Source organism: Physella acuta, unplaced genomic scaffold (genome assembly GCF_028476545.2).
Source record: "Physella acuta isolate Inbredline_101_S28 unplaced genomic scaffold, ASM2847654v3 ptg000840l, whole genome shotgun sequence".
NCBI lineage: Eukaryota > Metazoa > Mollusca > Gastropoda > Physidae > Physella > Physella acuta.
The window spans coordinates 1-72,089 of record NW_026732357.1 but is presented as its reverse complement, the minus strand read 5'-3'; the positions used below and the strand labels follow the sequence as shown (position 1 = coordinate 72,089).

At 33.7% G+C, this 72,089-nt stretch overlaps 4 protein-coding genes across 4 annotated transcripts; 1 reads left to right on the top strand and 3 right to left on the bottom strand.

The window, feature by feature from the left end:
• Positions 1 to 7,762: 7,762 nt before the first annotated feature.
• Positions 7,763 to 19,372, bottom strand: LOC131951948 (fasciclin-1-like). Its single transcript, XM_059314418.1, has 13 exons — positions 19,250 to 19,372; positions 18,192 to 18,372; positions 17,884 to 17,990; positions 17,334 to 17,509; positions 16,508 to 16,724; positions 11,894 to 12,014; positions 11,444 to 11,603; positions 10,493 to 10,649; positions 9,781 to 9,913; positions 8,893 to 9,040; positions 8,165 to 8,368; positions 7,935 to 7,973; positions 7,763 to 7,769 (listed from the first exon to the last, which is right to left on the bottom strand). Exons 1-13 carry the CDS (start codon positions 19,370 to 19,372, stop codon positions 7,763 to 7,765), a joined length of 1,773 nt encoding a protein of 590 aa, XP_059170401.1.
• Positions 19,373 to 34,973: 15,601 nt separating this feature from the next.
• On the bottom strand, positions 34,974 to 46,038 carry LOC131951947 (uncharacterized). Its single transcript, XM_059314417.1, has 13 exons — positions 45,913 to 46,038; positions 45,741 to 45,751; positions 43,902 to 44,100; positions 43,278 to 43,398; positions 42,534 to 42,693; positions 41,714 to 41,870; positions 41,385 to 41,517; positions 41,015 to 41,162; positions 39,287 to 39,610; positions 38,172 to 38,274; positions 37,418 to 37,562; positions 37,197 to 37,343; positions 34,974 to 35,218 (listed from the first exon to the last, which is right to left on the bottom strand). Exons 1-13 carry the CDS (start codon positions 46,036 to 46,038, stop codon positions 35,205 to 35,207), a joined length of 1,788 nt encoding a protein of 595 aa, XP_059170400.1. The 3' UTR covers positions 34,974 to 35,204.
• Positions 46,039 to 47,984: 1,946 nt separating this feature from the next.
• LOC131951945 (uncharacterized) lies at positions 47,985 to 53,322 on the top strand. The gene is made up of 2 exons (XM_059314414.1): positions 47,985 to 48,096; positions 51,722 to 53,322. The coding sequence occupies exons 1-2, from the start codon at positions 47,985 to 47,987 to the stop codon at positions 53,320 to 53,322; spliced, it is 1,713 nt and encodes a 570-aa protein (XP_059170397.1).
• Positions 53,323 to 61,635: 8,313 nt separating this feature from the next.
• Positions 61,636 to 63,874, bottom strand: LOC131951946 (uncharacterized). Its single transcript, XM_059314416.1, has 2 exons — positions 63,680 to 63,874; positions 61,636 to 62,816 (listed from the first exon to the last, which is right to left on the bottom strand). Exon 2 carries the CDS (start codon positions 62,678 to 62,680, stop codon positions 61,790 to 61,792), a length of 891 nt encoding a protein of 296 aa, XP_059170399.1. The 5' UTR covers positions 62,681 to 62,816; positions 63,680 to 63,874; the 3' UTR covers positions 61,636 to 61,789.
• Positions 63,875 to 72,089: the final 8,215 nt, after the last annotated feature.

Sequence of the window (72,089 nt, the reverse complement as noted above, 5' to 3'; positions counted from 1 at the left end):
TATATATATATATAAACACAATACGAACATAGGATACTCATTTCTGGCCTGATCGGGTTTTTAAAAAAAAAAATTCAATTAAATCTAATCACAACATGTCATGTGTATCAGTGGCGGAACTAGAAAACCCCCCCCCCCCCCCCCCCGCAGAATTTTTTTTGGGCCCCTATATATATATATATATATATATATATATATATATATATATATATATATATATATATATATATATATATATATATATATATATATATATATATATATATATATATATATATATATATATATATATATATATATATATATATATATATATATATATATATATATATATATATATATATATATATATATATATATATATATTTAAAAAAAAATTCCATCTGGTACACGAATACATCAGAGGTTTTCCAACACACGAGCTGGCCCCTTTCTAAATCTAGTCCAACACACCAAACTGAGGCTTTCATCAAAACGTTACTAGCCGTGTGCCCTGTTTTCCAGAAGTTGAATTAAATGTTAACAATGTCGGCAGTTCATTTCTTGGATCTTAGGGCGCGGGTTTGTCCACACTACCAACTAGACACGCCTAGGCATGCTGTAAATCCCTCGGCGACGGCCCAGGTGTCAGGGGAGTCACGGGGCTCTTGGAGCTACCGGTTACTTTACTGCACGGGTGATGGGTGTGACACATTGTTTCTTCCGGCAGAGCTCCTCCCCACCCCCGAAAACAGTCTACCCTGGAAGAAACATTCGTGCGACACCTAATTAGATTTAGTCATCGAGTGTTGTAGCGAGACTTAGTCCTAGTGTTGTGGGAACTTATAAACGACTTCTGTGGGGGCCAACTTGCTCATATGTGATGCGCTCAGGATGACACTGACGCCGATTGTATTCAAGTAGTAACCTCATCCGCTTATGCAGGATCACGGGGCGCTAAATCACATATTTCCGTTAGGAGTCCCCACTCAAATATGTACAAATGCTAGGCCTATGACAGAAACCTTTGCGGGGCTGTACTCAACAGCTTCCCAAGTTTTCATGGCGATTGGGTGAATGATGCAGTAATGCATAATAATAATTAGAGAGAAAAATGTTTTTCACATGTACAACTGTATGTGGCCAGGTCACGCGTTGGATAACCTTCTGATTTAGGGGAGGGGGGGGGGGGGGGGATTAACAAAAAGCCAGACCCTCACACACCCCCACCTCAATGACTATTAATAATTTTCAATTAATTCTAAACGTTCTAATTAATTTCTAAATAATTATATAAAAAATAATCTTACCTGTTTTGTGAATTAGATGTGCCTAATACTATGAAAGTAAATTGTAAATTAATATGTGTTGACTAGATCTAGTGCTGTCTAGTGTCTGACAAAATGTGCTGAAGTGGTGAATCGTACGGTTAGGAAGTAGTTCATAAACGATACATTTATCTCCTCGATACTTGTGAGGTTGAGAAAGAGGGATGGGATAGGGGTCGGCTCGGGAAAAAACTTGAAAGGGACAACAAAACGCCTTGATCTATGTACGTCAGCATCGCCCATTGTAAAACTTACTCAGGGAAGATAATTTGAACTATAGGCCTTAAAAGTTTACTATATTTCTTGTAAAATCAAAAACAAGTAAACGTATATAAACTGAAGTTTCTAGTATTATATTATTTTTTTTTAATTATTTGTACGATACAAGATAGTACAGGGCACAAATTCAATCACTATCACAAACACATATTAACATTGAAAAATGTACAATGGATTTCGGGTCCCCTACCAATGCCGCAAATAAGAACCGCGCATCATTAAAGCCCACTTCATATGTAGCGGCTTATCGTGCTATGGACTTTGTTGTTTTTTTTAAAAGAATTTTGCCGGCGACAGCGTGTGTTTGATTGTAGGGAAATAGAACTCGGCCTTGACGATGGTTAAAAAATACAACTATAAATAACTGTTTTAAATATGTAAAGAATTTGTCGACAATTTTTTAAGCCCCTTTTTGGTCCCCATCCCCTGCCCCATCCGCCACAGTACACTTTGGAGGATCGGTCAAACAGTTACGTGTCCTCTATTTAGCTATCAAAGGGAGGGGGGGGGGGGGCAACGAGTCAAAGAAGTCACTCAAAATTTGAAGAGTTGCCTATATTTTACACTGTAGTTCGTGTAATGGATTTTATCTTTTGCGGAAGAGCGTAGTATAGTGACTGTAAAATTAAGATAATCGTACCGCAGCTACAGTGTTTTTCTTTTACAAACCAAATATTAAGGCAAAAATTAAATTCAAAATTTAAAAAAAAAAATTAATTTTGGTCAGCCGTGGGCCCCTAAACGGCTTGCCCCCCCCCCCCCCCGCGCATTGCGGGGTCTGGCGGGACTGTAGTTCCGCCCCTGTTCATCAGGTAAATGAACAACTACTGACTAGTGTCTTTAACAAAATGTGCAGAAGTGGTCAGTTTACAGTTCATAGACGGTTCGTTAATCTATGCATTACATCTTATTGTAAGAGTAAGGGTGTGGTGAGGGGTAGAAGTGAGGGGTAGGGGGGAGGGGGGAGAGTTGGGAGGGGAAGGGGACAAGAAAGCGCCGATAAACATCTACATCATTAGTGCCGACTTTTTCCGATCGTCTAGAAGACCAGGATAGTCGCCTCGCCGCAACATTTCCCCAGCCCGATTTCAAAGCGTACCGGCACAGTCAAATTTCAGATGCTTCGTCTTTGAAGTTGTCTATATGTCTGCATGGCGGTCTCTCGAGCTATAGCCTGTGCATTTTTCTCAAAGACGTTTGCCGACTATCGTGTTTGTTTGTAACTGTAGAAGAAAGATAACTCGACCTCCACCTAATTTTTTTTTTAATTTTTTTAAAATAATTTAGCCAGGATTTTTGGGCCCCCAATTGGTCTGGGCCCCCCCGCATTGCGGGGTCTGGCGGCACTGTAGTTCCGCCCCTGGTACAACTTGCGCTCTGACACCTCCAAACATGATGTAGGTTGCTGTGGGAAAGAGAAAATAATTTTTTTAAAACAAGTTTTCTGCTGGTACAAATTTTAGACAGGAGACAACAGATTCAAGATTTTTCTTTAGGGTCAGAAGTTACTCTTTCTTCTTCATTCTTTATTGTAAAGTTGGGGAGTATTTCCTCCAACCCAAAGTGTTAATCTGTCATGCGGATTCAAAACTCAGCCTGCCTTTCTTTTGGATTTGATTCCAAAGCCTTTTTCCATCTAAGAGCAAATTACACAGCAGAAATTGTTTGATTTTGGAGTTTTCTCTCCTAGATGCATTGCTATTCCCAGCTATCGAGACTCATTGGTCCGAGGGTTTTGATATCGTAATTTTTCAGCTTAGCAACCATGTGCTTTATCAAACCGACCACACCAACAGTCTCAGAAGTTGCTTAGGATTATGGTCAGGAATAGGGTATTGACACTCTTAGCTCTTAAACCACCTGTCAATGTTTTGCAATAACCAAAATATTTTAAATACTAACAATCTTAAACTAGATACATATGGATTTTTGAGTAATTTAAAAACTGGAATTAGTAGTTTTTGTAATTAGCACAAGCTTTGTTTATTTAAAAATTGTGCAAGTGTACTTTTCTTAAGAATGAATAAATTTTTAATTTAAACTTGAAAAATTTGATTTATCTAGGAATAGTCATAAATATAATTTATGTTGGGAAATAATTCCAAGCAGGATCTTAGCAGGAAAACTTGGAAGAATGTAAGTAGAAAAATTAAATATTAAGTTTACTTACTAAGAACAATAAATTACAATACAAAACAAATTATATTTTATTTGAGGTAGGAATCTGTTATATTCTGAAGGATCACAATATTATCATTAGTCATAATCATGTGTTAAATCTTCTACTCACTTCTCTGCCCGCCGGGGATATTGGACCTGGAGTCTGTCTGTATGATGATCTCTTCACCATTGTCAGCATAATAACTCCTTGATGCACCATAAGCTAGCTGGTCAATGTATATCTTCTCTCTGAATGTGATTAATCTTCTTAGGAGCTAAAAAAAACAAAAAAAAAACAAAAAGTCCGTTACACTTCTTAAAAGCTAAAAATAAACCAAAGAATTCAGTCCTTTACATATGCTAATATGACAGCTTATTTATACAACGAAACAGAAGTAACAATATCAATGCTTTTGATCTACAACTTATAATTGAATTGCTCTGAACATCAATTCCAGCTCATGATGAATTCATTTTTTTTAAATAATTTATTTGAATTTAAAGTAGTGGTTTACTAATCATAACACTTTCATAATTATTGAATTAGAAACTGTATCATTTCCCATGATAGGTAACTAAGGCTAGTAGATGGGTTGGTATAATTTTAAAAAAATAATAATAACATAAAAATGTTAAATCAAAACTTTGTCAAAAAACAAAAACCTATGCTAAGTCATATTTATTTCACTATGGCTTTTAAAAATCAAATACTTTTCATAAATTCTAGTTTAAAAACAAGCATTTATTTCAAGTAGTTGCTAAGAAGATAGCAGTTCTCATGAATGTCTATTGAACAATTTTACAAAATTAAAGAAGAAAGAACCTTACCCATCTCCACCTCCTCTGATCATTCATAATTTGTCTTCCATAAGCAGTCAATGCAAAGTTGTCAATAGCAGTTCCATTTGGTCAGTAGCGTACGCAGGGGGGGAGCAGGGGGAGCGGCCGCTCCCCCTCTGGCCATTTTCATCAAAGTGGCGCCTTTTTGGAAACTTTTAAACTCAAGGTTTTAAACAATGATTTTTGTTAACAATTATTTTTGGTCGACACATCTATGTAAATCACAAGATTTCTTTTCATGCAGCAATTAAGCAGAATTGTACCATTACGATGCATTGCAATTTTAAAAAAAACCTCTACTCTACGGGTAGTACCACTTGGCAAGAGGGGTGTTAAGTTTAAGGCAACTGTATAATGTATTTGCTTACGAATAATTGATCTAGAAAATATTATACATAAATCTTCACACATAATTAATTTATATATACAGTTTTAATCGTGTAATTAATTTTAAAAAAATTACAATACAGACACAAACACAACTGATGTGGCACCTCTATTTAAATTTACTTATGGGCAAACTGCGTAGTGGTGGGGACATTTTGACAAGGTCAACAACGTCATCACGATGAAGTAGTAGTATTCTTACAGTTTGGACGATAGTGATTACGATTACAAATTATATGAAAGAGTTACAACCCCCCCCCCCCCCCATGGACCCCTTTGTAAAAAAAAGTGTGTCATAATACCACTGCTACTTATTTAAATCTATTTCTGAATCAGTATATATGTGTAATTGAATATGTATGTTTAGAACAGTCATTTAAAAACTGACGCTATGTTCACTCTGTTCACCACACACACACACACAAACACACACACACACACACACACACACACACACACACACACACACACACACACCTCACCACCACAATTGTGTAGAGCGACATTAATGTCACACCTAGGTATACACTGGGTTGGATAATTGACCTAAAGTGACCGGACAGTGGTGAATGAAGTTGAACCCCCCCCCCCCCCAACCCACCCCGAACTGATCTGTTAAGTACATTTGGGAAGACGCGTAACGATGTACCAAATTACCATGCCGCCAGAATCATAGCTTTTGAATCAGGTAAAACTCTGTAAATTGTAAATATTGTTTTTGCAATTACCAGTAAAAATGTGTGTGATCAATACAGTGATCTAACCCATACCTGATCACTATGTTAAATAAACCGGGAGTGATCTCCCCTAAACTTTCTCGAATATTTTTATATAAAATTACAGGGGATGGGAACTCGGGCTATAGACATGATTTTTAATCCATTTTAAATACTTAAAGTTTTAAAAATAGAATAAAATCTCGTAGACAAATTAATTGCACACCAAGTGAACGCGAAATAAAAAAGCGCATAATAGTGCGCAATATTATTAGTACTTTTAAAATTTACATTAGTTTTTTGAGAAATCGGAAGTAGCGTAAATTACTACTTCCTGTCAACGGAAATTACTCAAAATTTAACAGAAGGTAGAGAATTAGATCTTTTACTTACATGTGAAATTTCATTTATCTATCTGAAATAGTACTCAAGTTATAGGCTTTTGAAAAATTCAAAGTAGAAAAAGTACCACTTCCGGTTGTCGGAAATCGCTCAAAAGTTGATACGGATCTACGATTTTGATAAAATACTTATATATGAAATTTCATCAACCTAGCTGTAACGGTACTCAAGTTATCGTGTTTACACACGGACAGACAGACAGACAGACAGACACACACACACACAGACATACGGACAAGATTGCAAAATTATGTTTTTCCGTATCAGTGAGATGTAAAACGTCGAGATTTGTAAAAATCTCGATTTTTTTTTTTGCACGATTACAATACTTTCTCTATACTACGTATATACGAGAAAGTAAAAATGATCTTTAAAGAACACAAAAAGCAGTAGATAATTAAAAGATGTATGATCTAAACTAAAAGACCGACATTTCAGTTAAATGTAAGCTATTACTCCGGATGTTTCTTTATGATATTTAAAGCGTGTTTTTATACCAACTCTGATTTAAAAAAAACTTTCATTATGCTGTGATACTTTAGCATTTATGATGACCATATATTTAATTCTGATTGTAGACAAAAAAAGTTTGAAAAAGGAACTACTGTTAAACAACTTTATTACATTCTAAAGTAATTATAGATTTGTTTTGACATTTATTATCAAATATGTAGATATATACATATTTATATTAAGAGCGTGATTATTTCCCCTATTTCGCTTGTCTTAATTAATGTACCAGGAATTATTATGTAAAATTTTTTTAGCGCAATTTCCATTCTGGAGAATTGCGTTTATTAACTCGTCATTTCTGGGAATGGATGGATGAATGAATGAATGTATGGATGTATGAATGTGTGTCCGGGCTTTAAGTCGTATCTCCTCCTCAACAAAGCAATATCGATGACTAGTTACAAAAGCAATTATGTTAAGCAAGTTACGAGGATGAACATAGGCCATAAAAATTCCGGGTTTCTTTCATGGATTTCCCGAAAAAGCCAAAAAACCTCGAAAAAATGCAGTTTTTGGCCCATATCTCGGCAACCAGACCACTTAGCGACTTGAAACATGTACCAATCGATTCCTGCCATCATTTAGAACAATATTGCCGAAGAAAGTTTTCAAAAATATCCTTTCGTTCGGTCACAAATTTTTTTTTGTATTAATTAAAATTTGGACCGAATTAGTAGGCATGTTTTTCCAACCACACCACACGCGTCATCACGTTCAATAGCTGCGCCATCACGTTCAATGGCTGCGACATCACGTTCGGTAGCTAGGCGCGCAATGGTTTTTAGTCATGTTACTCTATTGTAAATAAAACATGTAAAATACTGAAAAAAAATTAATAAAAAACGTTTTAATAACTAACCAATGGTTTTACTAACCCTGCTCTTGATTTACGCTACGACAGAGCTATTTTTAGATAACATAAGGAAATTGCGCTAAAATTGTCACTAGACTTTTTTTAATTACTTGTTTTACAAGAATTACAAAACAGATTGTGTTGCGTTTATTGTTTTTGGATGTAGTGTATATATATATATATATATATATATATATATATATATATATATATATATATATATATATATATATATTTATATATATTGTTTACATTGATACATTTTTTGTTTTGTCGGCCTACATTGCGTGTTTTTTCTTATTTCTTCAAGTACTAATAACAATTCATTTTACATCATAGCGAAGTAATGACATACAGCTAGTAATTATAAAAATATATATATTTTTATATATATATAATACACGTATATAAAATGTGTTAAAAATTTGGCGCCTATTTTTGCTCATTTCGCTCCCCCTACAACGAAAACCTGGATACGCCTCTGCATGATTTGGTACAAAAAATGTAAACTCACATCTAAGTAAATTTGAAACTTATGTGTAAATGGTGTATTTATATCAAAGAAGTTACATTTAGTAATTGTTTCATTACAGAAAACTGACAAAAAAAATTGAAAAAAAAAATTGGATAAAGTGCTATTCAGTGCTTTACCAAGTGTATCAGTGCTTAATGAGAATAATGAACATGCATATGAAAAAAGTCTATACCTGTGCAGACCATCGCCACACAAGTCTCCGTAGAAATTTTGATTCTGATGGGCTTGTCCAGTGTTAGTTTGCCAGGTGCCAGCAGCAGGAGGGACTTGACCAGCAGCAGCACTGGCACTAAACACACAGTCCTGGTTTCTGGTCAGAGTTGGATCTCTCATGTAGGCGTCCAGACCTACGTACTTTAGCTGGATGTAGGTTGACCTTTTGGATAAAACAGGAAATACTAGTTTTCGGTATGTAAGGTTCTTATTTAACTTTAAAAAATTAGAATAGAATAGGCATACATTACTGAGAATTACAACAAATATTATTCAACCACTATCAAGTAATTTTTATGCACATGCATTTTAACCAGTGAAATTATTTTAATTTTAATTACCATGAACTTTCATGTACTTATTATTTTAAGTTATAGTTTGATTTGCTACAAACAAATACTAATTTAAGTAAAGCAAAAAATTGAAAAAAGGTCCAGAAATTATCACAGCTTCCTTGAGCATCAAGTAATTGTTATTTTATAAAAAAAAAAAAAAATTAGGTCAATTTTTCTGCTGACAACACTAAAAGTAACCTCAATTTAAAATGAACAATTTTAAACAAGAGTTGTGAGAGTGAAGAGGGAGTGAGACTGAACTTAACACATGTGCATTGTTGTAATCCTTAAATGATATTTCTATTTGCAAGTAAGAATATTTTTCTCCATTTAAATAAAACAATGTACTCACACGAGCCAGTCCTCACAGAAAACAGTGTACGGAATATCCCGAGTGGGGATCCCAAAAACTGCATCAATCTGATGGACCACACCATTAGTGACACCTATGTTTGGTTTGATAACTCTGGCCTTCACATATCCTCCTTCTACCCATGTGTCTATTATTGTGAGATAAAATATTAATGAACTTTAAAAAATTGTGTTTAAATGTATGTAGTTATTAAAATATTGTTTATGGCAAGCCCTTCATTTTTACAAGATTTTATTCAACTTGCTTTCAATGTCGTTCCGTCGTCATTATGTCGACAGTCTGTGTACCTATCTGTAGTCATAGATCGAAACGGTTTGGCGAAATTTCGGGCACTTCTAACTAGATGATTCGTTTCAAAGTTGCCATGTGAGTCAAACTTGATGGCAAAGCAATCTGATATTTGGCTTAATTGGATAATTAAATATTTTTTTATGAATTTATTACAATGTTCTGAAATTAATTGGCAGCCTTGTATTATTTCTGCACTATAATACGCGCATCATCAAGTTCATTTGTTACGCAATAGTTTTTAGCAATGCAACACTATTATAAATACAAATTTTAAAGTACTGAAAAAACTGCATACAAAATGTTTTGATAACCAGCTTTTATGTAATAATTCACTAAGAAGGAAAAATAAATGATTTCATTTAGATATATAACAATACACTACAATTTAAATAACGCATATAGTATTTAAATAAAAGGGAATTATTGTATATTTAAAGAAAATCATTTAATTTCACATTTTAGTGCATTATTACACAACAGCTTGCTATTAAAACGTTTTTATGCATTTTTAAAAATTAAAACCACATTGAATCTTTTTAAAACTTTGTAAATTAAATAAAGAGCATTATACTTTACCACTCCCTTCGCTGTAAAGTTTAATAAGCCTCCCATTATATCTCGAAACAGCTGTTTTATAAGCTTCGTATCCCCCATTATAATCCATTAAGTTTATAGACTGGCCTTGTTGTAGAAGGCTCATCTCTAGAACCTATTTGATAAACAGGCAACACATTATTTATACAAAGTTTAAAATCAATATACATCACTGAGTTATTGACCTTTTATTTTCTTGCTGATATCAACTTTGAATTTTTTAATCATTTATTAAGTACCAGATTTCTTGATACATACAACCATCATATAACAGATCTTAAAATCTCAAAAAAATACAATGACAAATACAAGTTTGTTATTTTTGTTTTTAGAGCAAACAACACAGATAAGGTGTTCCATAAGAACAAGTAAATGAACACACTGGTGTACCCTCTAAAACAATAGCACATGATTCAAACTCATGGTAATGTTAAAGATAACAAGGGTTCGAGAGTATGTTGTGAAACATTTTGGCATGATTAAAAGATCTGAACTTTCTGATGCGTTATTCAAGTATGTGACGTTTTAATTTAGTATCGTTATTTGTGGGGAAGAACGATTTTTCACTCTTTGCCTTGTCAGGTTAGGGAGAGGAAGTTTTGGATTTGGCATCGTATACAGTGGTCTTCTTTTATGCATAAATATTAAAGTCTTGTCTACAATGTGAAAACAATTTACATCTTAAACCACCCACCATGTTGACCAATGACTGGTTGTTGATGTAGTTTTGGTAGACGTTAGCGATGGCGTACATGGCTTGGTTGGTTGGTACAAAAACAACAACACCACTGGTGGCTGTGATGTAGTTCTGTAGATCTTTCCTTGCTGCAAAGATCAGCTGCTCAAAGTTTCTGTTTGATATATTTGAAATGTTACTCTATTCTTTTATTGCGAGTAAAAAACATACAACATGCAACTTTTTTTACACATATTATCACAGCACCTATAAGGTGTGTAATTCTATATATATATATATATATATATATATATATATATATATATATATATATATATATATATATATATATATATATGTGTGTGTGTGCGTGTGTGTGTGTGTATTGTCTTCTATTTTTTATTTAATAAAATGAGCTTGTCAAAATCATGTTTAAAAAATGTGTTTGTTTTTTCAATTAAATTTTTAAATCATTAACATGTTCTTTTCCCAATGGTCTGATCTATTATTTTCAACTGGAAAACTATTAATAAAATTAGCTTGTCAAAATAATGTTTAAAAAATGTGTTTGTTTTTTTCAATTAAATTTTTAAATCATTAACATGTTCTTTTCCCAATTGTCTCATCTATTATTTTCAACTGGAAAACTATTATTAATTCCCAAAAACTTTCAAATAAAATAAGATTTGTTTGTTTTTACTATTGTCTAAAAACTAGTTTATCTATTTAAATTATGAATCACATTCAACAGTTTACTCTAAGAGAAGCCTGAATGTTATGACATTTAATTATTTAAAATGGGATATAGCTAGCAAATAGCGAAAGCTAAAAATTGAACACACATATTTACATTGTTTGTTTAATTGTGATTGAACATTCTTATTATTAAATAGATATTTGTGTTTTTAATCACGGAAATAGTAGTCTTATTTAGCTTTTATATATTTTTAATAATAAAATAAACCTTACTGAGTGTTAGGATCATTCTGAATCTCCTCAATAGCAGTCTTGTAAACAAATCCCAGCATGGCATCAATCTGATGGACAACACCATTGAGAACAGTTCTGTTGCCTGGGTTAAGTTTGGCTGTTACAGTTCGGCCGCCTTTTAGTGCACCCGTCACGTACACTAATTAATAAAATAGTTATAATTGTAATACAATCCAACAAATAATAACCGTAATCTTAGGTTTAGGCAAGTTATAAACACAAAATGATATAATTATAAAATGTGTTATGATTCTTGTATTTTAACTTTAGTATTTAAAAACAAATAGTTTACTTGTGTTTCTATTTAAATGTAATTATTACATGAACTTTTCTTGCATTTAAAACATTACAGATACACATATTTTACAACATGTAGCTGACTGGGACGTCAAATTATTTAACAGAACTGAGAAACATTATAAAATGTACCGTCTTCCCTGACTTTCCTGAAGACAACAGCCCCCGAATTAAACTGTGTGTTGAATCGCTCATTGTGGTTAACCAGTGATGTGTACAGGACTTGGTTGGGGATGATGTGAAGGGTGATGATCTGTTATACGATAAAGTAAATTAACTTTAAAGAATCAAGAAAATCTGTGAAACCGTGTAATAAAAAGTCTTAGTACCACGTGTCTATTTCCAATAAAATCATAAGTAGCAAACTTCAAAGTTAAGGAAAAAACATTGTGCAAATAATATGTGCTTTTGAGGATTTTGTTACAATTTTCACTTTATGAATGTTTTGAATTTCGTTTTGAAATATGTGGTTGTTAAAGGGAACGCCCCTTTAACAACCATGGACCATATGTTAACCATATGTTAACATATGACAGATGTTTAACATATGTATATATATATATATATATATATATATATACTAGCTGCATTTCGTGCTCCGCCACGGTAAATCTTTTTTAAATGTACCAACTTGGGAACAGAACAAAACTAAACACAACACAAACGAACGCAAAAAAAAAAAACACAAACGAAAAAACAAACACAACACTCATAACATAAAAACAATTTAAATGCAATCGTAAAGGCATATTGCTCACAGTCTAGCCCGTAGCGCCAAATCACGCCCTTTCCGGTGATTTGCACCCCCCTCAAACTTTCGATTTGCACCCCTGTCCCCCCCCCCCCCCGCCCTAAAACTTTCGATTTCCACCAACACCCCCCCCCCCCGTCGCATATTTTTTTCCAACCAACTTTGGCGCCCCCTAAGGTCGGCTCGGCACACGGGGACATATGCCCCCCCCCCACTCGCTACGCCTCTCCTATAAAACCCCTATCTTGTCCGCAAACCGAAAGATAGAATAATAATTAGTCAACAGTATAAATAATAGGCAGTATTTAAAATATCCGTGTTTTACCTACAATAGTTCACTTTATCCATTCACGCATTTTTTTTTTCCAGTACTTTAAATTTTAAAAAATTACAATAAAGTTTCATAACTAAAACCATTGCGCACCTAATGAACGTGATGACGCGTCGATAATAGTGCTGAATAGTTGATTAAAAATTATAAGTCTTAGTAATAAACAGTAGGGCCTACATTTAGTGAATAAAAAAAATAAAATATTGTCTTTTATCAATCCATGCTAATTATTATTTTCAAACAATAATTTCCTCTTACACATCCGAATAATTTGCATTCACATTTTGCTAATTATATTATCGCAACACTAATTCCTTCTATGACGAACGTATATTTGCATTCACATTTTTTATTAGCGTGAGTTTAATGTATTTTTAAATTACCTCCTTTGTCAAAATTAGAAAAGAGAGTTAAATTAATTTGATTTTTCTACCGTACTGTTATTATGTTATTGAAATGTATGCACTTTTTCTGGGAATATAAACGAAAATGATATTTGACATTAATACTTTCAATATGTTTTAGCAGTGTGCGTGTATTTAATGTTTTCTTTACGTTATGCAAAAAAGTAAAAACAGTGGCAATTATAAAATAGCTCTATGTCGTTATATAAACAAACTCTACTCTGCTACTTATAATAAGACACTGCGGTGCACTGAAAAGCACAGCATGTTGCGATGTTTACTTTTATGGTTTCAAAATCTATAGCGATGACGGACTGACACACGCTCAGCCCACTTATATTATATATATATATATATATATATATATATATATATATATATATATATATATATATATATATATATATATATATATATGAGTGTGTTTGTATATATATATATATACTAGCTGTATCCCGTGCTCCGCCACGGTAAATCATTTTTAAATATACCAACTTTGGAACAGAACAAAACTAAACACAACACAAACGAACAAACGCAAAAAAAAAAAACAACGAAAAAACGAACACAACACTCATAACATAAACACAATTTAAATGCAATCATAAAGGCATATTGTTCACAGTCTAGCCCGTAGCGCCAAATCGCGCCCTTTCCGAGTCCCGGCGGACGCGTCTGACACAGTGAATGACTACAAAACAGAGGCGTTGCGACCCTTTCCGGCGCCCGGGGACAAACTTTCGATTTGACCCTCCCTCAAACTTACGCTTTGCACCCCCTCCCCTCAAAATTTCAATTTCCACCCATCCCCTCAGACTTTCGATTTGCACCACTTTTGATTTGAAATTCCCCCCGCTCAAACTTTTGATTTGCACCCCCTCAAACTTTCAATTTGCACCCTACCCCCCTCCCCCTCCCTAAAACTTTCGATTTCCACCCCCCCCCCCTAGCTACGCCTCTCTTATAAAACCCCAGCTTGTCTGCAAACCGAAAGATAGAATAATAATAAATAATATACAATAAAAAATATTCAATATCTATAATATCCGTGTTTACCTACCATATATCACTTTATCAATTCACGCATTTTTTTTCCCAGTATTTTAATTTTAAAAAATTACAATTGAGTTTCATAACTAAAACCATTGCGCACCCAATGTCTATAATGGTGCGGAATAGTTGATTAAAAATTATAATTAGTAAACAGTACATTCAGTGAATAAAAAGAAATAAAAGATAGCCTTTTATCAATCAATGTGCTAATAATAATATTCCAACAATAATGTACTCTTACACGTCAGCATAATTTGCACTCACATTTTGCTAATTATATTATTCCAACAATTATTCCGTCTTGCAGATTTTGCATTCACATTTTAGCGTGAGTTCAATTTATCTTTGAATTACCTCCATTGGCAAAATTACTAAGCAGTTTAATTAGATTTTTCTACCCTACTGTTATTATGTTAATAAAATGTATCCACTTTTTCTGGGAATATTAAAGAAAACTATATTTGACATTGATCCTTTTAATATGTTTTAGCAATGTGCGTGTATTTAATATTCTCTTTACGTTATGCAAAATTGTACAAACAGTGGAAATTATAAAATAGCTTTATGCCGCTATATAAACAAACCCTACTCTAATACTTATAATAAGACACTGCAGTGCACTGAAAAGCACAGCATGGTGCGTAGTTTACTTTTATAGTCCCAAAATCTATAGCGATGACGGAAGGAAGGAAGGAAGGAAGGACAGACACAGCCCGCTTATATTATATACTAGCTGCATCCCGTGCTCCGCCACGGTAAATCTTTTTTAAATGTACCAACTTTGGAAAAGAACAAAACAAACAAAAACATAACACAAACACAAACAAAACACAACCACAACCACAACACAACCACAACACAACAAAACAAACAAAAACATAACACAAACACAAACAAAACACAATCACAACACAACACAACCACAACACAACCACAAACACAACCACAACACAACCACAACATAACCACAACACAACCACAACACAACACAACCACAACACAACCACAACATAACACAACCACAACACAACCACAATACAACCACAACACAACACAACCACAACACAACCACAACACAACCACAACAATAGAATCACCAACGAACAACACGCTTTTATTAGGCATCCGCGCCCAGAGAGAGCCTTTCCAGCATTCTCTATACTATAATTCTAAATTTTCACCATCTGTTAACACCGAAAAACAAAAACAAAAAAATAGTGATTTTGAGAGATCATAGTCTAATTAGAAAATAGTGTAAATAATCTTAACATTTTTTCTATTTTACTTAACATATAATAATCAATGTGGAAGTAATAAAAAAAATTAACTTAATTTATTGAGAGTGAGTTGAATATTTAAAAAAAACATTTTCCCATACGTCCGCGCTCAGAGAGAGCCTTTCCATTATTCTCAAAAAGTCTAATTTCACCATCTGTTTTCGTAACACCGAAAAACAAAAGCAAAAAGATAGTGATTTTAGAGAAATCATAGACTAATTAGAAAAAAATAATAAATAATATAAATAATCTTAACATTTTTCTCTTTTAATTATGAACATTAACATATACTAATCAATGCGGTAGTAATACAAAAAAGATTAACTTAAATTATTGTTGAGTTAAATATATTTTCAAATTACCTCCCTTGAAAAAAATTACCACAAAAAAAGTTGAATTAATTAGTTTTTTCGACCTACTTTTATGGAAATGTATCCATTTATTCTAGGAATATAAACTAAAATGATATTTGACATTGATCTTTTTAATATGTTTTAGCAATGTGCAAATATTTAATATTTTCATAACGTTATGCAAAAAAGTAAACACAGTGTCATTTATAAAATAGCTCTATGCCGCTATATAAACAAACCCTACTCTATTACTTATAATAAGACACTGCGGTGCACTGGAAAGCACAGCATGGTGCGAATGTTTACTTTTATGGTTCCAAAAGCTATAGCGATGACAGAAGGAAGGAAGGACTGACACACGCTCAGCCCGCTTATATTATAGATATATATATATATATATATATATATATATATATATATATATATATGTGTGTGTGTGTGTGTGTGTGTGTGTGTGTGTGTGTGTGTGTGTGTGTGTGTGTGTGTGTGTAGGCTCATATAAACAGTTGCAAAGAAGATAAATGTACCATATAAAATATGTGAATACAACTTTAGCAAGACAAACAATTACAAATACCTCCAGCATTAGCCTGGTGTTGCCCTGTAGCTCACTGAGTTTCTGTGATGGGATCAGGTTCAAAGCCTCGTCAGACGGGATGAAAAACGTCACCTGTTTGCCTGCAAGGATTTTTTGGACCTGTTGGTTGTAGTTGTAATCTCCATCTTTCTCAGAACCTCCATAATCTTGATGAAGAACTGGTATCTGTGATGCACATATAGATCTTTGTAGAAATCTTGAATAGGTAATTTGGCATTATTTAAATACATCTTATAAATACATTTAATAGAAAATGTCGGTACTTATTTCCGTTTTTACTTTCTCGTACATACGAAGTATAGAGAAAGTATTGTAATCGAGCACAAAAATAACATGAAATTTTGACAGTTTTCACCGTTTTACTCCTCAGTCCTTCATCACATCCGGAGTATAGAGGACTTATTTTAATCAAACAAAAATTTTAAATACAAATATAAAAACATTTTGGCGTTTTATGAGTTATCGAGTCGTAAAAACTGGACTTTGCAATTCTGTCCGTATGTCTGTGCGTGTGTGTGTGGCCTCCCCTTAGAAATGTGTGAACTGTAGTGTGTAAGCAGTGTGTGGTATCGTCAACTTAGGGTAGCATGTAGTCAGTGTTTTTCGTTTCAATGTTCACAGTTTCTCTGTTGTAGTTGGAAGATTATATTTGACTGTTATAAATGAACTGTGGATTCTGTTTTTAATTTGTGTTGTGCAATGGAAAGCGGAGAATAACAATATAATAGCTATAATTTTGAAAAAAAAAATAACGCTGAATTTTAATCAAACTTAAATGTGCGTTAATACATGAGCATTTACTCACGTTAACTTAGACGGGTTGTACCCAGACACATAAGCAAGGGCATTGTCCTCTAGTGGCATGTCTAAAACCTGGTCTATGATGTGAATCAGGTGCTGGCCAGCTTGTATGTTGGGTCGGATTAACATTCCTCCGTTACAGAAATATTTTGTTGGGCCTGGGGTACCACTGGCTACATTCTGGTGAGGAAATGCCAATTGTTAGATAAGGAAATACATAGCTATAAAGGCATTAGACCAAACTCAATAATGTAGTTAAAAAATTGTAAAACCTTTGAAAATATAAATAACAAAAAAAAAAACAATGTCCCTTTATTGACTTTACCCATGAAATAAACCACTATTATTTTACAGGCAAAGCTCATAACTAGCTTTGTTTCTTAAAAACTTTTATGTTAAACATTTATTGAATAACAACTGGATAAATTATATGAGAATTATTGCGCACAGTAAAACAAGATGACAAGCTAAAACAAAAGGGGTAATGGATTAACTAGAAAGATGAAATGTTTCTATGTGGAAATCTAAAAATATGGCAGAAAACTCATACTTACACCACTCCTGAGGTCTCTTTTGTTGAGAAATACTTTACGGTTCCTTACAGAATATGTCGTGATAGGATTAGCATCACTAAAGGCAGATGTTTCAACTGCTTCAGTTACTAAATTTCAGGAGTAGAAAAGACAAAACAAACAAATCAACTAAAATGGAAGCTTTAAGGAGGTTTAAATATTTGGAAGTAAGGTATTTTTTTTTACAAGCTTTTATTCAACTTGCTTCCTCAGTCTGTCTGAGAGAGAGAGAGTGAGAGAGAGAAATAGATAGCTATATATTGGACATTTGTGGAATAATTTTTACTTACGTGTAAAAGAGTTGACATATTCCTTGGCACCTAAATTATTGCCATTTGTCTTGTCATACAAAGTGCCAAGCCTGTAAGGTGGCATCAGGGCGTAGGCTGTGTCATTAAACACAAACAATGTCAGGGCTTGGGGGCTTCGGAATGTCTCTTCTAGCTGAGCCTCCATGATAATGGCTTTGAACTGTAAACAGAGAGAAGTGTTATGTTTTTACTTGAATAAACACAAAACTTTACCAAATTAACCTTATGGATTAGGAATTTCTTTTCTGGCTGAGCCTCTGTGATTATGGACTTGAACTGTAAATAGTTTAAAAAGTGCTATGTTTTTACAAGATTTTATTTCATTCCTCTGGCGTATTACTATTTAGAAAATCATGTTTGGTTCTCCCGACTCTAGAGCTGGAGAGCGAGATTTTGATTAAAAAATGCACTAAGTTTACCATTAACAATGTGCACAGTGTATAGTTTCTTCCTTTAAAAAAAAAGGTTATTCTTTCTCTAAATGGGGCAATTGGCTTAAAACGGTTCCAAATTTATATTATCATTCAAAATTATGAAGGGATATTGTGGTCAGCACTATGTCCAACCGCTCTTTCTCTTGCATACGTGCTGTTGGCTCACAGACGTCCTAAGGCTGGACCTCAGGATCAAGAAACGAATTTAGTTGTGTTTTATTTATATATTATATTTCAAATTATGTTTATATTTAAATAAACAATCCTTGTGTGAACATCTCTACTTTGATCAAGCAGTAAAAGGTATTTATTAATAGTTTTTACACAAACATATTTTGTGATATAAAAAGACCCTTTTCAAGCCTGTCTATTTGGCAAGTGAAGAAGAGTTCACCTGTTTCTCTGGCCTAGGTATATGAAGATATATTGTGGACAGCACTTTGTCCAGCGAACTATACTTACCCCAATACGAGTTAGGTACCCATCAGATCTAGGTGGACTCTGGGACTGATTTGAACTCGAAACTTTCTGGTTCGCAGTCTAGCGCTCTACCGCTAGACCACGCCGTCACTATAATGTGATACGAACATTACAACATCCTACCTGGCTACAACCTAGCCCGTCCAAAGCATCAAAAGCCGTGTTGCCTATGTAGGCCTGCGCTTGTGTCTGAACTAACGTAGCTGCCATTAAAACAAGACACAGTAGGTTCGTGCTGTGCGCCATGTTTTCACAAGATTCATTTAGTTTAAATCATACACCACAGGCTGGACTGATGCATGTCAATATCCTCATGTAATGTCCGCTTTATTAATGACGAATTTTAAAGTGAAAAATATTTTAAAAATTCATTCAAAAACATTTTTATACTTACAGAAAATAATATTACGGAAAAATAACTACATCTACATATTCAACATATTTTAAATATAAAAAAATAATTTATATTTGCTTTATAAGATTAACGTTTATAAATTGTTCACTTAGGCATTCCATTTCACATAGTTCAATAAAAGACGTCGTATTTAAAGGCCATACAGATAGAGAGTAGTTTAAACAGTCTTATCAAAGTTTACGTAAACTTTCAATTACCAAATGTATGAGATAAAAAGATAGGTACTGGTTCGGTAAACACTTGTGTAATCGATATCTTGCGGGAATGTTTTCTAAATTTAATTTGATATGTATTATTTTGAAAACGTATTTTATAACTACATCATTGTTTATATTTTACTCCAAACATGTATTTTAAAATTATAACATCGAATCGACAAGAAAATAAACCAAAAAAATCATATTTTAGGTCAAATTTATTCAAAGTACCAGTATATCGATTTATTGTGTGACATTATTTCCTTTTTAGCTTCTGATTTTGGTAAATTCATACACATCCAGTTTGTACGAAATAGTTTAATAATTGCTTAAAGTACGGTAAAGCTCATGGTTGCTAAACCGAAAAGTCTCGAGTTCGAACCCTCGGGCAGATGAGGCTCGTTAGCTGGGGACAGCCACTCTTCTAGGAGAGACAACTCCAAAATTAAACAACTGCTGCCTTGTAGTTTGTTCTTGGTTGGACAAAGGCTATGGAAGCAAATCCAAACAGAAAAGCAGGCTGAAATCGGAGTCAATGGCCTCAATGGCGCATAACCAGTTGACACGTAACGCTTAATTGTGTTGGAGGCGTGGTCGAGTCGGCAAAAAGCTCATGGTTGATATATTCGAACAAAGTCTCGAGTTCAAACCCACTGGCAGATAAATCTCGATCCCCTTCATCACTAATAATTAAGAACGAAGAAGAAGAAGCTTAAAGTACAAATTGCAATCGAATCTCATGGTCTGTGGGGCAAGTGAAGTAGAGTTCACCTGTTTTTGTGATTTACATACGAAGGGATAATGTGGTCAGCACTAGTAGGGTTCAAATAATTGCAATCTAAAGAAAATAAACATCGCAAATTTAATAAAACTTTAAAAAATATACATAGTATACTTACTTACATTGCGGTGTATTTGAAGACAAATTTGATTATGGCAATATAACCTAGAGAACTTTAATGTATACCTAACGAGTGACATGTTTATTCACCTATTTTAAGTGGAAGTATTCCGCGGGTGTTTCTTATCTGCAAGTTATTTTTAAAGCACAATAATTTAAATTCATATATTATTAATACTAGCGATTAAGTGTACTAAATGTAATAATATTTGTACTACTACATTTTCATGTAAAAAATTTAACCTAAAACTAAAAGTTTCCTATTCGAACCTAAAATTGGTTAAATGACACAACCACAAAGAAAACACAAAAAAAGCAAGCGCAAAGTGCTCACAGTCTAGACTGAGGCACCAAACCGCACCATGCTGGGGCGTCAGCGGAACCTCCTGATTCAAATTAGTAAACGACTATAGTACCCCAACTTATTCTTATATGCACACGTAAACTAACGTAGGCGCCATAGAAAACTCGGGAAGGCCCGGGATGCAAAATAGCATACTGTCGGGGCGCCGGTGGACCCCGGATTCAATTTAGTCTATCGCACTGTTTAAAACGAAACTATGCGATCACAGGATAGCCCAGGGCGCCAAATCGAACCCTGCTAGGGCGCCGGTAGACGCGCCTGATTTAATTTAGTGAACTACTATAATACCCCAAACCTGGTTGGGGACGATGTGGATGGTGATGATCTGTTAAAGTAAAATAATTTGTTTTCCTATAAAGCATACGACCTTAAAATGTAGGCTATACTAGATTCATCGTGTACTATTTTAATTTTTAAATACTACCTTTTTGGACTACAGAACATATAGACAAAGTTAATCTTGTTTTAATCGTGCAAAATAACTTTAAAATGCATACATTAAAATGTTTTTCCGACTCAGGGAGCTGTAAAACGTAGAGATTTGCAAATATCTCGATTTTTTTTTTGCACGATTACAAGACTTTCTCTACTTCGTATATACGAGAAAGTAAAAACAAACACTAACAGTGGTTTAAAATCACAGTTCCTAGCGGCCCACCGAGATTTTTTTCTCCAGTAGACTGTCGGGCAAGTCTATTCCTGCTAATATATGTCATGAACTTAAGACTCTGTTTATTGTGGTTACCTTGTCTAGAAAGTATCGCACTCTAACTTATTACCATATTCTTGCGTCATACAGTTTCACGTCTCACGGCATGTGGAATATATGATTTTGTTCCTGATAAGAGACTATTCAAATACAAGAAAGCGCTGAGTAGCATCTTATCAGCCAACTTCATCGTACAAAGACATCAATAATTTGCAATTCTCAGGTAAAGCTGGGTTAAAATTCTTGAGTTGAATTTCCTAAACTGAGCTTATCAGTGGCGGCGTTTTTACAAAACAATTTTATTTTTTTTTATTTATTTTTTTTGGCTAAAATAGCTAATGCGTATTCAAAAGAAAAAAAAAAAGCTCCATCAATTTTATTATAGCATAATCAAGGGAGTTCCCACATGTTATTATCTTTGTCTTTTTTCTTTTTTTACACCAAGGGGATTCGTTTCTGTCTATCGCACGAAACGTGATGAACATCGTCTTTTTTTTTAACCTCACCATAGTGAATGCCTTTTTTTAATGCAGACGTTTTAACAGTACATTTTGCAATGTATGGTTTTACTACGTTATTGACTATAAAGGCACTATTGAAGAAACAATATCTTTTAAGGGCTATATTTATGTTTTGAAGCTTTAAATTTTCCATCACATGACATTGCTTTGCACCGCAAATATTTTTTTAATCAATAACAGTTTAGAAGCAAGCTCCGAAATGTCCTCTATGTTTACTTTTATCTTTCCTTTTACGGATAAGCGAGGGGGTATTATATTCGTTCACTAAAATGCATTAGGCGCGTCCGCAGGCGACATGACAGGGTTTGATTTGGCGCCCTGGGCTATCCTGTGAGCGCTATGGTGCATAATTTCGTTTTAAACAGTGCGATAGACTATGCATAAGAAAGGTTAGTATAGTCTTTAACTGAATTGAACCCGGGTGTCTTCCGGAGCCCCGACAGGCTGCTATTTGGCACTCTGGGCATTCTCGTGTTAGCTATGGCGCCTACGTTTGTTTAAGTGAGCGCATAAGACTAAGAATAAATTGGGGTACTAAAGTCGTTTACTAAGTTGAATCAGGAGGTTCCGCCGGCGCCCCAGCATTGTGAAATTCGGCGCCTCGGGCTGGATTATGAGCAGTATGCTTTTATGTTTGCATTTAATTTTGTGTTTATGTTTGCGTTATTTTGCATTATTTTGAGTTATTGTTTGCGTTTAGGTTTGCGGTTGTGTTTCTATTTGTATCTGTGTTTGCTTTTTTATTTGCACTTGTGTTTTCTTTGTGGTTGGGTTAGTGTTTGCGTTTGTGGTTGGGTTTGTGTTTGTGTTATGATTGCTTTTTTGTGTCTGGGTTTGATTGGTTATGGTTAGGGTAAATTAGAAAAGTTATATAGTCCTAAACCCGGGCAATGCCGGGTATATGCAGCTTTATAATCGCACAAGTCATGGTCATTTACAGATAGGATTTTTAATTAGGCCAGTGGAAGGACCTTGAGCCTGGCTGGGATGGTAATATATATATATATATATATATATATATATATATATATATATATATATATATATATATATATATATATATATATATATGGGAACATGGCATAAACCCCCGTCAATTACCCCTCTCACGGACATTCCCCCCAGTCATTACCCACCGGAGTAATTACCCCCCCCCCCCCCATCTCCTTGTCAATTACCTTCCGGCCAGATCGACATCGATGTCTAGAGATTTATTTGATTTTGGGAAATTTTAGGCTGAGATAATTCTCAGGTTTTTCGTCTTTGTCTTTAGGTTAGGATTAAGTTAATATAAGGTATAGAGTTGGAGTAAGAATCAGTATTCTATCATGGAGGATGGGGGGGGGGGTAAATTCCACAGGGGGTAATTGCTCCGCGGGTTAAATACAGGGGGGATGTCCGCGGGGTAATTGACGGGGGTAATGTGCAGTACCCTATATCTATGTAGAAAGAGAAATACAAGTATGTATATTTTACTTGCTGGTATAAACTAGTTTTATACTTGTTTACATTCATGGTGTATGGACAACTTTGCAAGTGTATAGTTTAAATGATTAAGATCCTGAAACAATTAACAAAGCTAAATTGGTTTGACAACTGTTTCATTTAAATTTTAAAATGGCGACAGTTTTTGTTTGTTTTTTAACACCAAGTTTATGCAAAGCTAGAATATAAAATCCTTTGTCTACCATTGGTGTTAAAAAACAACAAAATATTTTTCAACATATTATTATAATATTATTACAGAAGCGAAATATGTTTTAACATATTATTATAATATTATTACAGTAGCGACCCTATGCACAGCTCTTCTATATTAAAATATAACTGGCATGGATCATGTTACCGACAAAAACTTTCAGACATAATATTGTGTTACTGCCACTCTGCAAGAACAATGAGTAACAATTGAAAGTGCATTACCTTGGGGCTCAGAAAATGTATTCTACAAAAAAGGTTAACGCACTGCTGAGTTTTTGCTCTAGCTGGTTAAATTATGCAATAAAAACCTTAGGACCAACGAACGAACTTTAAAGAAAGACGGCAAGTGCTTTTAACCCGGTTATGCCCAAGGTGAACAACTCGTTTTATGGAAATGACGCACTAGTCACGCATGAATTAGCAGAAACTAAGAACAAAATCTTAGCAGATGCACGATTTCAAAATGTGGTTGTTAGACCCGGACATATGTGTGATTTAAGAGGGTTTAAAACCCATATAATTTTGAACTGCAGGCCAACACATATGGTCCCTAGTCTGTATACAAATAAAATGTCTTCATTTTCAATTGGTAGGCTACCGGCCCCTTGTGTCTAAATTTAAGGGTGTTAGCTATAGACTTTTTTTAGATATAGACCGCAGGACTTACATTTTTTTTAACAAAAAGACTGACTGACGTAAAAGCAAGTCATTTTAAATAAAACCTTGCTACTTTTAAAAATTCTAAAATGGATTATCTTCTTAATGAATTTTTAAAAAAATTTATAACTAAACACATCTTAATTTTTTTTCCGAAGTATGTTGTGTCGATTAACGTTTTAAAATTTAATGCCAAAATGTTTGTAACCATATTTTTAATTAAACTTTGCTAAAGTGTGGACGCTAGGCATATATTTAAAATAGGTAAACTAAAAATGAAATTTTCGTATAATTAAGTGTTAGCACTTTTTCAGCGAAAAAAACGTAATCTCGGACTCGCTTACTCCTAACCAATAATATTTAAACTCAGTCACTTGCATCGCAAAATAAACTATAAACTGTTTTTGCTTAATGTAAAAAATAATTAAACCGTCGGTTAAAGTATTTGCGATACACAATTTTTATCTTTGGAATTATAGGTTACTTACTCGCTTAGTTTTAACTTTATTTCATGTAATTTAAACACACACATTTAAATAAGCTATGAACTTTAATGGACTTACCGGATATTAAAAAATACTTTTTTATAATAAAAGCTAAAAAAAAAACAACTTAAAAATAAAATAAACATATTAGACTCGTGTTTGTTTTAAAAACTCTAAATGTGTGTGTGTTATTTTGTATGTAAAAAAATTCTTTTGTTTCGATTCTCAAACAAATAAAATATGTATGCACCATATTTGTTAGCAGAAAATGTATCTGTGAGACAATCTAATTGATAATTAAAACAAATTCCTCTTGCAATATCAGGTAATGGGCAAGGGCTTAGAGGGAACAATACGTATCGATTTTTTAGCTTTTTAAATAAAGTAAGCATAACAAAGTAAAAACAGTATTTTAAAGTCTTTTTTTGCCTCTTTCCAGCTATAATTAAGTGGCGAATTCTATTGTAAAAAATGTAAAGTTGTTTCTTTGATATGCAAAGTATTTAAAGCTTTGTTCTCTGGGAAGGATTGTGTATCGTAAAACATAGCTTTGAATTAGGACAGAGGAGAGCTAACAACCGCCGGTCATGTTTACTAAAGACGTTTTTTTGTGTATATTCTTATTTTTAACAGGTTAGCACGTAAAGAATATTAATTTACCTAATACTTACTTATTTTCAGGTGTAAATCGAGAGTATAGTGTACTGAATAGACATCAACATATTTCGTCTTTTTACACGATTTTAACCAGATCATACGATTTTTAATTACAGAAACGAATTCACAAAATTTGGAGTTTTATTCGCGATTTACTTGTACGGTGTTATACATTACTTGTTTATTATTGGCTATATTAGACAAACGCTTTTATACACGTTTGATTAAAACAAATGTAGTTTTTCGATTTATAAAACTGTCGATTTTAAATACCAATATTTTGTTCCATTTTTCCAGCCTCAAATTTGGTCAAATGTGGCCGAGACGGACACTTTCAAGTACATAAAACTCCCGGATTTGCTATTTACCATCTGGGCATTACTGTCAAAGCACCAAGCCTAGTGTCATGTGCCTCAACATGCATGTCGTACCCGTACATGTGTTTCAGCTTCAGTTACAACAAGACCAGCACAAATTGCAAACTAGGTACACAAGTTGTATGCGTAAATACATAATATTTTCGTATGCCGTACTCTTCCACTTAGTCTAAGACTTATACTTAGACTTTTGTGTTTACTTTTGTGAGTGCGTTGTGTTTCCGTTTATGTTTGGTTTTGTCCTGTTCCCAAGCTGGTACATTTAAAAATATTCACCGTGGCGAAGAACACGTATGCAGTTGGTATATAAAGGTATATGTATATAAGTGTATATATAAATATATATATATATATATATATATATATATATATATATATATATATATATATATATGTATACACTTATATATATATATATATACACTTATATATATATACATATATATATATATATATATATATATATATATATATATATATATATATATATATATATATATATATATATATATATATATATATATATATATATATATATATATATATATATATACCTTTATATACCAACTGCATACCCAGGACCCTAAGGATAATTTTATATATATATATATATATATATGTATATATATATATATGTGTAATTATCCTTAGGGTCCTGGGTGATACCCTATGCGGGCGCAAATCAGCAGTTTTATACTTTCGGATACTTCTGCAACGTGACAGCCAGTTTTCAAATAAAGTTTGACGGATATGTTTCTGCATGTGTTTGGGTTTCCGCTGATACCAAGGACTATATGACAGCTCGGTCGATCTGTCATGGTAAGTCATGTTTTTTTTTCAGACGAGGTGAAGTGTGTGCATACAGATTTAAAACAAAAACATGCTAATATTTCTGAGTGTGCTCGAAAAACGATTTGGTGTGCCGCAAGAAAAGGATGAGACAAATAAAGTAATACATTAGAGGGGTATCGGATATATTTTTCAGATTTTGATTCAATATTAGTGTTATTTTAGTACATAATGTAGGTTAAAATTAAAAAAAAAACCTTAAAAATTGTAAGCTATGTCTTATTCACGTGATCTATTACGGTCGTAGTGAGGTCGGGTGTCACCCGGTACGGAAGTTAATGGTGTCACCCACCTCCATAAAAATTTATATATATATATATATATATATATATATATATATATATATATATATATATATATATATATATATATATATATACTAGACATACTGCCTAGCTTCGCTTAGGTTTTCAAAAACCTTATGAAAATTTGAATGATTAATTAATTGGTGATTGGCTGTTATGTGGAGTGCTTAGGGCCCAGGCTTAAACAGTGTGATAATTTTATTGGTGGAGTATTCGCTAACTTATTACTCGCAATGTTATTAGAACTGCAAAGTCTTCCTTTGATTCGCTTGGAGTGCTGTTCATCTATCGTGATGTTTGGGTCTAGAGTTGTGTGGTTTGGGTGTAGAGTTGTGTGGTTTAGGAGTAGAGTTGTGTGGTTTGGGTGTAGAGTTGTGTGGTTTGGGTGTAGAGTTGTGTGGTTTAGGTGTAAATTTGTGTGGTTTGGGTGTAGAGTTGTGTGGTTTGGGTGTAGAGTTGTGTGGTTTGGGTGTAGAGTTGTGTGGTTTGGGTGTAGAGTTGTGTGGTTTGGGTTTAGAGTTGTGTGGTTTGGGTGTAGAGTTGTGTAATTTGGGTGTAGACTTGTGTGGTTTGGGTGTAGAGTTGTGTGGTTTGGGTGTAGAGTTGTGTGGTTTGGGTGTAGAGTTGTGTGGTTTGGGTGTGGAGTTGTGTTGTTTGGGTGTAGAGTTGTGTGGTTTAGGAGTAGAGTTGTGTGGTTTGGGGTGTTGCGGAAGTAGATTGGGATTTGGTCTACTAAGTTTGTTATGCGTTGTGTGAAAGTAGTTGTTTAGGCTACTGTGTATTGGGGATTATGTAGTAAAAGTGATCTGGTGTGGATATTGTGATTAGTGGTGTGAAGTTTCGGTTTTGCTATGTGAGGTGTTGGTTGTGCTATGTGATGTGTGGGTGTTGCTATGTTTAAAAAGTCAAAATCGAGATTGTCAAAAATCTATATGTTTTACACCTCTCTGAGTAAAAAAAAACAACATAGTTTTGCAATTGTGTCAGTATGTCTGTGTGTGTGTTTGTCTAAGTGTGTGTGTATCTGTGAACATGATAACTTGAGTACCGTTTCAGATAGGTTGACTACATTTCATATATAAGTCTTTTATCAAGTATCTAGCTGTGTATTAAATTTTCAGCGATTTCCGGTAACCGGAAGTGGAACTTATTATACTTTTGGTTTTCTAAAAGTCTATAGCTTTAGGTACATTTTCAGATAGATCAACAACATTGCACATATAAGTAAATTACCTTAATTTCTGCCTTCTGTCAAATTTTAAATAATTTTCTTTGACTAAAAATAGTACTTTACGCTTTTTTCGATTTCTTAAAAACGCATGTGATTTTACAAAAAACTAATATTCTTCATTATAATACACACATTGTTTACTGTTTAATTGGAGCGCGATTCTTTTTCCTACGATATTATATTCTATTTTTTACAGTATAAACAATTTTTTTTATTAAAAATAATGTCTATATCCCGATTTTCAATTCAGTAGTGTTATATTCGAATTTTCGACAACGTGTAGGAGAGATTACTCCCGCTTTACTTTCTATCCTTCAATGAAACTCGAATAAATTTAAGATTGAAATAAAAAGTGCACTTTGTCGTGTATTATTTTTCTAAGGCATGGGCGCTATTCTGTACTCCATGGAACCGGCTGTCACGCAAAGAAAGATGACTTTTCTGATCGATTTGGCCAAAGCGTTTTCTGTGTCAAAGATGTGGATCGGCCTGAACGATATGGCAAACGAAGGCGTATTTGTATGGGACAGCGATGGCTCTGTGCTGACCAACAGCAGCAGATACATTATCTTCGCTCAAGGTACGTCGTTTTGTTTTTCATCGGTATTTAACGGTGAAAATATAAAATACACATATATACACATACACTTGTTACAAAATAAAATGTTTTAAAAAGAATGATTTTATCAGGTGCTTGTAACATACACATACACACACACACACACACACACACACACACACACACACACATATATATATATATATATATATATATATATATATATATATATATATATATATATATATATATATATATATATATTACAAATACATGAATTAAATGTGTCCTGAGTCATAGTCACTGCTGTAATATTAACATAGGCTCTCTTTAACAAAGACCATTAAGAGGAGAACCACTTTCTTTTATGGTCCGTAAGGTTGGTAGTGTATATGTTATGGACAAAGCCCGAAGCCAAATGCGCGCATCGGCCGATATCGCCTCTTATTTATCAGTTAAAGCCCGAAAATTTACTTGATTTTTGGCTTTTGGATGGCCAGTCCACGGAGCGTCACCTAACCTTCCCACTAGTTTATGGAATATTTACGAACCCCTACCAACCTTCTCCACTGTTCATATACCTAGCTTTTTGTTCTAAACGGCTGCTAATATACTCTACATGTCATCCTTAAATAAATTTAATGATATTAAAAAAGCCTTGTAAATACAGTTTTAAAAGTTGCTTATAATCTGATCAGAGGCGTAGCGAGAGGGGGGGGGGCATATGTCCCCGGGCGCCGACCTTAGGAAGGGGCGCCAAATTGAAAGTTTGAGGGCGGAGGGGGGTGCAAATGAAAAGTTCGAGGGAGGGGGGTGGGTGCAAATCGAAAGTTTGAGGGGGGGGGGGGTCTAAATCGAAAGTTTGTCCCCGGGCGCCGGGAAAGGTCGCTACGTCTCTGAATCTGATATAATCTAAAATGTATTGCTGTCGTTATTGAAGGTAAACCGGACAATGTGGGCGATGAAGACTGTGCGGCCTATGAAGACGCTTACTTCCCCGTCAACGACAGACCCTGTGGCTACAGTTACCGGTACATCTGTGAGATGAACCCCAACTGAAGCACACTTTATTAAAGAGGAATGTTTTTATTATTTTTGATAAATTATTTTGGACATTTTATTTTAACAATCACGTTGTTTAATAGTCTCCTAATTTCTTTAACTTGACAATAGTCATTAACAATACTGTTAACTAATCCTAATATACATTTCAAAAAATGGGAGATTCTAATCTAAATAAAACAATAATTTATTATTATTATCAAATCTATGTTAAGTAAGTGTTGTTTTAAGATATCTATCTTTGGGAATGAATAAACATATCGGTCTGCGGACAATGGTTACAGTAGTTTTCTTTGTTATTGAAAGGGCTTGTAAATTCTTCATTTTTACTTTCTCGTGTACGAAGTATAGAGGAAGTATTGCAATCTTGCAAAAAATCGAAATATAAATTTTCACAAATCTCGACGTTTTACACCTCCCTGAGTTGGAAAAATATAGTTTTGCAATTTCGTCCTTATGTCTGTGTATGTGTCTGTGTGTTTGTGCGTGTGTGTATGAGTGCGTGTGTCTCTGAACACGATAACTTGAATACTGTTACAGCTAGATCAAATAAATTCTACATATAAGTAAATGGCCTAATATTCTGCCTTCTTTCAAATTGTTAGTAATTTTCGTTGACCAAAAGTAGCTGTTTACGTTATTCCTTTTTCTCAAAAAAAAAATCACATATGAATTTATAAAGCACTAATAATATTCCGCATTATTGTACACAAATTGTTTGCCATTCACTCATTTTGTGCGCAAGTCTCTTTTCTACGAGATTCTATTCTATTTTTAAAAGTTTAAGTAATTAAAAATGGATTTAAAAACATGTCTATTTCCCACGTTGCCATTCCCCGTAGTTTGATATAAGAATATTCGAGAACGTTTAGAGGGGATTACTCCCAGTGTATTTTTGCGCTTATTGTAGGGGTGGGGGTAAGCGAGTTCGAAATACGACGTTAATATGCCTTGAATTAACTTATTTGAAATGTGTTCTCCGTGTCCCGAAGGGAAAAAACTTAAATACATTATTGAATAGATATTAGTAGGTAAAAGGTAAATTTTAATATAAAGCAATAATTATTGTAAACAATAAAAGAAAATTGTGGTATAATGCGTATTTACTAAAAAGTAAACTCAAGATATTTAATAAATTTTTTTTCTCATTTTTCCTCAAATCAAATTTTATTTTTGTAGAAAATTGAATTTTTTTTTAAATTTATAACCTTTTCCATTAGAAATTTAGAATTCAAGACCATGCATGAAAGGCAGATTAGACTAAACATGAGTAAAATGGAATGTTGGGAAATATACACGCTAAACTTAGACAATCACAGAAATACATTTGGGTGGAGGCTAGTAAAGAAGCAAGAAAAAACACTAACAAAATTTTTGTATGGGCTGGGTTGGTTTCATGTTGTTGACAATTTCTTTTCATGGTCAAGATTGAGGTTATCAACTTGTTCATGGCTGTGTTCATGTGAAAAGATATTTAATAAAAGTAATAGAAATTGGTTTTACCTGCCCGCAGAAGGGTGAAACTAGAAAGATTGGTAATGCTAATGAGTTCCAACTTGCCATCGCATGGTACGTTTTGGATGATTTTGATTATTGATAGATTATTGCTTTATGTTTTTATTTAGAAAACTTTACAAAATAAAATTTTTAAAGTAGAATTATTTTGTCAGGTGCTTAAAAATGTTCAAGAGACTCGTATCATAAAAAACTTAGTACATACAGCATAAAGTTTGTATTGATCATCTTATAAACAAAAATGAATAACCACTTCTCTTTTATGATAAACTACCTTTTTTACAGCACAATGATTTTATTATATAGCCAAATTTTAACGTGTTCCAGCGATTTTCTATCGATCACGTCATCTTCATAGATGGTGGTAGACATTACCCACCTTTACCATAATTATTGATTGTATAACTTTGCTGTTTTTAAATTAATGCTCTTGTTAGTTTTTCAATGTAACTATATGAAACTTTTTTTTTCAGGTTTTATAACGAACATTTTATTTATATATTGTAATTTAAAAATACTAAATGTTTATAAACATTGTCGTTCCAAAGTCGACTTTTTCTTAATAGCTAAATGTATATTTTTAATCTCTAAAAAGTATAATTCTATTATATTGCTATGTATTTTGCAATGCATCTTAGAAATCAAACGGCATAATAAATTATTATCAACTAAATAGAGAAGATAAGCAAATAGTAACGTAAACATAGACCGATATGAATAATATTTAACGCAACAACATTTTTAAGATCAACAATGTTTACACCCTAAATTTAAAAAAATATGATGTAATCTATATATACTACTAAAAGTCAAGTTTGTTTACATGTTTGAATATTTATTTGTTTTTTTTTTTTTTTTTTTTTTGTTTGGCTGATCGAGTATTGTGAATACTTCTATTCATCGTGGACAGCTGTAAAATAGTATGTAGGTAGAGAACAATTTTTGTTTTAAGACAGACTGTAAATCACACATTTATTTAAAGACGTTCATTAATTTGTTGTTTTATTCAAAGGTAGATTAACCACATTTTTTTAAAAAGATTTGAAAAGCCACTAGACTCGACGGAAACAGTGACGTCACATGATGTGTTTATTTTTTTTACATCAATAATGGCGGCCTATCGAAGAAGATTGTGTTCCCATTCCAATGTTTAACGCGTTCTAAAGCTAATTTTCTGTAATCTTTAACTTTAACAATACGTCCGTTTGCTGTATTTATTACGTTCCAACACTTATATCAATTTTCAACTGTCTTTTTCATTTAGTTTTACGATAAATTTCTCTAGATCTACAATCTGTCCAAGAAATTTATTTATAGATCTAGATCTAGAATCTAGGTCAAATCAAAGATTTATTTGTTACTAGACTACCCGTCATCCGTTGGATAACTATGGGTTTCGGGGGTCATCCATCAAAAAACATCACGTCTGTCACTCAGAGGCATAGCGACCCTTAACGGCGCCAGGGGACAAACTTTTCAATTTGAACCCCCCCCCCCCCCCGCAAGATTTCGATTTGCACCCCCCCTCCCAAACTTTTGATGTGCACCCCCCCCCCCTCACGATTCGATTTGAACCCCCCCCCCCCACAAGTTTGTCCCCGGGCGCCGTTAAGGGTCGCTATGCCTCTGAGTGACAGACGTGATGTTTTTTGATGGATGACCCCCGAAACCCACAGTTATCCAACGGATGACGGGTAGTCTAGTAATATTTTATAATTAAAAAAAAAACTTTTATTGTATCCGCTACATTTATCGTTATTTTATTTTAAAGTTTGAGATTATTTGTGACTAAAAAAGTATGTATGTGTAGTTATATGTTTGATGTATCTTTGCCTGTTGTATTTTTATTATGTGATGTATTAACCAATTACCAGCTTTTATTGAACTTGGTTCTTCTGCATTAATCAGGAATGGGAACGGAAAGATTTAATTGCTAGCTTTTATAATATTATGCACAAAATTAGATAATAAATGATTTTTCTTTAAACAAAATCGTGGGTCGCTACAATATGTCTTCAATAGCTGTACAAGAATTTAAATAGCATCCCACGCTAGTATGTTACTATTATATTTAAATAAAATCATTGATTTGCTCAATTTAAAGGCTTTTTAAAATCAGTTTATTATAATAAAAAACATATTGTAAACAAACATATATATTTACGTTGTCAACATTTACATTTGAACATGACTATAAAAGACTGGAGAAATTTCTTGCCGATAACGATATATATATATATATATATATATATATATATATATATATATATATATATATATATATATATATATATAAATTTATATATATACATATATCTATATATATATGTATATATATATATATATATATATATATATATATATATATATATATATATATATATATATATATATATATATATATATATTTATACATGTAATGTATAGTACATGTTGCATACATAACAAAAAGCCGGCTATATCAACCTTGTGTTGCTTGAAGCTTACTAAGTTTCTGGGATGTCGGACGAATGAGAACCGTTACTTTTTCGCCCACAATAATTCCTTGTACCAGTATAGTGTTAAAATATTCGTCTTCTTCGTGTTGGGCTTGTCTAAGAACCTGAATGATCATGGTGAAAACAGACCCATGTAAATAGTGAGAAAAAAATGTAGTTAATTTTTTTATTGGAAATCTCAAAAATGCCAATATCGAATAATCTTTGCTATGTCATGATTTAAATGATAACTGAAACACGACTCTGGGTTTAAATTTAAAACAAAAACAGTAAAGCCATAAATCTTTGCTAAATTCAACTACTTGTACACTTTACTCAATTCTAAAACATAAGTTACTCATTGCATATGAAGAGATAGCGTGGTAAGCTCTACGCTTATCTGACTTTACCTTCCCTTATCGTAAGTAAGGTACCCATCAGAGCTGGATAGACGTTCTTTTAGCTTCATCCGGATTTGAACTCGATACCGCTAGACTCTCCCGTCCCTATAATGAGATATGGACATAACAGAATCCTACCTGGCTTAACTACAATCTAGTCAGACCAAAGCGTCGAAAGCTGTGTTGCCTATGTAAGACTGCGCTTGTGTCCGAACTAACGTCGATGCAATCAAGTGTAGCAATCTGTACTTGTTCAATCGAAGCTCTGGTCATCGATTTCATGTGGTGCTGCTTAATAATTTAATTTAATACGTATTATTTTGAAAATGTAAAGTAGATTTACATTATTTACTAAACTGTATTCCAAAGGCATATGTTACAATTATTTGAGTAGCATTGATAAGAAGATAAACCAAAACATTTTGAAATACCAAAATATCGATTTACACATTTTTTTTCCTGTTATCAGCCTCTAATTATAGTCATTTTTATACAGATAAAATTAGTAACACTTAGAAGAAGAATACAAGTAGAATATTAACTTTTTCTTATCTCATCATTGTGTCGAGTAGCTTATACCAAATAGTTTAATAATTGTTATCAAGTACAATTTACGATCGAACATGACGTACCATGAGGCAAGTGAAGTAGAGTTCGCCTGTTTTGTGACCTCGGCAAATGGAGGGTTAGTGTGGTCAGCAGCGTTCAACTAAACGTCAAATAAAACAAAAATTCATGAACAACTAACATTTAACTATGATTTTTAAAAAGTATGAATTGAGTGAATACTTAGAGTGAGATGCAGTTAGAGACAAATTTGCTTATGGCAATATAGCCTAGAGAACTTGAGCAGGAAGTGCAATTTACACCTAAAGAGTGATATGTTTATTAACCTTTTTAAGTTGAAGTTTTCCATGGGTGTCTCATATCTGCATATAATTTTAAAACACAATAATTTAAATTCATATATTATTAATACTATCGAGTTAGGGTATTAAACGTAATGATATTTTTACTACTATATTTCTATGTAAAAAAGTAATGTAAAAAAAAGCTACCATTTCGAACATGAACGTCAATGGGTTAGCTTCATGTAGATCAGTGGCGTAGCGAGGTCGGGTGTCACCCGGTGCGGCACTTATTGGTGTCACCTCCCATCAAACTTTTGATTTGCACCCCCCCCCCCCTCCTCAAACTTTTAATTTGCACCTCTTAAAAGACTATTTAACAATCGAATTACTCACTTAATTAAGTGGAATTATAATTTTTCTCTATATATTTTGCTATTTTTATGCCTTGGTGTCATCCCCTAAATGGTGTCACCCGGTGCGGTCCACACCCGCCCCCCCCCCTCGCTACGCCTCTGATGTTGAGTTAACTTGTTTTGTAACATATATTTTGTAAAACAACTTTACTGAAATGTATCATACGATAGTTGTATCTGACTCAGTTTTTTTATTTTCATTTTTTTTTCGAGATTTATACACCACTGTGTAATAAATTCACATATGTATCATGGTTGTAATACTAGTATCAGTATATCTCATCACTGTTACAAGTGTTTCATTGAAAGGGTAACGAAAACAAAAAAGGTAAGATCTGTTATGGGCATTTTGAATAACTGGAATAGAACAATCTGGTTGTGATGAAGTAATTCGCGTGTACAATTTTATACACTTTGGGTGAAAAGTCATTTTGTAAACGTTCTCTACAAAAGTGTAATTTTTTTCTAAGTTTAAAAAAATGTAATAAAGAAATGTGTGTCTACAGATAAAAACAGTAACGTGTTCACATGGAAATACATTACTTATCTGAACTGAGATTATCTGAACATTATGGATTACAAAAAAGTTCGCTACTTCTGTGAAAGGAAGAACAGTTATAAATGAATAAACGGAATAGCCTAAGTTTCATGAAGTATTTGTGTTGCCACAATATACTATTTAGAAGGTTTGATCAAGTAAGTATATTAAATTAATTTACATACAATTTATAAATATTTTAAAAATTTCGTATTTTTAGTTTATAATCTATGTTTAAAATTTTTAATACAGCATGATTTTTACGTTGATAGATATTGTTTATTCTGTGGAAGTTAAGTATGAATTGAAAAACTTACCAAAATGTGTTCCATCCAAAAATTAGAAACGAAAATAAACCGAGCAATGGAAAAAGAAATGTGAACGAAATCGACATGGGTAGAAGGGTATGATTTGAATTTTAATGAAAAGTAAGCTAATTTAAGAAAATTTACACACACACAAACAAACAAAAAACACACACAAATACACACACAAACACACACACACACACACATATATATATATATATATATATATATATATATATATATATATATATATATATATATATATATATATATATATATATATATATATATATATATATATATATATATATATTGAACAACACAATACTGAGGGGATGATATATATATATATATATATATATATATATATATATATATATATATATATATATATATATATTGAACAACACAATACTGAGGGAATGATATATATATATATATATATATATATATATATATATATATATATATATATATATATATATATATATATATACATATAAATATTATATACATAAACATTTACAAACGGAGAAATGACAAGTGTTGCAGTGTACCAGGTGTGTCCTATACTTACATTTATTTTGATCACTTTTATTGGCGAACCTGTCCAAATCCTCTGGTATAAAAAGTAGAGAGCTTATAATATGTATGACACCATTGGTGGCCCCTATATCTGAGTGTGCAACTTGCGCTCTGACACCTCCAAACATGATGTAGGTTGCTGTGTCAGAAAAGTTGAGTGGAATAATATAAAGTTAAACAAACTACAGTGGAATACTATAAAAGTTTACTCACTTCTTTGTCCACTGGGTATATTGGACCTGGAGTCTGTCTGTATGATGATCTCTTCACCATTGTCAGCATAATAACTCCTAGTTGCACCAAAGGCCAGCTGGTCAATGTATATCTTCTCTCTGAATGTGATTAATCTTCTTAGGAGCTAAAAAATAATGAACATCAATGCAAATTTAAAGACCCGAATCACTTATTTTAAATAGTATGAATCATTGTTTTTCTATACAGTTTATAAAAGAAGTTTTTCTTAGAGTTACAAAATTTAATTGAATAATGGAATTAGTGGAAGTGGAAGCGTTTGTCTATTATTGCTAATAGATACAAAGGGCTTTGTGTTTATCAATGAATATATCAATATATATATATATATATATATATATATATATATATATATACATATATATATATATATATATATATATATATATATATATATATATATATATATATATATATATATATATATATATATATATATATATGATTGTGTGTTTTCGTGTTTGTGCATTATACATTAGATCTACAATTAAAAAAAGCAAATTATTCACACTTTGTACTAGGTTAAACCCTAACATTGCAATAGTATTACTAATTACTTCAAAACGACAGTAAGTATTTATCTTTTATGTAATATGTTTTGTAAAGTTTACATTGAACAGAAATAAATGTTGGTTTCAATTAAAAATAAATGAAACCAAGTGAAAGAAATTGTATCTGTGTAATTTTTCTCTTAACTATTAAACCTGAAACCAACCCATCTCCATTTGTGCAGATCGTTCATCATTTGCCGTCCATAAGCAGTCAGGGCAAAGTTGTCAATGGCTGTTCCATTAGGTACAAAGAAGGTAAACTCGCATCTGGGGTAGGAAAAGAAATTATGGCAAAAGATTTTATTCATGAGTAAAATAAAATTTGAATATTGAAGAAAGTAGCTTGTTAAAACAAACCTCTGAATTTGTTTTAACCATTTTATTATTTTTCTAGTATCATGAATCAGTGGCGTAGCGAGGTCGGGTGTCACCCGGTGCGGCACTTAATGGGTGTCACCCCCCCCCCCCCCCAGAGGCGTAGTGACCCTTCCCGGGGACAAACTTTCAAATTTTCGATTTGCATCCCCCCTCAAACTTTCGATTTATACCCCCCCCCTCAGACTTTCGATTTGAACCCCCCCCCCCCCCCTCAAACTTTCGATTTGCACCCCCCAACTTTTTTTCTATATATTTTGCTATTTTTTGCCTTGGTGTCACCCCCCTAAATGGTGTCACCCGGTGCGGTCCGCACCCCCCGCACCCCCCCTCGCTACGCCTCTGTCATGAATAATGCTTCTCTTTCTTCTGGATAATCATATTTTTTTGTACAAAAGATTTCTACGTAATTCGAAACGTTTACTTGATGTGTTAGGTTGCAAATTTGTAATTAAGCCGAGATCCTCTGGGAGAAGCTGTGTGATTTATGAGATTTTTTTTTATCTATTAGATTGCATGAGTATAGGCGGGAGGGGTTTTATGAGATCGGGAGGGGTGGTCACTTTATACATTTTTAGGATCGCGGGCTAAGTTTTACTGGGAATGGTGAAAAGAATATAATTTCTATGTAAATAATATTTAATTAGTGTGGGGGGGGGGGGGGCGGCAAACGTTTCCCCCCCCCCCCTCCCCCAAGAGATGCCTGGAAGATTTTCTAATTGTATGGTCTCCCTACGACAATGGCTCCATTAATTATAACTCCGTGCATAATGTTTTTAAAAATATAATTTTAAAAAAAATTACGTTTCATTGTTTGATAAATTAAATTATGTGCCCCTAACGCTAAGCGTTTACACATGCAAAACTACAAAAGACAAAATTTTGTTGAAATAGAAATGAAAACCTATCTAGACCATCGCCACACAAGCCTCCATAGAAATTTTGATTCTGATTGGCTTGTCCAGTGTTAGTTTGGTTCTGATTGGCTTGTCCAGTGTTAGTTTGGTTCTGATTGGCTTGTCCAGTGTTAGTTTGATTCTGATTGGCTTGTCCAGTGTTAGTTTGATTCTGATTGGCTTGTCCAGTGTTAGTTTGCCAGGTGCCAGCAGCAGGAGGGACTTGACCAGCGGCAGCACTGGCACTAAACACACAGTCCTGGTTTCTGGTCAGAGTTGGATCTCTCATGTAGGCGTCCAGACCTACGTACTTGAGCTGGGTGTATGTCGATCTACGGGAAAAAAAAACAATTTATTAAAAATCTACCTTTTTACTTTCTCGTATATACGTAGTATAGAGAAAGTATTGTAATCGTGCAAAAAAAAAAATCGAGATTTTTACAAATCTCGACGTTTTACACCTCACTGATACGGAAAAACATAATTTTGCAATCTTGTCCGTATGTCTGTCTGTGTGTGTGTCTGTGTGTGTGTCTGTCCGTGTGTAAACACGATAACTTGAGTACCGTTACAGCTAGGTTGATGAAATTTCATATATAAGTATTTTATCAAAATCGTAGATCCGTATCAACTTTTGAGCGATTTCCGATAACCGGAAGTGGTACTTTTCCTACTTTGAATTTTTTAAAAGCCTATAACTTGAGTACTATTTCAGATAGATAAATGAAATTTCACATGTAAGTAAAAGATCTAATTCTCTACCTTCTGTTGAATTTTGAGTAATTTCCGTTGACTGGAAGTAGTAATTTACGCTACTTCCGATTTCTCAAAAAACTAATGTAAATTTTAAAAGTACTAATAATATTGCGCACTATTATGCGCTTTTTTTATTTGCGTTCACTTGGTGTGCAATTAATTTGTCTACGAGATTTTATTCTATTTTTAAAACTTTAAGTATTTAAAATGGATTAAAAATCATGTCTATAGCCCGAGTTTCCATCCCCTGTTATTTTATATAAGAATATTCGAGAAAGTTTAGGGGAGATCACTCCCGGTTTATTAAGTAAGAATTTTATTCTGATATTTACATGAAAACATATTCTATATGGGTTGATTATTATATTTAAAGCCATTTTTTTAAACCTGCGAGTTAATAATTTTTTTTAAAGTCAATACTGAATTACTAAAAATTATATATACCATAAATAGAAATGTATTTATTCTTTTAAAAGTAAGATAATACCGTATCAAAACATTTCAGAAATTGTTTATATTTAATGATGCACCTGGTTTATATTTTCATACTTAATAACGTATCGCGTTCATCTTTTATGATATACCTTGTTCATATTTTATGATGTATCTAATTACGTTTTGTAAATTAAACAATGTCGATTATTTTTACTTGCAAGCTATCAATATGCAACAAATGCAACTTGCATTATTTTAATGTGTGGTGTCATGAATTTAAAACCACACAATTAAGTTTCACTTTACTGACAACTTCCAAACAGTCAACTCAAGCTGTGAAATCTAACAATCAAGATGGATAAGACTTCAGTTCTGAAAATCATCCGAACTAATTTATTCTAAAAATAGATGATAGATTCTCGGGTGTTAAAGAAGTAATAATTTTTCACATGTAAACATGTTTTTCTACATAGAATAAATTCTAAAATAATATAACCTAATCACACCTATATTTTATTCCATTTAAATAAAAACAATGTACTCACACGAGCCAGTCCTCACAGAAGACAGTGTATGGAATATCCCGAGTGGGGATCCCAAAAACTGCATCAATCTGATGGACCGCTCCATTAGTGACACCTATGTCAGGTTTGATAACTCTGGCCTTTACATATCCTCCTTCTACCCATAGATCTGAATCACAAAACGAGTGTGAAAATTAACAATAAGATAATTACAAAATATAAGTGTAAGCGATTAAAACATGATATATTTATATTAATGATTGACACATTATTAAAACATTTTAAAAATTCTATGACAAAAAAAAACAATACAATTTATTTTTTTTTTTTTTTTTTTTTTTTTTTTTTTTTTTTTTGCAAATAATATCGGAAAGTTGTATTTTGACAGTACCATTTCCTTCCTGGTAAACCTTGATAAGACTTCCATTATATCTTGAAGTTGCGGTTTTAAAGGATTCATAGTCCCTGTTATGGTCTATTAAATTAATGGAATGGCCTTGTTCTAAAACACTCATCTCGAAAATCTAAACGTATTTTTAAAAAAAACGAAACAAAATTTATTATTAATTAAATGCAATCCTCACAATTAAGGTGTAGACTTTTAATTAATTTTTAACGCTACATTTTTATGTATATTATTGGCTTATCATTGTTATTATAAAGTATAGTAGCCTACTTAAATACAAATAGATGAAATAAAGCCATAAATAAACCATATACCATATCAACCAAAGACTGGTTTTCAGTATAGTTTGGGTAGATCGCCCTTATGGCATTCATGGCTGCGTTTGTTGGGGCAAGTACAATAACGCCACTGGTGGCATTCAAGTGGTCCTGTAGATCTTGACTTGTTGCATTAATCAGCTGTGCAAAGTTTCTAAGAATATATAGGCATTTCTTTTCATTTCCAATCTGACGCGTAGCGAGGGGGGGGGGGGGCGGCAGGGGGTGCGAACCGCACCGGGTGACACCATTTAGGGGGGTGACACCAAGGCAAAAAATAGCAAAATATATAGAGAAAAACTTGAGGGGAGGGGGTGGATATCGAATGTTTGAGGGGGGGAGGTGCAAATCGAAGGTTTTAGGGGGGGGGGGTGGGTGGGTGCAAATCGAAAGCTTGAGGGAAGGGGGGTGCAAATCGGAAATTTGAATCTTTGTCCCCGGGAAGGGTCGCTACGCCTCTGTGGGGGTGACACCATTAAGTGCCGCACTGGGTGAAACCCGACCTCGCTTCTACACTGTTTCCAATGCATCCAAAGTACATACATAAAGAAAAGTAAAAAGTATATATATATATATATATATATATATATATATATATATATATATATATATATATATATATATATATATATATGTATATATATATGTATATATATATATATATATATATATATATATATATATATATATATATATAGCATGAATAGGAAACATTTATCGGTTTACGTTGTTTTTTTATATTAATAAGTTTTATTTTTTTATCTCATTTAACTAAATATCACGTATACGGAGACGAATAAATGTTCAAAAACCTTACTGAGTGTTAGGATCAATCTGAATCTCCTCAATAGCAGTCTTGTAAACAAATCCCAGCATGGCATCAATCTGATGGACAACACCATTGAGAACAGTTCTGTTGCCTGGGTTCAGTTTGGCTGTTACAGTTCCACCACCTTTTAGTGCACCCGTAACGTACACTGGGGATAATGGCAAGATTTAACAAGGATTAGACGGCATGGTCTAGGGGTAGAGCGCTAGAGTGCTAATTTTAAGTCTCGAGTTCGAATGCAAGATGAATACAGTAGAACGTCCTTGAGTCCACTCAGCTCTAAAAAGTACCTAACTCAAGATAAGAAAAGTAAAGGCGGCTGGACATATTTAAGAATACACTGTCACTTCATATGCCGAGGTCGCAGAAACAGGAGAACTCTACTTCGGTTGCTCCCAAGGACCATCGAGTTCGAAAAGTGAACTACGTTTTTTTGAAAGCACATTGTGGTTTAACATCAATAACAAACTTTCACATTATATCAGAAAAAAATGCATACAAATCTCAATATATCGTAATATATTTACGTTTTAGGAAAATTTGTGAATTAAATTTAAATAATGTAATAATAAATGATGAAAACGATGAAACGTGCACCTTAATAATAATCCGTGTATATATATATATATATATATATATATATATATATATATATATATATATGTGTGTGTGTGTGTGTGTGTGTGTGTATAGAAGTTTAGAAATTGGAAACAGCATTAGAAACAGCCATACTTCCTTCTCTGTAGTTCCTGAAGATAACAGCCCCTGAATTTAACTGTGTGTTGAATCTCTCATTGTGGTTAACTAGTGATGTGTACAGGACTTGGTTGGGGATGATGTGGAGGGTGATGATCTGTTAACATAAGACAGTGCTCCTATAAATCTTAATAGTCTATACAGGTTAGATTTTATATATATATATATATATATATATATATATATATATATATATATATATATATATATATATATATATATATATATGTAAATACATAAAGTTATTTCGATAAACTGCTGTTCACTCTATTACTTTATTTACAACAGCAAAGATTACACTTCCTTCACTAATTAAAACATTCCAAGTCTTAACCGTCAACACACACGGCTTCCGTTTGATCTACTCCGATTATATAGCCCCCAGATTCACTCACTGCAGTCAATGAGCAAAATACAGCGATTGATCGCTCATGCATTCACTTCCGTTCGCCAGGGATTCATCTTTTACACACGTTTCACTTCAAGTATATATATATATATATATATATATATATATATATATATATATATATATATATATATGTATATATATATATATATATATATATAACGTGAGTCGCATTTATCCAAAGATAATACCTCCAGCATCAGCCTAGAATTTCCCTGTAGCTCACTGAGTTTCTCCGATGGGATCATGTTCATTGCCTCGTCAGTTGGGATCAGAAAGGTGACTTGCTCGCCTGTAAGGATTTCTTGTATCTGTGAAGTGTAATTGTATTCTTCATCTTCCTGTGGAGCGTTTCTCAGAACTTCCATCATCTTGCTGAAGAACAGGTACCTAGTGATTATGTATGGAATAATGTACTTCACTTTTTTTTCTTACTAGTATGAATGTTCACCTAAATATCTAAAAATTTCTTTCCAAAATGTAATACACTTTGAATTATCTCTTTGTTTTACAATTAGTTTTATAATTATAATTATTATAGTTTTATAATTTAAATTCTACAAGTTTCAAATGATGATATATTTACAAAGAAAAGCAGGCTGAAATCGGAGTCAATGGACTCAATGGCGCATAACCAGTTGACACGTAACGCTTAATTGTGTTGGTGGCGTGGTCGAGTCGGCAAAAAGCTCATAGTTGATAAATTCGAACAAAGTCTCGAGTTCAAACCCACTGGCAGAAAAATCACGATCCCCTCTTTACTAATAATTAAGAAGAAGAACGAAGAAGGCCTAATGCAATTGGTAACTAAGTAAGGTAAATTTTGTGATACTAAAAACAAGGAAAGCACATATCGATCCAATGTCTATGTTGGTAAAAGCGAGTGCGCTCAAAGACTAGACAAAAGGGAAACCGTTGAGCTAAATGTTGTACAATGAAATCACGTCTGATCTGTGTTTGTGAAAAGATTAAATAAATAAAACGAGCCGACCCGCTGCGAATCATACGCCGATATTTAGTTTTTTTTTCTACTTTTCAGTAATTTATAATTTGTGATTTCGACAGTACCAATGCTGCCACTGAAAATATTTGCTTAAAAACACTAACCCCCCCCCCCTCCCCCCCCCCCCTCCACGTGAAATCAGCCTCCTCTAGTTACCTCCTCTAAGTTTAAAATCGTTTCAAACTAAATTATCTGCCCCTAATAGCCGTCACCAAACCCGTCTCTATGATTGTAAAATGTAAACAGCGTGAACCACAGCTCACCAGACCATGTGAGGGGGTGGGGGGTGGTAGCGATAGAGAGGAAGAGAGGGGACTGTAAGGCGCGCTTGCATCTTTTTTTTTTAACGGCTCCCAGAAGAGAATTATATATATAGATTCTCTCTGTAGATTTTTTTTGTTAGGGTCGAGGTGTTGGATGTCACCCGGGGAAGGGAGAGGGGGGTGGAAGCTACACCCCCGGGAAACATGCCGGCAGATATTCTCCCTGGTATTACTTCGTGGGGGAAGAAAGTCTACCGCCACCCCTCCCCCCACCCCCACCAAACGTAATGGAATTTATATAGAAAATATATACGTTGATCAGTGCTTCATCCCCCCCGGATATATCAAGCGTCCCCCCCCCCCCCCCGGAGAAAAAAGTCTGGAAGAAACACGGCATGCCGTAGGTAAAATTTGGTCCTGTCAGATCCTGTCTGCCACACACACACACTGTTGAGCGTGCACATAAAGGGGAGAAAATCTGAAATGTTTTCCCTTACACTCCACCATTATGTGTTTTTTACATGGAGAGTTACTCCTCTTTGTGGTACCGTTTCAGTTATTGAGCGTGTACTTACCGTATCCAGGTTTCGAGTCATTTCAATGTACTCTACTCATTATATGCTATGATCATTGTAATTTAGTAGTGTAATTTAAAGTCTTTTATTCTACCAGTTAACTTTGTTTTAAGAAAGTTTATTAAAAAAAATTAAAATAAAAAGCACTAATATATGCACTAAAAAGATTTTCTATAAATATATAATAACCTTCTAGTGTTCTGTATATTAATTTCATAAAATATTAAACCAGTTACAAATTTCACATTCAATTTTCGTAACTCTGTTTCTAAAATATGTATTCACATCTTATTACTCTCCATACAAAAAGAGTGAAAATATTTTTAAGGCCTCTGAAAATCAATCAGAAATTTTTTTTTACCTGACGACATCCTAAATCGTCCAAAGCATCAAAAGCTGATTCCCACGTCGTATCATCTTGACCAGTGGTCACCCACCCACTAGTCACCAGTAGAGCTAACGTTAAGACCACCTGCCTTGCAGCCATGTTGTCTTTGACTTACCTGAACGAGGCTTTCACCTATCCTAAACAAACAACACACCTGCCCCAAGTTACCTGTGGTGAGACGTACTTGCCATTGTTAGCCTGACTTTAACGATACAAAAACAATTCGGGTGATTGATCAACAAAGGCGGGCATGGGACAGTAATTAAACAACACACGCATGTATGGGAGATAAGTTGTTTCGTTTTCAATACAATATTAAATAGAACTATGTTGTATAAAAGTGCTAAGATTAATATATGATTATATATGTATATATATATATATATATATATGTATATATATATATATGTATGTATGTATATATATATATATATATATATATATATATATATATATATATATATATATATATATATATAACAGTTGGATGTGTGTGTGCATAGCATGAACAGAACCAGTACAGAACCAGTACAAAAAGAATACAGAACTAACCACTAACCAGTGGCGCTTACACTAACTTACTTTCGCTCTCTCTCTAATGTATTGAATTATAACTATCATTGAGGATAATGCGCTAAATGCATTAGGCTAGAAGGGAAACGAAAATGTTTGTTTGAGGTTGTCATAGTTTTTATTATAAGCACCTTATCTTCGAAAAAATGTCATTGATTTATTTAGTTAAATAAAGAACATAATTTTTATCATACAGGTACAGAGCTAAACAGAACCAGTGGCGTTACACCTACCCACATATAGTTTACATTTTACTTTTTTTTTTGTATTCGGTAGATTCTTCAACTTAATATTATTGAAGGAAGCAATCAAATTACAACGTCGAGTTTAGATTTAGTGAGATTTTAATGAGTAAGAATTGTAAATTGTAATAGAATATATTTTCAGTAAGAGATCGATTTATTTTGTTAAAAAAAAATAAAGTTTGTGGGCTCAAATTAGACGTCATGTGTGTGTGGGGGGGGGGGGGTGTAGTTCTGCATTTTGTGAAGGTGACTGATGGTGGGGATGGGGGTAAACAACTTCCTAAAAGCGTAACGTCTTTGATAGATGATACCCTAATTTTTTACGCTTGTGTTTGATTAGTTTTAAACAACCTGCGATTTCGAAAACTATTTGTTTTACGCTGAATAAGAAAATAAATATGCTAGTTACTTCCCTTTTCGTTCAATAATATATAGCAAGGGGTAGAACCTAATACTACGATAGCAAAATCCTAAAAAAAAATTAATATAGAAAATGAAAGTAATAAATACAAATAAGAAAACTTTTTTGTTATTATATTTGTGTGCAAACTATTTGCTTCCTAGTAAAATAGATATATTTTACCATTAATCAAAAATGTATTTATTGTTTTAATTTAGCTGAATTAGATAACTCGTAGCGACGTTAAATACTTGACTAGTATTTTATTAGTTCAAATCTATATTTTAATAATCATATTTCTTCTTCCATGCTGTAATGATGTTTATGTCTTTTTGAAACTTTATAACCAAACTACGTTATGCTCGGTTTCTGCTTTCTTCTACTTGACATCTATGACGTATAACTTGCGTTATAACATATAGGATTTGATTGTTAGCGAACGCTCATCTTGAGTGGTCCCGACACAGGGCTTGAGTGGTCCCGACACAGGGCTTAATTGGTCAGACACAAGGGTCCAGACACAGGGCTTGAGCGGTCCCGACACAGGGCTTGAGCGGTCCCGACAAAGGGCTTGAGTGGTCCCGACACAGGGGTTGTGGTCCCGACACAGGGGTTGAGTGGTCCGACACAGGGTTTGAGTGGTCCCGACACAGGGCTTGAGTGGTCCCGACACAGGGTTTGAGTGGTCCCGACACAGGGTTTGAGTGGTCCCGACACAGGGTTTGAGTGGTCCCGACACAGGGGTTGAGTGGTCCCGACACAGGGGTTGAGTAGTCCCGACACAGGGGTTGAGTGGTCCCGACACAGGGGTTGAGTGGTCCCGACACATGGTTTTAGTGGTCCCGACACAGGCCGCAGTTATTGACACAATATTTTTGCTCAGCCGCCTCAGCACACCACATCGCAGTCTCCGTCGTCTTATCGTCTCAACATTAGCATGTAGGTGTAGGCTGTATCGTTAAAGTCTCCGCTTTAACCTGCAAGGGTCGCCAGGAAGCGTACATGGAACAAATGTTAATGTATAAACAATGAAACAATAATATACTAATTGCTGAATCCGATACCCAGTGTGGTTCGTTAAGTCTCCGCTTTAACATGTAGGTATAGCCATGAAGAGTACATAGAAAGCTGTCATCAATCTTTCTACGATGATAAACTTCTGGTACATTTCATACACCGCTGGGGTCGTTAACCAGGTAGGAGGCGATCTGTGTTGCGCTCAGCGTCTCGATCCTGTAACCTCGTTCACGGGTTCTCGTGTCGCACTTCCTGCGCACACCCACTGACATGTAGCCCAATGGGGAAGCGGGGGGGGGGGGGGGGGAAGAGGAAGGAAGAATACTATAGCCCCTGAGGGGGTGGTGGTTGCACAAGATGGTTTTACCATCACAGCTCAGACGAACAACCTGAATGTTAGTAGGAAAATGGGATCTTCTTCTTCGTTCTTAATTAAGAATATGGTGGATGATTTAGACAACAAGTCCGACTTCGTGAATAAACCGCACTGTGGTCTCCAGCTCAGCAGGTGTCCCATATAATTTTTCCCTGAGTGGGGTGAGCAGGGGCCAGTGTCTGACTCGCGCCTGGCTATATAAAGAACATTCCTGAAGGACGAGCTCCGAATTTTCCAGGGCCTTATTTTCTATATAAATTCCATTTCGTTCGTGGGGTGGGGGGCGGTAGACTTTCTTTGAGGGCGGAGGGGGGGGGGGGGGGCTATACCGAAGAGATGCCTTGAAGAAACTCTGTTTGAAACATAGGTCATCAGTGTATACATTTCGTTGAATTAACAATTTTTGTGAAAACGCAAATGAGTGCCATCGTTTTTTAGGCCAAACCTAATAAATATGAAGCAACTTGTAACAAAAATTAAAAGGGAAGTTATTAATTTAAAATGTGTGCTTGTATTAGTGTTAACGGTTTTCTCCCCTTTCATATTTATTCACATGCGTAGAGAATAAATAATGCTACACGATAATTATTTAACTAAGCACTATACAATATATAGTTAGAAGACAATAACATTGGAAGTTAAAGAAAAAAATAGACCTAGTATCAAAGTTTTAGTTTAATACAGTGTATTACATAATATGTGATTTTACGTATTATGTTAATGATAAATGCATGACAATACTAGACTGGGAACAGTGCTGACCCAATTATCCCTTCATACGCATAAAGGTAAATGAAACAAGTGAACGCTGTTTCACATGCTACAAATTCTGTAAGGTTCGTAATGGTGCTTTAAAAAAAAAACCACTTTAACACATATACATACTCGTTTAACCAATAACTGGGTTGTGCTTTCACTTACTCAATTTCCGGTTTCTGAAAAGCCATTACCTTGAGTATCGTTTACTTTAAGATGAAGAAATATTTCACATGTAAGTAGTATTCCAAATGCGCATGCTTTGTCAAATTTTGATCGATTTCCGGTAACAGGGAACGGTATTTTACTCTATTACTTTGTGAAGACTATACCGTGAGAACTGTTCCAGTTAGTTGGACAAAATTTCGCATTTAAGTACACTTTTTAAGTTTCAGTTACCTCCAATAAACCGAAAGTGTACTTTACTCTATAACTGTGTTCTAAAATAACTTTAACTTGACAGCCGTTTCATTTATGTTAATGAAATTTCAGAAATTAGTATATGATCTTATTCCATTTATTATAGCAAATTTTTAATTGATTTCCGGTGAAGGAAAGTATCACTTTACGCTACTTCCGATTTCTGAAAACATTACTTTTACTGGACCTATTTTTTCAAAAGTTTTCATTTAGGTCAAGACTCGATAATAACACACTGTGACATAAAATGTGATTTAATTAGATGTTTCATAATATTTCATAATATTTTTCAAAAATTAATTAAAGTTTATTTATAAAGTATTAATGTTTTGCTCTACTATGCACACATTGGTTACGTACATTTGGTGCGGAATTAAATTGTCTACTCGATTCTATTGTACGTACATCTGGTGCGCAATTCCCTTTTCTAATCTCTATTCTATTTTTAAAGAATGTCAGTATTTAAAAAAACAGGGAGTGATCTCCCCTAAACTTTCGCTAATGTTCTTATATAACTAACTATGTGGGATATGGCACCTCGGGATATAGACATGATGTTTAATCCATTTTTAATTACTTAAACTTTTAAAAATATAATAGAATCTCGAAAAAAAAAGAATTGCGCACCAAGTGTACACCAAACAAGATGTGCATAATAGTGCGGAATATTATTAGTACTTTATAAATTCACATGCGTTTTTTGAGAAATCAAAAATAGCGTAAATTAATACTTCCAATCTACGGAAATCATTCAAAATTTGTCCCAGGGCAGAAAATTAGATCTTTTTCTTACATGTGAAATGTCATTTATTTATCTGAAATAGTACTCAAGCTATAGGCTTTTGAAAAATTGAAAGTAGAAAAAATGCCATTTCCGGTTTTCGGAAATCGCTGAAAAATTGAAACAGATATACAAATTTGATATAATACTTATATATGAAATTTCATCAACCTAGCTGTAAAGGTACTCAAGTTATCGTGTTCAGAGACAATCCTACACACACACAGAGAGAGACATACGGACAAGATTGCAAAACTATGTTTTTCCGACTCAGGTATGTGTAAAACGTTGAGATTTGCAAAAATCTCGATTTGTTTTTTTTTTTTTTGCACGATTACAAGACTTTCTCTATAGTTCGTATATACGAGAAAGTAAAAATCAATAGAATCATGTCTATATCCTGATTGCATGACAGTGCCATCCATATAAGAATTTACGAGAAAATGTAGGAGATATTACTCCCGCTATTTAGTTTAAACAAAACTCTAAAAAGTTCCCACAATTTCTAATTTTAATTCACGAACTTAGCCTTTCCTTGACGTCCGCTCCAATTAGTATAAATAATCTCAGCGTCATTGTGCTATTTAGCGCTTTCAAGCGCCATCTACAAGACAGGCGCAGCTCTACTTCCCTGATAAGGTTCCGTGTAGAACAGAGCACCATCCCAGCCAGCTGACGTTACGTCATCAGGGCTCCCCCCCAGGTAGGTGGTTCTGTGTCACCAGCGCCCCTCCCAGGCAGGCGGACATGTACTTCCATCGCCCTGTCCCGGTAGGAAGATCGTCAAAGCCTTTCGACAGGCCCGGGTTTAACCCGCGCTTCCTGCCCGGCAGGCATCTTGAGTTGGACAAGTCCTCAACCTCCCTGGCAGTGTATAAAGCCTTAGGCGGCCCTGAGCTGACCTTAGCCGTCTGTTCCAGGCAGGCAGTCCTGTGCTGACCAGGTACGCGGCTCTGTTCTTGTCAGAGCCTATTTTCATGGCAGGCGGCCTTGTCCTGATACACATCCCTAACATGTAGGGTATTTTTTTTAGCTCTCCCTCCTACATCCCCCCCCTCTCTTGTCATATGTATTTTTGCCGTTTTCAGCCTGATTTTAACATTACAAAAACGACCTGGGTGATTGATCAAAAAAGGATGTTCATCAAACTTTACACCCGTAGAGAATTTGTACATAACCAGTACACAACCATTACACTACCAGTACATAACCAGTACACAACCAGTACACAACCAGCACACAACCAGTACACAACCAGTACATAACAAATACACAAGTACACAACCAGTACACAACCAGAACACAACCAGTACACAACCAGTACACAAGTACACAACCAGTACACAAGTACACAACCAGTACACAACCAGTACACAACCAGTACACAACCAGTGCACAACCAGTACACAACCAGTACACAACCAGTACACAACCAGTACATAACCAGTACACAACCAGAACACAACCACAACCAGTACACAACCAGTACACAACCAGTGCACAACCAGTACACAACCAGTACACAACCAGTACACAACCAGTACACAACCAGTACACAACCAGTACACAATCAGTACACAAGTACACAACCAGTACACAACCAGCACACAACCAGTACACAACCGGTACACAACCAGCACACAACCAGTACACAACCAGTACACAAGTACACAACCAGTACACAAACAGTACACAACCAACTAGTACACAACCAACTAGTACACAACCAGTACACAACCAGTACACAACCAGTACACAAGTACACAACCAGTACACAAGTACACAACAAGTACACAACCAGTACACAACCAGTACACAACCAGTACACAACCAGTACACAAGTACACAACCAGTACACAACCAGTACACAACCAGTACACAACCAGTGCACAACCAGTACACAAACAGTACACAACCAGTACACAAACAGTACACAACCAGTACACAACCAGTACACAACCACAACCAGTACACAACCAGTACACAACCAGTGCACAAACAGAACACAACCAGTACACAACCAGTACACAACCAGTACACAACCAGTACACAACCAGTACACAACCAGTACACAACCAGTACACAACCAGTACACAACCAGTACACAACCAGTACACAAAAAGTACACAACCGGTTCACAACCAGTACACAACCGGTACACAACCAGCACACAAGTACACAACCAGTACACTGCCATTACACAACCAGTACACTGCCATTACACAACCAGTACAAAACCAGTACACAACCAGTACACAACCAGTACACAACCAGTACACAACCAACTAGTACACAACCAGTACACAACCAGTACACAACCAGTACACAACCAGTACACAACCAACTAGTACACAACCAGTACACAACCAGTACACAACCAGTACACAATCAGTACACAACCAGTACACAACCAGTACACAACCAGTACACAACCAGCACACAACCAGTACACAACCAGTACACTGCCATTACACAACCAGCACAAAACCAGTACACAACCAGTACACAACCAACTAGTACAAAACCAGTACACAACCAGTACACAAGTACACAACCAGTACACAACCAGTACACAACCAGTACACAACCAGTACACAACCAGTACACAACCAGTACACAACCAGTACACAACCAGTACACAACCAGTACACAACCAGTACACAACCAGTACACAACCAATACACAACCAGTACACAACCAGTACACATCTGTCATAGAGACAAAAATCACTAGTGTATTTTCTGTTTACGAGAGCTTGACAAAGCCTCTACAGAACTTTCACGAATTATTCCGCGATATTATTATATTACTATAGTACTATGGTACGGCTAATCGAAAACTTACCATCAATGTGACAAGACTTAAATACACCAGTTTTGCAAACACGGTCGATCATCACATTTTATAAATTGATTTTTAACTGAATATAAAGAGAATAGAGAAATATAAGCAGTAGATAAACAATATTACGCACCTAAAAAGAACATTTTAATTTACACAATTGAAATTCACATTTGAATGTGGTTTTCACATGTTTGCACCAGTGTCCATGGACAGCATACGAAAGTCTACAGTATCAACATTTCTGGTTTCGTGTTTAAGCATGTTTTATCATTGAATGTAGTTTAGGTAAGACTTTTATTTAACGCAATTTCTTTTATAAGCATTCTTAAATGTAAAGGCAATTGTAGCCAACAAAGACGCATTAAATGGATTTATATACTCTATGAGTATGTGCCATAGCAGGTCAATCAAGTAAGCAACCCATGCGATGTCAAACAAGTAAATATGTTGCGTTTTGGACCAAATTACCGTGAAGTGTTGATAGAAACATCAACACGGTATTGCCCAATATACTTCAGTAAGACAATCAATAGGGCTTGTAAGTCTCGGCCTCTCTCGCTTAAAATTAGCCAGTGAGAGATGGATTTTCTAAATAAATTGAACATTATTCCCAATAATAACAAAAATCATGTGGACTTTTTGTTTCTATGTCCTGCTTAGGAGATTATAAAATATCAAAGCGTAACCTTTATAAATTTGTTGTAACAATATCAGAATCAAATTAAGTAGGCCTACCGGTAGGCCTAGACCAGGGGTCGGCAACCTTTTGAGACGAAAGAGCCAAAAGTTCCAATTTACAACATTATCCGGTTTCTAAAGAGCCACTAACATTTTTATGTCAATAGTATATTTGTTTACGATTATATATATATATATATATATATATATATATATAATCCTAAACAAATATTATACTATATATATATATATATATATATATATATATATATATATATATAATTTAAATATATATGTAATAATATCATTTGAATTTGTGTTGAGAGGTTCTACTATGTAAGTCAGGGTACTTGTATTTGTTGTGAATAGCTCAAATCTCTCAGCAAAATCATCCTTCATTTTGTTTATATTAATGCTGAAGTGATTGAATAGTAGCATTGGTTTCATAACGATATTTTTTTCAGATTTTCCGTTATTAAGTAATTTACCGCTCACCATGTATTTAACAAAAAAGTTTTTTTTTTCTAAACAAACCACTTCTTCAAGAAATACATAGGCTGGGTTTTTCCTTTCAGTTTTACACTTAGCTGGTTAAGTTTCTTTGTGATATCCAGTATGAAGTTGAATGTTTCAATTCGGAATGGACAATGTAATAGGAAGTAGATTGAGGGAGAAACTAAATATTCTAATATAATAGTGAATGTTTATTGTTTATATATATTGTTTATTACCGAGTGTTGCAGACTAATATTTTTATGAGTTTTTAAAAATAAAATAAAATAATTATTAATATTTGTGCATGGAGCTAAAGAGCCGCAACTGGACACAAAAGAGCCGCATGCGGCTCTCGAGCCGCAGGTTGCCGACCCTTGGCCTAGGGCCTAGACTATTAATATTATATCGTGTAGTCCACCATTATCATTTTTAATTTAGTTTTTTTACTTTCTCGTATACAGAGTAATCTTGCACCAAATTGACATGAAATTCTGAGTTTTCACCGTTTTACAACTCAGTACTTCATCACATACGGAGTTTAAGAGACTTATTCTAATCGGCAAAAAATATAAATCCATATTTATCAAAATGTCGCTTTATGCGTATTTGAGTCGAGAAAACTGGGTTTTGCAATTGTGTCCGAATGTCTGTGTGTGTATGTATGTCTGTAAACACGATAACTTGAGTACCGTTACAGCTAGGTTGATGAAATTTCAAATATAAGTATTATATATTATCAAATATATAAGTATATTATCAAATTTTCGATTTCTGAGAAAGCTGATGTGGAATTTATAAAGTACTGATAATATTCTACACTATACACATTTTGTTTGGCGTTTACGTGGTAAACTTACTTTTTTTTTCTACGAGATTCTATTCTATTTAAAAAAAAAAGTTAGTAATGGACACCAGCGAGTTGACGAGAATCCTTCCGTAATGTTGTTGTCTTGGAATAAAATGTGCTTTTTTAGATTTAGGACCGTAAAAATAATAAAAAATAAAAACTTAAGCATAAAATGAATTCAGAATTTTAACATTTTTAGAATCAATGCTATACAAGTTGCAGATCCAGAGAACTTGAAAATAATTTGTTGAGTTTAAGGCTAAATTCCTATTTATTTTCATCAAGCCTAAGTTATAACTCGATGTTTCACTTTCGTAAGACAAACATTGATTAGCTGTACAGGAACTCCATGATCGATTTCTGACAGCCCCACTTTATAGTTTTTTTGGTTACAAAACTTTGCAGATCAAGTTTTTAAATAACAATACAAATTTAAACCCCATGACCTAGTTTTTCTTTTTTTAGCTTACAATGTGTACAATAAAATTTATGGCGGCCTATCGAATTGTCGCCATTACACGTGAAAACCAAATCAAAGACATCAAATACATCCAATCTTTAGTAAAGTCCGAAAAAAATCAGACAGGGAGGATTTTATAACCATATTAATTGTAACTACGCCGTGCATGATTTTTTAAAACATTTTATGGACCTCTCAAATACCTTTGAGACTTTCTCGCTGGCGTCCATTGGATGCGTAATTACTTTTTATGAATCAATTAAAATTGTGTCCAAATTAGTAGGCTGCCTCATCCAACTATTCGGCACTATTATACACGCATCATCACGTTCATTAGGTGCGCAATGGTTTTTAGTCATGCAACTCTATTGTACATTTTTACTTTCTCGTATATGCGTAGTATAGAGAAAGTCTTGTAATCGTGCAAAAAAAAAAATCGAGATTTGTAACACCTCACTGATACGGCAAAACATAATTTTGCAATCTTGTCCGTATGTCTGTGTGTCTGTGTGTGTGTGTGTGTCTGTGTGTGTGTGTAAACACGATTACTTGAGTACCGTTACAGCTAGGTTGATGAAATTTCATATATAAGTATTTTATCAAAATCGTAGATCCGTATCAACTTTTGAGCGATTTCCGATAACCGGAAGTGGTACTTTTTCTACTTTGAATTTTTCAAAAGCCTATATCTTGAGTACTATTTCAGATAGATGAATGAAATTTGATATGTAAGTAAAAGATCTAATTCTCTACCTTCTGTTAAATTTTGAGTAATTTCCGTTGACGGGAAGTACTAATTTACGCTATTTCCGAGTTCTCAAAAACGCATCTAAATTTATAAAGTACTAATAATATTGCGCACCATTATGAACATCTTTATTCGGCGTTCGCTTGGTGCGCAATACTTTTTTCTATGAGATTCTATTCTATTTTAAAAAGTTTAAGTATTTAAAATGGATTAAAAATCATAACTAGATCTATATCCCGAGTTCCCATCCCCTGTTGTTTTATATAAGAATATTCGAGAAAGTTTAGGGGAGATCACTCCCGGTTTATTAAAAATGTAAAGTACTGAAAGAAACATTCATTAAAACGCTTTAATAACAAGCTTTTATGTAATAATGCACTAAAAGTAGAAAATAAATACATTTTTAAAATATGCAATAATACACTACTATTTATCTAACTATAAAGTAAAGCGTGGGTCACTATGTTATCGTTTTGATACTTTTACTAATATTTAGGAAGCGACCCACGCTTTTCTTTATAGCTATATAAATAGTAGTGTATTATTATATATTTTAAAAAATTTAATATTTTCTACTTTTTAGTGCATTATTACCTACAAGCTTGTTATTACAACGTTTTTTTATGATTTTGTTTTCAATTATTTTATTTACGATTTGTTTTATTACGCACAAAAATAAACTACATTAAACTGAATCTCATAAAAAGTTACATACGACATCGGACATGAGAATCATATGGGAGGTTAAGTGCATCTGTTTATGTAACCACATCATTTAAGAAGAAATGTTTCTCAGGTACCGATGAGAGCTAAGTTGACTCAAAGACGCTCTACGGACTCGAGACTTGTGTCGACACTAGGGACATAATAATCGGGCATTCTATTATGATATTCGAAGCTATAAATGGGATAGGTAAAATGGTTTTCCGTTTTTTCCTCACATTCCATCATAAATGCTATAGAGGGCTGCATAGAACAATAGTAGAAAGCACGACTGCAAATCGGGAATCCCAAGTCATAATATATTGGTTAAACGTTAAATTGTACCAATTGGTATAAATATACGATTTTAGCACTATCGTGTTATTTTCTACCGAGTATAAGCTTGGTGGTTGCAAAATTATGCAATTCTATAAACATAGTTATCGATTTAAATATGAGCTCCGCTTGCTCAAATGTTGTCAAAACACATATCTATGGTTCTTTCCACCTATATAAAGAGAAAAGCTAGGATATAGCAAGCTTATATAAGAAATGCCACAAAGAGATTGTGGCGAGAAGTGTAATGTCTTACGGGTGGAAATTAGTTCGACATACCCCTATTTAATACTGGGTTTCTTTTTTTTTAAAACTAAAATGAAAGCGTTTACCAATATTTGCTACACTTATTTAAGTTTGGTGATAGTTATGTGGCTCGTCGGTGTTTTACAGCAAACTCAAAAGTAACTATTATTTAATTATGATTATATATTCATTATGAACACAAACTTCATTTCTAAAGAACTGAAGTGATGTTTGAAATCTTCAGTTTTTGTAGTTATCCATCTTCTGAAAACTAAAAAGCAAAGCATATTGATAACATATACAAATTGGTGTATACAATTTATTAAATTTTACAAAGTTAAAATATACACAAAAAGGTATTCTCAAAATGTCTATATCTCCCGTAGTGTTATATAAGAATATTCGAGAAAGTTTAGGGGAGATCACTCCCTATTTATTTAAAATGCTAAATAGAAAATAAAAAAAAAAAACTTAGACGACGAGCATCTTCTTCTTTCTTCTTCCCCGTTTTAATTGTAGCATTGGACGAAATTTCCTACAACACATTCAAGGATTACGTGTCAATTTTGTATGCGCCATTATGGTGAAATTAAATTTCATCCTGCTTTTCTTTCTAGATTTGCTTCCATAGGATTTGTCCAACCAAGAACGAACTACAAGGCAGCAATTGTTTGATTTTGGAGTTTTCTCTCCTAGATAGGTTGCTGTCCCCAGCTATTGAACCTCATCTCCGCGGGAGCATCCTCTTGATTTTACCATATTTTATTGCAGTATTTTTAGCTGTTAGGTAAATTATTTGATTCTAATATTAAAAAAAACACGTTAGAATGGTACGTTTTTATATTAAAGCTTTCTTTTATCCAGCTACCCCGCTCCAACTTGGAGATAGACAACGTCACTGCTTGACAAAACTAGACTAGACTTCTTCCCTCTTGATCAACGACATAGACGAGACTATCTTTCGTATACACAGCAACAACGACCCTGTTCTTTGATCCCACGCTAGTGTCACATTGTTATTTACGAAAACTCCACTCAAAACAGAAATACTCTTACACCCAACAATACACTACATCTACTTCATATTAGTAGCCTTTCAAACCTTACTGTCAAATTTAAAATTTAGGCTTGTTTCTGGTAAATGTACAATTACGTAATTTCTTCAAAATATGCATCCGTAATTCTCTTGTAAAGATAAATCTTTTTTTTTATGAATCCATTTTTTTTGTAAGTTAAAATCTGTAATTCTCTTGTAAATATAAGTCCTTTTTTTTTCTTCTTATATGAATCTTTTTTTTTTCTTTTAAGTAAGAATCCATCATTTTCTTATATATATATATATATATATATATATATATATATATATATATATATATATATATATATATATATATATATATATATATATATATATCAGAATAATTTTTTTTCTGTTGTTTTTTTTTACATATGGAAAGATTATTATTGTGGTTTTTATTTTCAATATTGTTTGTTGTCCAGCCATCATATCTACAGACACGTGTATGTTCATAGGTGGTTCATAGTTTGAGATTTTGATTTGTAAATTCGTATTTGGTAGAGGTTATTTAAAATTCAGCTATTATATTACTTAAAACGATATGTTCTTAATAGTATTTGTTATTGCTACAAGAGTAAAGAAAAAAAAACTGCATTCTGTATCTTTATCATAAAACTATTAAAGTTATATATTCAAAACAATTACGTTTTTTTTTGTAAAATAAAAAAAGCCTTAAAAAATAGATGTATTTTGCAGAGTGACAAATTATTTACATAGGTCAATATATTGTGTCAATTTAAAAACATAATTCGTTGATATTATTAAAGCATTTTTCAATTTGAATAATATTATTCAATATTTGAATAATATTATTTTAACTACGTTTAATCAAATTATATATTTTATATACATATATTACACAATTGTAAAAGAAAAAGACTAAATAACTACAGTGACTGCGGATGAGTTGAACTGCATCAAATTCTTATTCACACTGCAGCTTTTAAAATATAATGTAACAATGTCTCCTCCAACGAACTCAAATGACAAGCAAATGACATTCACCCAACAGTCTATGCACTTTACTATGTGTATGATAGGGCTTAGTCCAACCTAGATCATTGTCGTTAAAAAGCAATTTCTAAACATTTTTAATGTATAAAAAACGAAAGAAAAACACTGCAAAATAACGGAACTGAATAACCATAAGTAAAAAAAAAAAAGATTTTGGATTTTGGTAAGTTTTTTGGTAGTATAGATATCAAAACGCTAGAATCGATAACTCTAAAAATGGATAGAGTTAATCATTCTAGCTCGTTGTGAATATGACAGTTTTGAAAAAAAAATTACTTTCTCATATTCGAAATATAGAGGAAGTATTGTAATATTGCAAAAAATCGCAATGGAGATTTTCATAATTCTCAACACCTCCTCGACTCCAATAACTGATAATAACATTCAATAAAGTTTAGGGGAGATCACTCCTACTTTATTTTCATTCAATTCATGTAAGATTTTGACATTGACGAAAATCAGCCTTTAAGAAAATGTCACCACATTTACTATGCCTATAAATTGTTCAATGCGAACCGCAAGTCGAACTCAACATAAAATATTATCATAACCTGTACATTTCTTTATATATTACAAATTAGTTTAAAAAAGGTACCAAACGTAATGTGTAGCATCTCTCTGGACTACACTAGCCTAGCAGTGGAGCGCTAGACCGCTAACCCGATAGTTTCGAGTTCGAATCCGGGTTCAAGTTAGTGGAACGTCCCTGAGTCCACTCTACTCTGATGGGTACCTAACTCACGTTAGGGGAAGTAAATTCGGCTGGACATATAGCTGACCACATTATCCCTTTACATGCCGAGGTCAAGAAACATATGAACTCCACTTTATCTGTCCAATGGGTCGTTACTTCTAAAGAGAAATCATTACTTTCGTTTATAACGGCAATGTCGAGAGAAGGATCATGGTACGTGGCAACGTATGATTTCTTATTTAACGCCCAGAAACACGTCTCATAGAGGAAAACCTGGTGCTAATACAAAACAGCTGAACTGAAATAACATGGGAGGTAACAATCACACATCGGTGGGATAAATTCAGTTTTTCTATTACTTTAGGGTAAAGCACATGTGTATGATACTGTACACCCATTAACTGTTTGAGGGCAAGGAATTGAAACAAGCGAAAATGAATTATAATTAAGGTGAATCTACAGTATCTGAGACTACGGTCCGGCACCTACATTGCAGTTGTGCATACTTCATCAGGAAATACAAGTCTGCTGTTAACAAATATACAACTTAAGGGCAGAAATAGTGTTTCACCATCCGTTTTCGTTTTGCAGTTTAAGTGCATTTTTTCGATTTAGTTGATTTAGGGAAGAGCATTCCTCTTTATTAGTGACCTACCTTCGATCTTGAATTACCAGCTGATACAGAGATATGCACTGCCTAATTTCCAACTGAAGGATGTCGAATTTAGTAGAGCAAAAGTTTAAGAAGCAACTTAAGACCATTAGGGCAAGATCAATGATTGTTGACAAAGCATGGTATGGTTGGATTAGGAGAAAACGATTTTGGAGTGTCTGGGCATAAGGTGAAAGGTTCATTCTTATCACTTGAACATTGTTTTCTAAACAGAGTGATTCAGTGCATTACGTGAGCAAAAGCTCACAACACTAAGATCAACAGAAGAAATAATGTTTCTTCAGTTCAATTAGTGTGATTTGAAACGCTCAGTGCTACATCATATTTTTGTCTGCCTGTATTAAATCAATTATCTTAATTAATTAAAAATTCGAATAAATTATGATTATATAAAAGACTAAAAAACCTACTACTGAGCCGTTTCTTTATCAGAAAAGGTTGTACTTTAACAAAAAGATTGGTGAATATTATAAAATTTGGCATTTTTTAGCCAATCGACTTGTAAAGGATTCTTCGATTTGTGCCCTTACTTCTTGATAAAAAGCCGAGGTATCTTTAAGCTCTTGGATTAATCTTTCAACACCACTAGCCTTAGGAATTTTATTTCGTTGCAATTCATTCTTCATGTAATTTAAATTTTTGCAAAGTGAATTTATTTTCACATTGCTTGATTCTTCATTCAGTATGGTACTCAAGCTGTTTATGCTTTCTTTTATTCTATCCTCAACTTTAGTGCCTGTCTTCCAGGTCTTAAAATAATCGATTATTTCCAGGGTGATGTCCAGAGTTTCTAATTTGAACGTTTTGTCGTTTTGTATTTTCCCAGCTCTCAATAGTTTGGCTTCTTGAAACATTTCGTTGGTGAAAGGATTCAGGGATAACTGATCCAAATGTCTCACTAGTTTCAATAACTGAGCTTTCTTTACATCTAAGTCAGTGGTTACGTTATCAAATAAAACATATTTGTTGCCGCATTCTTTTAACAAATCATTAAAAGAAGGATTCTTCTGCAACCAAATTTCAAAAGTAACGTTGTTGTATCTTTTAAAATCATCACCGTGAGTGAAAATTAAAACCGCATGCTTACTTAAAGCATCGTCTCCCAAAACTGTTTTGATCAGGTTAATCGTATTACGATCTTCATCTGAAAATCGGGTTCCGTAAGGATAAACAAAGCCCAAGGAAAACTGACTGTCAAATTTCATGACACCGTCTGTTAATGCTCGTACCGCATCAGCAATTATTTGTTTACTTTCTTTAAACTCGGTGTTAAACAAACCTTCAGTGTCAACCACATTAATCAAGCGAGTTTCAGCGTACGCCTCTGACTTGTAGGCTTTGCGTGTGCTTGAATCCATGCCGAATGGAACGGCACATGATTTATTCCGATCTTTTAAATAGTGTATGGAATTCAACGTTGAGGTTTTGCCATATCCCCGTTTTCCCAATCAAAACCATATTAAGTTGTTTTCCAGGTGGTACGCATAACATGTTCTGTAAAAAATGCATACATGTATTTTTATATGTATACATATATTTATATATATATATATTCATATATATATGTATATATACGTATATATATATATATATATATATATATATATATATATATATATATATATATATGTATATATATATATATATATATATATATATATATATATATATATATATATATATATATATATATATATATATAAGTAAATATAGGATTGTATGTATTCGGTAGAGATGGTTCCTACCGGTGGCCATTCTTAGAACCCTCGTTCCCTCATTTCGCCTAACCTAACCGATATAAAATCGCGGTAACACAATGACATTGTTGTAGAAAATCTTAGTTTTTCTTTTTTTTTTAAATTTAACTTGGTAAAGCTTTGATTATTTTATGCACCTTGTTTTTTTTTTTCCATATCATAAAAAGGTAGGCCTTATTTTGCATCTTTAATTTTAAAAGATGGATAAACACAAGGCCATGAGATTTCAAACAGCATTTAACTCTTGTATTGATGGTGTTCGTTGTCATAAGAAAAAAAAAAGATATTATAAAGCTAGGAGTTAACCTTTTAGTTTGCCCCGGAAAAAAGAAACAACAATACAAATATTTGAAATTTGAAAACAGTTAAAAATTTTACTGAATTTTGCAAGAAAGTTCGCACAAACCTTTCCAGGTTTATAACACACAAGTGTGGCAAATATAAGCCGATCCGTTTACGCATCCCTTTTATGCGTTTACAAACCCAGCCTACCAGTCCACTCTCCCGCCGCAGACATACTTTGAAATTACATTATATATATATATATATATATATATATATATATATATATATATATATATATATATATATATATATTACCTCAATGAACGGTCCTGCAATTACTTTTTGCATGTTCTCAATCGAAAGCATTTTTAGCTCATCATCTTGTGTGATACATGTAATGAAACTGTGCCGGATGACATCCAACACTTCCTGTTTCTGACTGGTAACAATAGCCCTTGTCTTATTCATTTCGACTTGATCGATGTGAAAGTTCAAGTCTGTTTTGGCGACAAAATCCTGAGTGGCAAGTTGGATAAAATTTAGTCATTTCATACATCTAGTGTACACTTTTATAAAGATGTTTGAGTGTTGTATTACATTCATTTCGAGTGACTAAAGTAATGAGGCTAAGCACCGCTCACTTCTACAATTGGGTTACATATTTATACATTAACACACACACACACACACATATATATATATATATATATATATATATATATATATATATAAATATATATATATATACATATATATAATATATATATATATATATATATATATATATATATATATATATATATATATATATATATATATATATATATGGTACACATATTATGAGATATTTTAAATCATTTTAAATATATAGGCTTATAGGCTAATATAATTATATTATAGTAATAGAGGCCTATATTTATTTATTTATTTATTTATTAACATTATTTGTATACTAATGGCAAAAGTATATATATATATATATATATATATATATATATATATATATATATATATATATATATATATATATATATATATATATATGTATGTATATATATATATATATATATATATATATATATATATATATATATATATATATATATATATACATACATATATACATCCTAATATATAATGGCCCATGTGCGCACTTCTCTCTCTCTCTCTCTCTCTCTCTCTGTCTATCCGCAAAATATTTTCGCCGGATATCACGTCAGAATCGGCAGCGATATATGGATACCTTTATACGGACTTTTGTTGAAAATAATATGTTAGATGTTTTAAATGTATAACCACAATTTTATTTAAAGAAGAAAAATAAAAAAATAAAGGCGTATTCGAATGTAGAGAAACAGTTTTACTTATGCAACAGGAAAAGCGTTTATAGTTGTGAAAAAGAATGCATAAAACAGTGACGTCACTAATGTTTATACATTAACTAATGACGTAATCTGCTGTGTTTAGAATAAAAAGAAATGAACTATTTCATTCAAATTTGATTTAGATCTACGTACGCTATAAAATTTATACAATACAATTTTGCTCGGGCTAAACTTTAAAAAAATTCTATTACGATTCTAGATCTAGATATTCTAGATCTTGATATTCTATATCATCTAGATCTAATATTCTAGATCATCTAGATCTAGAGATTCTAGATCTAGATCTAGATGATCTAGATCTACGGAAAAACTAGACGTACACAGTTGTAGACCCTATCTTGATCTAGAATCTATTCAAATAATACATTTCTAAACTAAAGTATTTCAGGCCCTAATTACTTTATTGAAATCTTTGTTTATCTATGCACTTTGCTTATCTCTATAAGATATAAAGCAAGTTGTCGAGTGCCCGATAGGGCACTTCCCGGCGCCGCAGGCGCTTCAAATTTGACAGGATCTTGCCTTGGGGCGACAGAACACGGGGGCCGGTTGGCCGAACAGTCTACGATGAGTGGTTTAAAACTGACCTCAACTGACCGAAAAAAATGTCCACGTAGGAACCTCTTCATAACTCCTGAGGTCGTAGACCGGCCCTCGGGCGAATTAATTAAGCATTCAAATTCTCAATGTTTTCGAAAGCCTAAGCGAAGCTGGGCAGCATGCCTAGTATATATATAAAGAGAGAGAGATAAATAAAAATAGATAGAGATGTTTGTGAGTGGAGAATTTTTTTACTAAGGACACTAACGTCTATTTGTTTCGTTTCCTTTTCCATGTGTCGCAAGAAGTGATAAACCATGCTACATAGCTTTATAACGTGTTGTTCTGATGTTCTCACACATGGGTCACCTGGCCAAATAAAACAGGGATAGAATACACGCTTGAAGCAATATGTATATTCAGAAACAGGGGCGGAACCACTATCACATCACCAGACAAGGCAATGTAATGCTGTCCCCAAGCCGTTATAGGGGCCCAGAATCCGACCATTGGCGTAGCTAGGATTTTTGGGCCCCTATGAAAAAGTGTTAGTGGGACCCTCAGAGGCGTAGCGACTTTTCCTGGCTACCGGGGACAAACTTTCGCTTTGCACCCCCCCCCCCCCTCAGACTTTTGATTTGCACCCCCCACCCTCAGACTTTCGATTTGCACCCCCCTCAAAATTTCAAAAAAGGGCCCATATTTTCCTTTCGGCCCCTATGCCTTGCTTACGCTAGCTTTACGGTAGCTACGCCACTGAATCCGACCAAAAACAAAACTGTTTTTTAACCTTGATATACTAGTAGTTTAATAAAGAAAAAAAATGGGATATACACCAGCAGTGATTGTTCTACAATACAGTAACCAACACACATTATTTTCTAGTTCCGCCACTGTTCAGTAATACTATTTCAAAATTTAAATATGTATAATTCAAAGTAATGCAATAATGTGATTAATAAATTACATTTTTTTAAACAAAAAAAAAACATTTTTAATATAATGTTTTCAAATAGTTCAAATTTAATTATACTCTTAACTTCAGTGTTTAATTATAACATAACAGTTATGATACATATTTTAAAATCTTACCATTGTCGACTCTTTGTAGTATTATTCGCACAGGGAATATATTTGACTCCGTGTTTTCTTCTTCCCTTCTGACTGATAATGGCACTGTCGTACCTGAATATCACAAGACTTATTGGAATTTAGAGTACTTTTGTATAGGAGTGTGTTCTCGCCTGTGATGCATAGTTCTGACATTGTGTGTGTGAATGTGGGGGTGTGTATCTGTTATCATCATTGTCCTTTCATGTCCAAAACATATAAATCAATTACAATAGAGATAATGTGTTTCAATGACCTCGACATATATTGTAATTTAGAGTTGTTTCGCCTAGCATTAGTCAGGTACCCCCAGTGGCGTCGCTATGTCTGGTGTCATCCGGTGGAGTGTCCCCCCTCCCCAAAGAAACAAAGTATATATGAAGGGCTCAGTGGAAAAAGTACTTAAGTGTATTTTAAGTGTTTTGAGAAAAATGAGTGCAAAGTTTTAAAATTGAAGCTAAATACTAAAACAGCTGATGCAAATTATTCGAATTAAGCTACTTCGGTACTGTTTCCATGGCCCAAATTTACAGGTAAACAAATAATATACCGGTCTTAACTCATTTTTGAAAAACATGTAACTGAAGTACTTTTTCCACTGAGCCCTTCATATATATATATATATATATATATATATATATATATATATATATATATATATATATATATATATATATATATATATATATATGCCTAAATAGCCTTAATTTAAATATATGCCACTTACGCGAGTACATGCATGGGTAAAAGCTTTAATCCCTGCAGACTTATTAGTAATGATGTTTATCTTTAATCTGTTAATAATACAGTTGGATGTAGTATTGTTTTCTCTAAATTTAGCGCGTTTACGTCATGGTGTCACCCCTATAAATGGTGTCACCCGGTGGGTTGACTTAGGGACGTCTTACAAACTCCGGAATCCGAACTCGAGTTTTCAAGTTATTCGTCGAAAGCTCTATAATCCGACCACCCGGTTAATGCAGCTTTTTTTTATAAATGCTTTATTATCTGAATTATGGTAGCGTTTCGTCTTGTGTGGTTTTAAGCTTTTAACTGCAATGATGTTAGTGAATATTTTTGACGTATTTATATACTTAAATGTTCATGTATACGTTAGACTTTAACCGGCACTTTTGCCAGTTAAAACATTACAAACACTTGCCTTTCGTTATCGATGTGAATGTCGAATCAAGCTTCTTGTTCTTAATATTATTCGTCAAATTCTGCTTGAAAAAATTCTTCACTGCGAACGCCACGGAAGTCAGGCAGGTTGGGCAGAACGACGTGAATGACATGGTTGTGATCTTGCAGCTAACGCCTGCGAAAGCTTTAGATTGCAGCCTTTGATCCATGTCGCTCATCACTTGAACCAATTCTTCACATTTGGTCGCAGCGAATGAACCTTTTTTTTGTTAGAAACCACCGAAATAATCGGTTTTCGATGTCTTCCCTCAACTCCGCATCTGAAAGAATTTAATTAACTGGATTTTGTTTTTTTTTTGTTTCTATCCCAAAAATTTTAATAGGTCAGATATGAAGATTAATGTTGGTTTAAGTGATTCGTTGAAGAATTAATAGTATCATGTTGTAAAAATTCAACGTGGTCGGGTCGTTCTAAACCCAAATGTCCTTAGTTCAAACCCCTAGGTACAGTGTTTCTTCCAGACTTTTTTCTCCGGTGGAAGGGGGGGGGGTGGTAGACATTCTTCAGGGGGGGGGGGGGGCTATTAAAAGTATATATTTTCTATATAAATTATATAAATTTCACTTCGTTCGGGGGATGGGGGGGGGGGGCAGATGCCTGGAAGAAACTCTGCCCGGGTAGATTACGCTCGATAGCTTGGGACAGCAAAAGAGAAAACTCCGAAATTAATCAACTAATGCAACCACGGCATCATTGGACGAATGACCTTAAGGTAAAGGTTCACCGGCCAGGCCGCATAAGCTCTTAGAGGAACTTCAACGGGCAAGAGTTCATGACCAAGTCGAGGAATCTAAATGAAATGCGGGTAGTTTCAGGCATAGAGAAGGGTGGGCGGCGCCATGCAACACATAGCCCTAGACACACTATTCTGTTGTGACCCAACAACTCTATCAATAGTTAACGGATGATTTAGATTTACATGCAAAATTTATAAAAAAAATGCCTATACTATTAAATTAGGAAACGGTAATTTTATAATTTAATCAGGCATATTAAAATGAATCTTTCAAATATTATAGCTCAAATTTTTTTTAAATTGAGCTTTTTTTGAATCACTGGAGGTAATTTCCTTCAACAAAATTAAGTATTCGTCCTAACATGTTATGAGCCATAAACAATGCGTTGATTCCGCCCTTAGACAACTTTTCTTTCTGAATTTGCTTCCATAGCCTTAGCTAACTAGTGAACAAACTGCAGGGCAGAAAATGTTTATTTTTGGAGCTTTTTCTCAAGGATGGGCTGCAATCACAAGCTAAAGGGCCCTGAGCTTGAGAGAATAAATCCAAAAGGAACACTACCCACCAACAGTACAATGCTATTTCAATATATATATATTTTACTATATTATAAATAATATTTATATTATATACAGTAATAAAGAGGAGACAAGTAGGCCTTTGTATCTTGGAGCAGCGATTGGATTTGAAAATTGAAAATATTACTAGTTGTTTTTTTTTTTACTTTCGCCTCCCCTTTTGAATATGCGTTTGTTTCACTTATTAAGCTTGGTAGAGTATATAATATCCTTTTCTATAGATAAAAAAATTAATATTATTAAACATGTTAATACCTTTTAGAAAAATATACTGATATTAACAATATTTTGGTTGTATGTTAACTTCTTTTGGGCAGTAGGGATACAAATATATTAATTTTAGAATTTAAAGAATTTTCCAGCATAAAGTTTGATAACCAGATCCGAAATACAATACTTATTCAGTTTTTGTGCGTAACTTTAATTGTCAAAACTACTTTTTGATCTAAACAAAAGTGTTGTGAATTATTTATATAGTTTATTTTTTTTTTTGTATTTACAACGTATTTGTTTCTATTGTGTACCTGTTGTATGCGCCATTGTTTTCATTAATCTATACATAAGATAACTTACCGTTAGTGATGAATGAGAGAAAAAAAATCAACTCCTGCCCGTAATCAACTTCTGTGACGATATGCAATGATTTGTACCTGGTCGAGTTGGTAGAGTCTAGCTTTCGGTATGCTTCTAGGCATTCCTGTTCATTAATTTTCTACCACATAAGTTTTCTGCAAATTCACACAAAAAAATAAAATAATTTAAGAGACGATTATGTGAACTGTCCAGGGGCGGAACTACAGTGCCGCTAGACCCCCGCAATGCGGAGGGGGGGGGGCCACGCCATTTAGGGGCCCATAACCGACCCATAATAAACAAATTATGGTTAAAAAAAATTTCTTGCATTTTTGACTTGACAGTAAAAGCTTTTGTAAACAACAAACAGATCTACTACAGTTGTGATGTTATAAGTAGCTAACACATGCTGTTGCTTTAAAAAAAAATATTTGCCTAATCTTTAGTGTGAAAGATAGGCAAACGTTCAAAACACTTCCATGACTTATTTCCCTTTTTTAAATAGTTAAATAGGGGTGCTAATAAGCTCGTTTTAATATATTTGTACTAAACAGATTCAAAAGCTATTACTTCACTTAATTATTATATTGAAAAAATACATAACAAACTAAAGACTGACATAGCAATAAAAGAAAATAAATATTTAAAATAAATAATATAAATACAAAACAACATAAAAAATAAACATAACACGATACACCATTACACATACAAAGCTTTCACGTTTTTATATATATATATAATTTTGGACCGGCCTTAAACCTAGAGCAGGGGTCTCCAAACATACGGCCCGCGGGCCGCATGATGCGGCCCGCGATGTCCTCTCATCCGGCCCGCGGAGATTTTTTGTCCACGGAAAAAACGTTTGTTGGTGATGGCTGAGGAACTTTGCCCAGAAAAATCAATTGACATGCCTGGAAGAAACTGGCCCCCGAACTGAAATTTGATAGTTAATGCGTCCCTCGGACTGAAAAGTTTGGAGACCCCTGACCTAGAGGATCGGCTGTATTACAGTAAATATATTGAAATAAATTAGTTCTAAATCTAAAAAAAAAAAAAAAGCTTAAAACAGACTAATGCACTCACACTCATGACTCGTTGTAATTTGTTTAAATGAAAAACAAAAGACCATGCATATATATATATATATATATATATTATATATATATATATATAATATATATATATAATATATATATATATATATATATATATATATATTTATATATATATATACATATACATATATATATATATATATATATATATATATATAGGATGGGGGCCCATTTTTTTTTTGGCGGGGTGGCCCTTTTTTCTAGTTCCGCCACTGAAACTGTCTGAAACAATAAGAAATGTACGAGATTGAAAGTAGGATAGGGATTGTGTTATTACAGATCTAACGACAATTGTTGAGCATACATATGATAAAATAGCACAATGTATAGACTTTCTTCTTCTTCTTTGTTCTTAATTTTAATATTCGAATGGATTCCATCCAACATATTGTTACAATTTCATTATGATTTTTCTTTTTGGATTTGCTTCCACAGCCTTTGTCCCAAGAACAAACTACAAGGCAGCAGTTGTTTGATTTTGGAGTTGTCTCTCCTAGAAGAGTTGCTGTCCCCAACTATCGAGCCTCCTCTGCAGAGTTTATTCCAGGCATCTCTTCTGGGTAGTCTACCCCCCCACCCCCCCCCCCCCCCCCAACGAAATGGAGTTTATATATCAAATATATACTTTTGACAGCGTCCGCCCCCTCCCCCCGGAAATTTCAAGTGCACCCCCGGAGAAAAAAGTCTGGAAGAAGCACTGTTCATCTGCCCAAGGGGTTCGAATTTATAAACTTTGTTAGCCCAATGTCATCATATTTAAAAAAAAAAATTATAACTTTCAGAGCTTAATATTACTGTTACCATTCCTGGAATAAGAAAAAAATAATAATTTTGTCAAACCAGATTTACCTTATAAACAGCAACTCTAATCTAGAGATTGGTTGCAAGAGGGTTTTCAATACACTGTAGACAAGAAAAGATGCCATCGTTTTTAATGCAGTAAGCCTTGACCTTGAGTAAGTAAATCATAGGCAGTTCAAGCGTGTCACACAGGGTCTTCAATGTTCGGATTTGATGCAATATAAGGCCGAAGAGGCTGTGGCGCTCTGGAAACACAATGGCAAAACTTTCAGAACATTTTAAAAAAAGTGTATTTTTTATTTTATTAAAAGGGTGATACGTTATATATTCTATATATTCTTATATGCTTAACTTTCCTGTTGACTTGAATAGAAAAACCTTTTTTTTTTTTAAACGCATAAAAGTTGCCCTTCAAATTAAAAAAAAAACAATTGATGTTACGAAATTATATTTAAAAAAAAATTTAAATGTTTATTTTATTAACTTTTTTTGTTTAGAACCGACAATGCACTCGGCTATAAAAAAAATAAATTTAAATATTAGGATAGGACGGTATGTTTAATTGGCAAAAACTTATTTCTGACCCAGCTTTCGGCTTTGCTTACTGGGTTCGCGGTCATACCGTGTACTTACATCTTATTAGTTTTTCTTTCGTGCATCGCTTCGTGGGGGTTGGGGG

Coding starts and splice junctions, on each gene's coding strand:
- LOC131951948 (XM_059314418.1), bottom strand. CDS start 19,372: ATGGCGCACAGCACGAACCTACTGTGTCTTGTTTTAATGGCAGCTACG. Junction 17,991..18,191: donor ATATGTCAACTCTTTTACAC/GTAAGTAAAAAT, acceptor CCTGAAATTTAG/TAACTGAAGCAGTTGAAACA. Junction 12,015..16,507: donor ACACCAGGCTAATGCTGGAG/GTATTTGTAATT, acceptor ATCGTATAACAG/ATCATCACCCTTCACATCAT.
- LOC131951947 (XM_059314417.1), bottom strand. CDS start 46,038: ATGGCTGCAAGGCAGGTGGTCTTAACGTTAGCTCTACTGGTGACTAGT. Junction 41,518..41,713: donor ACCAGTCTTTGGTTGATATG/GTATATGGTTTA, acceptor AAATACGTTTAG/ATTTTCGAGATGAGTGTTTT. Junction 41,163..41,384: donor GGTTTACCAGGAAGGAAATG/GTACTGTCAAAA, acceptor TTTGTGATTCAG/ATCTATGGGTAGAAGGAGGA.
- LOC131951945 (XM_059314414.1), top strand. CDS start 47,985: ATGGTTTTAGTGGTCCCGACACAGGCCGCAGTTATTGACACAATATTT. Junction 48,097..51,721: donor TATCGTCTCAACATTAGCAT/GTAGGTGTAGGC, acceptor GTACATAACCAG/TACACAACCAGTACACAACC.
- LOC131951946 (XM_059314416.1), bottom strand. CDS start 62,680: ATGGATTCAAGCACACGCAAAGCCTACAAGTCAGAGGCGTACGCTGAA.